The 72,089-nt window shown below is 48.3% G+C and overlaps 2 protein-coding genes across 6 annotated transcripts; one reads left to right on the top strand and one right to left on the bottom strand.

Annotated features, from left to right (window-relative positions):
- Nucleotides 1-7,469: 7,469 nt before the first annotated feature.
- Nucleotides 7,470-28,593, bottom strand: FEN1 (flap structure-specific endonuclease 1). 5 transcript variants are annotated; one of them, XM_063944406.1, is made up of 4 exons: nt 28,485-28,590; nt 9,211-9,290; nt 8,993-9,122; nt 7,470-8,810 (listed from the first exon to the last, which is right to left on the bottom strand). In XM_063944406.1, exon 4 carries the CDS (start codon nt 8,759-8,761, stop codon nt 7,616-7,618), a length of 1,146 nt encoding a protein of 381 aa, XP_063800476.1. In that variant the 5' UTR covers nt 8,762-8,810; nt 8,993-9,122; nt 9,211-9,290; nt 28,485-28,590; the 3' UTR covers nt 7,470-7,615. The 5 variants fall into 5 exon arrangements, with proteins under 5 accessions (XP_063800476.1, XP_063800474.1, XP_063800477.1 ...); XM_063944404.1 differs by lacking the exon at nt 9,211-9,290 and having other exon boundaries at nt 28,485-28,592; XM_063944407.1 differs by lacking the exons at nt 9,211-9,290; nt 28,485-28,590 and adding an exon at nt 28,337-28,433.
- A 191-nt stretch (nt 28,594-28,784) lies between these two features.
- On the top strand, nt 28,785-47,283 carry TMEM258 (transmembrane protein 258). Its single transcript, XM_063944409.1, has 4 exons — nt 28,785-28,918; nt 35,574-35,683; nt 37,133-37,267; nt 47,136-47,283. Exons 1-3 carry the CDS (start codon nt 28,916-28,918, stop codon nt 37,257-37,259), a joined length of 240 nt encoding a protein of 79 aa, XP_063800479.1. The 5' UTR covers nt 28,785-28,915; the 3' UTR covers nt 37,260-37,267; nt 47,136-47,283.
- Nucleotides 47,284-72,089: the final 24,806 nt, after the last annotated feature.

A 72,089-nucleotide genomic window follows, 5' to 3' on the forward strand; every position in this document is an offset into this window, starting at 1 on the left:
ATCAGGTGTCGGCACCGCCGACAGCGACACGTCATCCATCTGCACTTGCTCTGCCTCCACATAGCCCTCTTCGTCAAACATGTCGACACACGCGTACCGACACACCACACACACAGGGGATGCTCTATATGAGGACAGGACCCCCACAAGGCCTTTTGGAGAGACAGAGAGAGTATGCCAGCACACACCCCAGAGCTATATGACCCAGGAATCACACAGTAACTTAGTGTTTACCCAGTAGCTGCTGTATATATGATAAATGCGCTAAATTTATGTGCCCCCCCTCTGTTTTTACCCTTTCTACCGTGAGTCTGCAGGGGAGAGCCTGGGGAGCTTCCTCTCAGCGGAGCTGTGGAGAGAAAATGGCGCTGGTGAGTGCTGAGGAAGAAGGCCCACGCCCCCTCAGCGGCGGGCTTCTGTCCCGCGATTTTGTGTAAAAATAATGGCGGGGGCTCATGCATATAACAGTGTCCAACTGTATATATGCTGCTTTTGCCAGGAGGTACTTTATTGCTGCCCAGGGCGCCCACCCCTGCGCCCTGCACCCTACAGTGACCGGAGTGTGTGGGTTAGTGTGGGCGCAATGGCGCACAGCTGCAGTGCTGTGCGCTACCTCATATGAAGACAGGAGTCTTCTGCCGCCGATTTTGACGTCTTCTTGCTTCAACCCGCCGGCTTCTGACTTCTGGCTCTGCGAGGGGGACGGCGGCGCGGCTCCGGGAACGGACGACAGGGTCAGGTCCTGTGTTCGATCCCTCTGGAGCTAATGGTGTCCAGTAGCCTAAGAAGCGCAACCTAGCCGCAGTTAGTAGGTTTGCTTCTCTCCCCTCAGTCTCACGTAGCAGAGAGTCTGTTGCCAGCAGAAGCTCTCTGAAAATAAAAAACCTAACTAAAATACTTTCTTATTAGCAAGCTCAGGAGAGCTCACTAAAAGCACCCAGCTCTGGCCGGGTACATATTCTAACTGAGGTCTGGAGGAGGGGCATAGAGGGAGGAGCCAGTGCACACCAGTAGTACTAAATCTTTCTTAGAGTGCCCAGTCTCCTGCGGAGCCCGTCTATTCCCCCCATGGTCCTCACGGAGTCCCCAGCATCCACTAGAGAAAAAAAAAAAAATATATATATATATATATATATATATATATATATATATATATATATATATATATATATATATATATATATATACATACACACACACACACACACACATATATATACACACACATACTAATACAGGTACAAGGCAATAACAGCCTGTTAATTCTTTTACCCAGGAATTACCGTTGATGCTGCCAGGGCATCGACCTACCATCGTATCTCCCCTAGCGTGTTTACTTGTTTTTAAGCACACCCGGGAAGAGTTAAAAAATGCTGCCCAGGACGCTCCCCCCCAGCGCTCTGCACCCCAGGGGCCGGTGGCGGTGAAGAGATGGCGCACAGTGCGCTCCAACACTCTGGCGGGGTCCGAGACACGGAGCCCCGGCCCCGCCAGCTTACCCGTGCAAGCTTTAATCCGCTGCCGAGGCCGCTCCCCCCCCAGCGCCCTGCACCCATGGGGCCAGTGGCGGTGGAGAGATGGCGCCCAGTGCGCTATACCACGCTGGCGGGGTCCGAGACACGGAGCCCCGGCCCCACCAGCTTATGCAAGTCTGTCGGGGAAAAATGGCGCCTAGTGCGATATACATACTGGCGGGTGTCCGGGACACGGAAATCCTGCACCTCCAGAGTCACAGAGGCCTTAACACATCTGCCCAGGGCACTCCCCCCCCAGCGCCCCGCACCCATGGAAGCCGGCGGCGGGGGAGTAATGGCGCACAGCGCGCATTATATGCTGGCGGGGGTATGGGACACGGTGCTCAGGCACCCAGATACTTTTCTGCCAGCCACAAAAAAAGACATCAGGAACCTGCTGCCCAGGGCGCTCCCCCCTCAGCGCCCTGCACCCTGTGAGTGCATTGGTGTGTGGGAGCATGGAGTGTAGCACGATCTGTTACCTCCGTTACTGAAGTCTTCTGCCGTCACTGAAGTCTTCTGTTCTTCTCATACTCACCCGGCTTCTTTCTTCTGGCTTCTGTGAGGGGGGTGACGGCGTGGCTCTGGGAACAAGCAGCTAGGCGCACCAAGTGATCGAACCCTCTGGAGCTAATGGTGTCCAGTAGCCGAGAAGCAGAGCCTTGAAACTCACAGAAGTAGGTCCTGCTTCTCTCCCCTCACTCCCACGATGCAGGGAGCCTGTAGCCAGCAGGTCTGCCTGAAAATAACAAACCTAACAAAGTCTTTCAGAGAAACTCAGGAGAGCTCCCCTAGTGTGTGACCCATCACTCCTGGGCACAAAGTCTAACTGAGGTCTGGCATAGAGGGAGGAGCCAGTTCACACCCAGTTTAAGTCTTTATAGTGTGCCCAAGCTCCTGCGGATCCGTCTATACCCCATGGTCCTTTTGGAATCCCCAGCATCATCTAGGACGTATGAGAAATTGTCTATATTGTTTTGTTATCTGACCTGTTTGATCCTCCTGATTATCTTTCCGTGGCCCACACGCTGTGAGTGGAGATTGCCTCCATACATCTTGCCATGTGTTAAAAAATTGCCTCAATTTCTATTGAAGTACCGTATATACTCGAGTATAAAATCGACCCGAATATAAGCCGAGGCACCTAATTCTACCACAAAAACCTGGGAAAACGTATTGACGAGTATAAGCCTAAGGTGGGAAATGCAGCTCTAGCCGTACATAGTCCTCAGTGCCAGATATGCCCTCATGCTGCCAAATATGCCCCACAGTGCGATATGCCCTCATGCTGCCACATATGCCCCACAGTGCCAGATATGCCCTCATGCTGCCAGATATGCCCCTCATGCTGCCAGATATGCCCCTCATGCTGCCACATATGCCCCCTCCCCAAGTGCCAAATATGCTCCCCCAGTGCCAGTTACTTATCCCTCCGTCGATCACGCGCCGTCTTCTGAAGGAGGGACACGGAGCGCACAGCGCGCGCCTCTCCTGTGTCCCTCCTGCATCTCCGGCGGGTCTATTAAAGGAAGTGCCGGTTCGTGATCAGAGGTCACGAACGGGTACTTCCTTTAATAGACCCGCCGCGGCTGCTGGAGATGCAGGAGGGACACAGGAGAGGCGCGCGCTGTGTGCTCCGTGTCCCTCCTTCACACTGCACTGCCACTGACTCGAGTATAAGTCGAGGTGGCTTTTTCAGCACAAAAAAAAGTGCTGAAAGAGTCGGCTTATACTCGAGTATATACAGTACTTCACTGCGGTGTAAGTGAACAAATCTCTCACTGCTTTTTTCCATAAAGGGAGCCTATAAATTCAACAGGAACATACTGTGTATGCAGTGGCAAGATGAGAGATTGCCTGTAAATTCATACAACTGAATGCAAGGATTGTGAAATGACAATTACATAATGGTGACCCTAGAAAAGGCATGTGCAATTGTTACATTTTGATCGCTTTTTTTTTAAAATGTTATTTTAGATACACCAGGCAAGTATTGGAGCAGTTCCCTGACTTTTACCAGATACACCAGGCAAGTATTGGAGCAGTTCCGTGTTTTGCTGCTGACGCAGATTTTTAACATTTAGGATTATGCTGATCCCCTGACAAATTGGCGATCATCAGAGTCTGCCATTCAGCAGAACAGGAATTATCTATTAGCTGTATGGCCTGCATTAGCGTAACAATGATCTGCTACAATGAATCTGCTAACAGCGCTTTCATTAGTGTAGGCATGGTCTCTTTTGGAAACTATGCCTCACATAAGGGTGTGGCAGTGGCGTAACTATCGAGGGTGCATCTGCTCTGGGGCCCTGGCTGCTTCCAGGGCCTGCAGCTTTCCCTTCCACTGGGTACCTGCAAGGCCAGCAGCTCCCCCTTTACCCCTGGCTGCAGGGAAGAACAGCCGTGGGGAATGTAGTGGGGCCCACACAACAGCAAACATCCCAGCCAGTGCAGTCCATTCTACCACACCCCCTTCCTGCCCGTCAGCAGGGAGTGCGGCGCTTCATAGGCATTTTGGGGGTGGAGCCTAATGCCGCAAAGTGCCCGTCCCCATCAGAAGCCTGTGTAGCAATAGGTAATGACTCTCCTGCTCACTCCTCCCTCTCCTGCTTATTCCACTCCATCTACAGTATCTCTCCCTCCTGCCCACTCCCCATCCCTTTCTCCTGTTAAACCCCCCCCCACCCCCGACACTGTCTGACACTCTCTCTTGTTCCCCCTTCTCCTGACACACTTCTGTCGCATACACCAATTCTCTCTCTAACACTGTTTCTCTCCCTCATTCTCCCTGACACTATAATTTCATATCTCTCTCTCCCTGACACCCCCTCTCTTACTGACACAGTTTATCTCTCCGTCTCATTCCCCTTTCCCTCCGACACACTCACTCTCTTCCCTCTCTCCCTGATGCCATCTCTCCAGTCATCCCTTTCTTTGTTTCTCCCTGGCCACCTCTCTTGCTGCTCTCTCATTCCCTATTTTTCCATGAAACCCTTCTCTCTCCTCTCTCTCTTTTGCTCTGACACCGTCTCTTTCACCTCCCTTGCACTCTCTCTTGCTAAGAGGCATAGTAGTGACAAGGGAGGGGGGGGAGGGGGGCTTTCAAGATTTTGCTATGGGCCCCCGCGCAATTCTAGTTACACCCCTGGGGTGCAGAGATCTTACGCTGTGTGTACAGGTTTTACATTTAACGTTCCCTGTATGTCATTTCCTTTTCTTACTTAATTACTCGTAATACAAAAAATAAAAAAAAATAAAGGAATAAATCCCCCCACTAAAAAAAGTCATACTAGTCTTTTTACTCCTAGAACGGTGTGACAGCCAGGAACTGTCCCAGATATTTAATTTTTTCAAATGTAAAAGGTGCATATACACGGTGAGATATTGACTATCCCCGATTTTGACTATGCGATTTCCCTTGAACTCACCCAGAACCACCGATTTTGACTATGGGCCTAATTCAGTAAGGATTGCAAATTCTGCTAATTTAGCAGAATTTAAAATCCTTTGGCTTGCATACTGGGGGCCGCCCATCATGCTGACCAGAGCCTCTCCCCGTTGAACGAGCAGAAATTGCAAACGCATCGCAATTTCTGCTTGTTGGCAAAAACTAAGGAAGCCTCCTACCGGCGCAGCTTGGCTGCTCCCGCAGGAGGCCCATCCGCCATATTCCCGATCACGATGGCTGGGTGTCGCATCACGCAGCCACTGTGATCGCACCTGACACGCCACCGTTTTGCACTGCTCCATCTCCTCCCTGGAAACGGAGCATTGCCCGCCCGCGCCCCCCCAATTGACAGGCAGAGGCGATCACATTTTATGCGCCCCCCCCACTGAAAATGCGTGCGCATGCTCAGGACAGGCACTGCGCATGCATCTTTGTCTCAAAATTTAGTTGGATCGCACAATGCGACCCAACCTGAATTAGGCCCTATGTGCGATTTTGACCAAGTGCCAATTTTGACTACACTTTGTACTAGATAGTACACTATATAGTCAATATTGACTTGTCTGCACAGTCTATCTTTCCTTACGATACCGACCACGCGGGAGTGCGCATCGGTATCACAAACTGCCTAACAGTATGATTTGTACTAACTTTCCTTGCAAATTTGACTATATAGTCAAAATTGCAAGGATAAATTTCACTGTGGTACACACTCTAAGAAGTGGACCTGGGGCCTGAGTAAGGTGCATGTACAGTAGTAGCTGTGACTGCTAAATCATGATACTGCCACAGAAGTCTTCGGTAAACAGGTTCTTCCTGCCGGCTTCTGTGATACACTGCTACATTCAGAAATGCAGCATCGGATCACTTGCGCGATCATCATCCATCTGAGGATTACTCCGATGAGTAATCTGAGAACATCGTCCAACATCGTACCCGGAGGATAAACTCCGTATGGCTGTCTCAGATATGTAACCAAGTCCAATAAATCTGTGTTGGAAGAATCAGACAGTGGCCTCGGCACTCTTAGAAAACGGAGGCTTCATCGCCCATTTTCAGCAAACCTGCCAGTCATCACACCCGCCTCCATGCTTAGAAGGCAGGATTCATTCTGCACATGAGCAGTCCACCCACCAACAGAGTTGTATGCAAACCATCGGGTCTGTGTACAAATCGAACTCAAGCCCATTGCAATCCACCAGAATAGGATTGGTGTCGACTGTGTGAACAAGGGAGGTGAGATGGCATCCAGATCAGCGATCTCTAAGCATGCTCCAGTTTCAGCGTGCTGTTAATGTGTTCCAAGCAGCGATTACACATAGCGTGAACAGGGTCTACCAAAGCCTAACTTTATAATAAGGAGTTTTCAAGAAACTAAAAATTGGGGAGTAACAGGTAGACAACGTACCCTCTCAGAGTAATACCCCTTTGGCCCTGTTCTTAGTGATTCTGATAGGCTAGAGTAAGCACAATGCATTCCAGACTTCATAATCATTGAGGTCTCCAGACTGCCATGAACAGGTTAATGCAGAGGTTCCCAAACTCGGTCCTCAAAGCACCCTAATTGTCCAGGTTTTAAGGATATATGCATAGGCACAGGTGCCTTAATTATGACATCAGTCCATTTAAATTAACCATCTGTGCTCAGCCATTGATATTCATAAAACGTGGACTGTTAGGGCCATTTCACACTAGACGGTTTTCAATTATATATGAAACCACATTGCTCCTTTCACACAGCCTGGTCAGTGACTGTCGGCATAAAAACTGTCCGACTTTTGCTGGATTTTTCCCGGCCGTTGAAAAATCCGGGTAGTGTGAATAGCACTTAGGGTAACCTCAAACTTAGAAAGCGCTAAGCTCTTGTGTGTGTCAGCTGTGCAGCTCCTTAAAAATACACCTCCTCTCAATTGTGCACTGCTGCTTTCAATAGTGGGTTTGTTGAGTCCCAATAATTTAAATATAAATCAAGGAAAAAAGTTGAAAGCGCTGTCCACAATAAAAGTTTTTTATTTGATTAAAAATTATAAAATCACTATTCACATATATCCTTATCAATACTGATCTAAAGGTTTAGACATTGAATGTTTCAATGTCTAAACCTTTAGATCAGTATTGATAAGGATATATGTGAATAGTGATTTTATAATTTTTAATCAAATAAAAAACTTTTATTGTGGACAGCGCTTTCAACTTTTTTCCTTGATTTATATTTAAATTATCAGCACTTAGGGTGCCTTGAGTATCAAGTTTGGGAACCAATGGGTTAATGACATTGCACAGACTGCAACAGTTAATGTTATGGAGGTGACCTATATACGGATACTGCATGACAATATGGGTGACTTCCTGTGGGAATGACCCTGCAAAACACCGTATTGCCCACCATCGTATTATGTACAATACCAGAAGTTTTGTAAACTACCTTGGCAGAGAACAGTTTTGTAGAATAATCTTTTGTAGCCAGTTCAATAAAAAACATAATAAAATGGTGCATTTCACACACGTATTTTTCATACTTGCATGTTTATTTGTCAAACTATATTAACAAAAAAACCTTATATGAACGTTTTATTTTGATGAACACGAGACATTTAAGCACAAAAACTATTAAAAATAAGCCCCCATATTAATCACTAATAAATGCATAAACTCATTTGCCCCTTTTAAACTTTCCTGCTGGGGTTCCAGTTTTTGCCTTCTTCTTGGCTGAGCCTTTAACATCAACCTCTTTTCTTTTGGTGGAGCTGATGGATCCGGTCACCTTGAAGAAGTCATCTAGTCGTCCCTGTGTGCTGCCATGGCGGTTCTTAGACAGCTTCTTTGCCCCATTGCGTATTCGGTCCTCACTGAATTGCTTTTCTCCACACATGAAGGCCACCAAACCCTCCTCATCTGGGTCAACCCACTTTAAATCCACATTGTCCATGTCAACCACCTCAGGCTCTATAAATAGTTGGCGGGCTTCCTTGTGCAGCCAGTTTTCCGGAACTGGGTACTTCTTTAGGTCTATATTAGCCATGATCTCTTCAATAGTCTTATGCTGTCTGATCAGTTCTATAGCCCTCTTTGGACCAATACCCCGAATGGTCTCACAGTAGTCACTGCCCAACAGTATACACAGGTCTATGAACTGCTCTTGTGTGATACCGATGTCCTCCAGAGCACGGCTGAGATGAAACTCCTGGATTGGCAGTTTCTTGGCCTCGCTGGCAGTGAGATGACGCAATAACAGAGGGGTGCCAAAAGTCAATGCGTCCATATCTTCAGTAGCTGCAGCATAGACCTTTCCAGCTTTCACTAAAGCAGCACATGTGGCCTCTGCCTCGCAAGGTGCATCCACATATGGGATGCCCATTAATGAAAGCAGTTTCTTGCAGTCCTCGTTGTGCTGCTTTGTGACCTTAACAAGCCTCTTATTGAATTTCTCAATATTCTCTACTTCTCCTGCCTCCTGTGCGGCCTCTAGCTGCTTCTCAGCCTCTGCTCTCCTCTCACTACGCTTAGCCAGCTCACCTGACTTCAGCTGTGGAGGCTTCCCATCAAACACATACACTGGCTTGATACCATGTTCCACCATGCGAATGGTACGGTAAAACATTCCCATTAAGTGGCTGGTAGTCTCACCCTCCTCATTCTGAAGCATGTTGCCATCCTGCCGTACTGCTATAAGGAACTGGTAGATACACATAGAGGCATCAACTGCTACTTTCCGCCCAAAGTAACTCTTTATGTCATTGTCTTTTATGGCTCCAGGCGCCACATCGGCAATAAGTTTGGCCAGGCCTTGGATTCCCATTGCACGATGGTAAAGGAAGATGAAAGCTAGGGCAATATATTCGAGCAACCTGAAAAAAGGAGTGAGAATTTGAATCTAAACATAGGCATATGTAACATACATTAGGGTGGTTCTCCAGAAAGTGAACATAAAGTCCTGTGCATCACATGCATTTATTTATTTTTTTCTTTTAAACTGGTCTGTTAAGAAATTGTTATATGAAAACTTAATTGCTTAGTAGTAATGCCTTACCCTATAACTTAAGACCCACTAAAATCTTGGTATTTTGGAGAAGTATGTAGTTTGAATTTGTGTAGCTGTCCCGTGCATCACAGAGAATCGCCCTTTACTTAGTGATGGCCATGATTCATAAGACATGTCACTATAAAGAGAGGAAGGATCAAAGATTGCTCTAGATTTGAGAGATGCATTGCATAATGAAACATCTGTAAAAATAAGAATTTACTTACCGATAATTCTATTTCTCGTAGTCCGTAGTGGATGCTGGGAACTCCGTAAGGACCATGGGGAATAGCGGCTCTGCAGGAGACTGGGCACAAAAGTAAAGCGTTAGGACTACCTGGTGTGCACTGGCTCCTCCCCCTATGACCCTCCTCCAAGCCTCAGTTAGGATACTGTGCCCGGACGAGCGTACACAATAAGGAAGGATTTTGAATCCCGGGTAAGACTCATACCAGCCACACCGTATAACCTGTGATCTGAACCCAGTTAACAGCATGATAACAGAGGAGCCTCTGGAAAGATGGCTCACAACAATAATAACCCGATTTTTGTAACAATAACTATGTACAAGTATTGCAGACAATCCGCACTTGGGATGGGCGCCCAGCATCCACTACGGACTACGAGAAATAGAATTATCGGTAAGTAAATTCTTATTTTCTCTGACGTCCTAGTGGATGCTGGGAACTCCGTAAGGACCATGGGGATTATACCAAAGCTCCCAAACGGGCGGGAGAGTGCGGATGACTCTGCAGCACCGAATGAGAGAACTCCAGGTCCTCCTCAGCCAGGGTATCAAATTTGTAGAATTTAGCAAACGTGTTTGCCCCTGACCAAGTAGCTGCTCGGCAAAGTTGTAAAGCCGAGACCCCTCGGGCAGCCGCCCAAGATGAGCCCACCTTCCTTGTGGAATGGGCTTTTACAGATTTTGGCTGTGGCAGGCCTGCCACAGAACGTGCAAGCTGAATTGTACTACAAATCCAACGAGCAATAGTCTGCTTAGAAGCAGGAGCACCCAGCTTGTTGGGTGCATACAGGATAAACAGCGAGTCAGATTTTCTGACTCCAGCCGTCCTGGAAACATATATTTTCAGGGCCCTGATTACGTCCAGCAACTTGGAGTCCTCCAAGTCCCTAGTAGCCGCAGGTACCCCAATAGATTGGTTCAAGTGAAACGCTGAAACCACCTTAGGGAGAAATTGAGGACGAGTCCTCAATTCCGCCCTGTCTGAATGGAAGATCAGATAAGGGCTTTTACAGGATAAAGCCGCCAATTCTGACACGCGCCTGGCCGAGGCCAGGGCCAACAGCATGACCACTTTCCATGTGAGATATTTTAACTCCACAGATTCAAGTGGTTCAAACCATTGTGACTTTAGGAACCCCAAAACTACATTGAGATCCCAAAGTGCCACTGGAGGCACAAAAGGAGGCTGTATATGCAGTACCCCTTTTACAAACGTCTGAACTTCAGGAACTGAAGCTAGTTCTTTCTGGAAGAAAATTGACAGGGCCGAAATTTGAACCTTAATGGACCCCAATTTTAGGTCCATAGACACTCCTGTTTGCAGGAAATGCAGGAATCGACCTAGTTGAAATTCCTCCATCGGGGCCTTAATGGCCTCGCACCACGCAACATATTTTCGCCTAATGCGGTGATAATGCTTTGCGGTTACATCCTTCCTGGCTTTGATCAGGGTAGGGATGACTTCATCCGGAATGCCTTTTTCCTTCAGGATCCGGCGTTCAACCGCCCTGCCGTCAAACGCAGCCTGCGGTACGTCTTGGAATAGATAGGGTCCTTGATGGAGCAGGTCCCTTCTTAGAGGTAGAGGCCACGGGTCCTCCGTGAGCATCTCTTGAAGTTCCGGGTACCAAGTCCTTCTTGGCCAATCCGGAGCCATGAGTATAGTTCTTACTCCCCTCCGTCTTATAATTCTCAGTACTTTTGGTAAGAGAGGAAGAGGAGGGAACACATACACTGACTGGTACACCCACGGTGTTACCAGAGCGTCCACAGCTATTGCCCGAGGGTCCCTTGACCTGGCGCAATACCTGTCCAATTTTTTGTTTAGGCGGGACGCCATCATGTCCACCTTTGGTTTTTCCCAACGGTTTACAATCATGTGGAAGACTTCTGCTGAGGAAGTCTGTTTCCCAGTTGTCCACTCCCGGAATGAACACTGCTGACAATGCTATCACATGATTTTCCGCCCAGCGAAAAATCCTTGCAGCTTCTGCCATTGCCCTCCTGCTTCTTGTGTCGCCCTGTCTGTCTACGTGGGCGACTGCCGTGATGTTGTCCGACTGGATCAGCACCGGCTGACCTTGAAGCAGAGGTCTTGCTTGGCTTAGGGCATTGTAAATGGCCCTTAGCTCCAAGATACTTATGTGAAGTGATGTCTCCAGGCTTGACCACAAGCCCTGGAAATTTCTTCCCTGTGTGACTGCTCCCCAGCCTCGCAGGCTGGCATCCGTGGTCACCAGGACCCAGTCCTGAATGCCGAATCTGCGCCCTCTAGAAGATGAGCACTCTGCAACCACCACAGGAGAGACACCCTTGTCTTTGGTGACAGGGTTATCCGCTGATGCATCTGAAGATGCGATCCGGACCATTTTTCCAGCAGGTCCCACTGGAAAGTTCTTGCGTGGAATCTGCCGAATGAAATTGCTTCGTAGGAAGCCACCATTTTTCCCAGGACCCTTGTGCACTGATACTTGGCCTGGTTTTAGGAGGTTTCTGACTAGTTCGGATAACTCCCTGGCTTTCTCCTCCTGGAGAAACACCTTTTTCTGGACTGTGTCCAGGATCATCCTTAGGAATAGAAGACGTGTCGTCGGGATCAGCTGCGATTTTGGAATATTGAGAATCCAACCGTGCTGCCGCAACACTACTTGAGATAGTGCTACCCCGACTACCAACTGTTCCCTGGATCTTGCCCTTATCCGGAGATCGTCCAAGTAAGGGATAATTAAAACTCCCTTCCTTCGAAGGAGTATCATCATTTCGGCCATTACTTTGGTAAAGACACGGGGTGCCGTGGACAAACCAAACGGCAGCGTCTGAAACTGATAGTGACAGTTCTGTACCACAAACCTGAGGTACCCTTGGTGAGAAGGGTAAATTGGGACATGGAGATAAGCATCCTTGATGTCCAGAGACACCATATAATCCCCTTCTTCCAGGTTTGCCATCACCGCTCTGAGTGACTCCATCTTGAATTTGAACCTTTGTATGTAAGTGTTCAAGGATTTCAGATTTAAATTAGGTCTCACCGAGCCGTCCGGCTTCGGTACCACAACCAGTGTGGAATAATACCCCTTTCCCTGTTGTAGGAGGGGTACCTTGATTATCACCTGCTGGGAATACAGCTTGTGAATGGCTTCCCATACCGCCTCCCTGTCGGAGGGAGACGTCGGTAAAGCAGACTTTAGGAAACGGCGAAGGGGAGACGTCTCGAATTCCAATTTGTACCCCTGAGATACCACCTGAAGGATCCAGGGGTCCACCTGTGAGTGAGCCCACTGCACGCTGAAATTTTAGAGACAGGCCCCCACCGTGCCCGAGTCCGCTTGTAAAGCCCCAGCGTCATGCTGAGGACTTGGCAGAAAACGGGAGAGGGCTTCTGTTCCTGGGAACTGGCTGTTTGCTGCAGCCTTTTTCCTCTCCCTCTGCCACGGGGCAGAAATGAGGAGCCTTTTGCCCGCTTGCTCTTATGGGGCCCAAAGGACTGCGCCTGATAATACGGCGTCTTCTTATGTTGAGAGGCTACCTGGGGTAAAATTGTGGATTTCCCAGCCGTTGCCGTGGCCACCAGGTCTGTTAGACCTACCCCAAATAACTCCTCCCTTTTATAAGGCGATACTTCCATATGCCTTTTGGAATCAGCATCACCTGACCACTGTCTTGTCCATAGCCCTCTTCTGGCAGAAATGGACAGCGCACTTACTCTTGATGCCAGTTGGCAAATATCCCTCTGTGCATCACGCATATATAGAAATGCATCTTTTAAATGCTCTATAGTCAGTAATATACTGTCCCTATGTAGGGTATCAATATTGTCAGTCAGGGAATCCGACCAAGCCACCCCAGCACTGCACATCCAGGCTGAGGCGATTGCTGGTCGCAGTATCACACCCGTGTGAGTGTATATACATTTTAGGATATTTTACTGCTTTCTGTCAGCAGGTTCCTTAAGGGCGGCCGTATCCAGGGACGGTAGTGCCACCTGTTTAGACAAGCGTGTGAGCGCTTTATTCACCGTAGGGGGTGTTTCCCAACGTGCCCTATCCTCTGGCGGGAAGAGGTATGATGCTAATAACTTTTTAGGAATTAACAGTTTTTATCGGGGGAAACCCACGCATCATCACACACTTCATTTAATTTCTCAGATGCAGGAAAAACTACAGGCAGTTTTTTCTCACCCAACATAATACCCTTTTTAGTGGTACTGGTATTATCAGAAATGTGTAAAAACATTTTCCATAGCCTCAATCATGTAACGTGTGGCCCTACTGGAAGTCACATTCGTCTCTTAATCGTCGACACTGGAGTCAGTATCCGTGTCGGCGTCTGTATCTGCCATCTGTGGTAACGGGCGTTTTAGAGCCCCTGATGGCTTTTGAGACACCTGGACAGGCACAGGCTGTGTCGCCGGCTGTCTCATGTCATCAATCTTTTGTAAAGAGCTGACACTGTCACATTCATCCACTCAGGTGTCGACTCCCTAGGGGGTGACATCTCTGTTACAGGCAATTGCTCCGCCTCCACCTCATTTTCCTCCTCATACATGTCGACACAACGTACCGACACACAGCACACACACAGGGAATGCTCTGATAGAGGACAGGACCCCACTAGCCCTTTGGGGAGACAGAGGGAGAGTATGCCAGCACACACCAGAGCGCTATATATATATATAATAAGATTTTACTTACCGATAAATCTATTTCTCGGAGTCCGTAGTGGATGCTGGGGTTCCTGAAAGGACCATGGGAATAGCGGCTCCGCAGGAGACAGGGCACAAAAAGTAAAGCTTTTCCGATCAGGTGGTGTGCACTGGCTCCTCCCCCTATGACCCTCCTCCAGACTCCAGTTAGGTACTGTGCCCGGACGAGCGTACACAATAAGGGAGGATTTTGAATCCCGGGTAAGACTCATACCAGCCACACCAATCACACCGTACAACTTGTGATCTAAACCCAGTTAACAGTATGATAACAGCGGAGCCTCTGAAAGATGGCTTCCTTTAACAATAACCCGAATTAGTTAACAATAACTATGTACAACTTATGCAGATAATCCGCACTTGGGATGGGCGCCCAGCATCCACTACGGACTCCGAGAAATAGATTTATCGGTAAGTAAAATCTTATTTTCTCTATCGTCCTAGTGGATGCTGGGGTTCCTGAAAGGACCATGGGGATTATACCAAAGCTCCCAAACGGGCGGGAGAGTGCGGATGACTCTGCAGCACCGAATGAGAGAACTCCAGGTCCTCCTTAGCCAGAGTATCAAATTTGTAAAATTTTACAAACGTGTTCTCCCCTGACCACGTAGCTGCTCGGCAAAGTTGTAATGCCGAGACCCCTCGGGCAGCCGCCCAAGATGAGCCCACCTTCCTTGTGGAGTGGGCCTTTACAGATTTAGGCTGTGGCAAGCCTGCCACAGAATGTGCAAGTTGGATTGTGCTACAGATCCAACGAGCAATCGTCTGCTTAGACGCAGGAGCACCCATCTTGTTGGGTGCATACAATATAAACAACGAGTCAGATTTTCTGACTCCAGCTGTCCTTGCAATATATATTTTTAATGCTCTGACAACGTCCAGTAACTTGGAGTCCTCCAAGTCACTTGTAGCCGCAGGCACTACAATAGGCTGGTTCAGATGAAATGCTGACACCACCTTAGGGAGAAAATGCGGACGAGTTCGCAGTTCTGCCCTGTCCGAATGGAAAATCAGATATGGGCTTTTGTAAGATAAAGCTGCCAATTCTGACACTCTCCTGGCAGAAGCCAGGGCTAGAAGCATGGTCACTTTCCATGTGAGATATTTCAAATCCACCTTTTTTAGTGGTTCAAACCAATGAGATTTTAGGAAGTCCAAAACCACATTTAGATCCCACGGTGCCACTGGAGGCACCACAGGAGGCTGTATATGCAGCACTCCCTTAACAAAGGTCTGGACTTCAGGGACTGAAGCCAATTCTTTTTGAAAGAAAATCGACAGGGCCGAAATTTGAACCTTAATAGATCCCAATTTGAGACCCATTGACAATCCTGATTGCAGGAAATGTAGGAATCGACCCAGTTGAAATTCCTCCGTCGGAGCACTCCGATCTTCGCACCACGCAACATATTTTCGCCAAATTCGGTGATAATGTTGCACGGTTACTTCCTTCCTTGCTTTAATCAAAGTAGGAATGACTTCTTCCGGCATGCCTCTTTCCTTTAGGATCCGGCGTTCAACCGCCATGCCGTCAAACGCAGCCGCGGTAAGTCTTGAAACAGACAGGGACCCTGCTGAAGCAAGTCCCTCCTTAGAGGTAGAGGCCACGGATCTTCCGTGATCATCTCTTGAAGTTCCGGGTACCAAGTCCTCCTTGGCCAATCCGGAACCACTAGTATCGTTCTTACGCCTCTTTGCCGTATAATTCTCAATACTTTTGGTATGAGAGGCAGAGGAGGAAACACATACACCGACTGGTACACCCAAGGCGTTACCAGCGCGTCCACAGCTATTGCCTGCGGATCTCTTGACCTGGCGCAATACCTGTCCAGTTTTTTGTTGAGGCGAGACGCCATCATGTCCACCATTGGTCTTTCCCAACGGGTTACCAGCATGTGGAAGACTTCTGGATGAAGTCCCCACTCTCCCGGGTGAAGATCGTGTCTGCTGAGGAAGTCTGCTTCCCAGTTGTCCACTCCCGGGATGAACACTGCTGACAGTGCTATCACATGATTCTCTGCCCAGCGAAGAATCCTTGCAGCTTCTGCCATTGCCCTCCTGCTTCTTGTGCCGCCCTGTCTGTTCACATGGGCGACTGCCGTGATGTTGTCCGACTGGATCAATACCGGTTTTCCCTGAAGCAGAGGTTCTGCCTGGTTTAGAGCATTGTATATTGCTCTTAGTTCCAGAATGTTTATGTGAAGAGACGTTTCCAGGCTCGTCCATACTCCCTGGAAGTTTCTTCCTTGTGTGACTGCTCCCCAGCCTCTCAGGCTGGCGTCCGTGGTCACCAGGATCCAATCCTGTATGCCGAATCTGCGGCCCTCCAATAGATGAGCACTCTGCAACCACCACAGAAGAGACACCCTTGTCCTTGGAGACAGGGTTATCCGTAGGTGCATCTGAAGATGCGACCCTGACCATTTGTCCAACAGATCCCTTTGGAAAATTCTTGCCTGGAATCTGCCGAATGGAATCGCTTCGTAAGAAGCCACCATTTTTCCCAGGACTCTTGTGCATTGATGTACAGACACCTTTCCTGGTTTTAGGAGGTTCCTGACAAGCTCGGATAACTCCTTGGCTTTTTCCTCCGGGAGAAAAACCTTTTTCTGAACCGTGTCCAGAATCATCCCTAGGAACAGCAGACGAGTTGTCGGCATTAACTGGGATTTTGGAATATTCAGAATCCACCCGTGCTGTTTTAGCACTTCTTGAGACAGTGCTAATCCCATCTCTAGCTGTTCTCTGGACCTCGCCCTTATTAGGAGATCGTCCAAGTATGGGATAATTAATACGCCTTTTCTTCGAAGAAGAATCATCATCTCGGCCATTACCTTTGTAAAGATCCGAGGTGCCGTGGACAATCCGAACGGCAGCGTCTGAAACTGATAGTGACAGTTTTGTACAACGAACCTGAGGTACCCCTGGTGTGAGGGGTAAATTGGAACGTGGAGATACGCATCCTTGATGTCCAAGGATACCATAAAGTTCCCCTCTTCCAGGTTCGCTATCACTGCTCTGAGTGACTCCATTTTGAACTTGAACTTCTTTATGTACAGGTTCAAGGACTTCAGATTTAGAATAGGCCTTACCGAGCCATCCGGCTTCGGTACCACAAAAAGAGTGGAATAATACCCCTTCCCTTGTTGCAGAAGAGGTACCTTGACTATCACCTGCTGAGAGTACAGCTTGTGAATGGCTTCCAACACCGTCTCCCTTTCGGAGGGGGACGTTGGTAAAGCAGACCTCAGGAAACGGCGAGGTGGATCTGTCTCTAATTCCAACCTGTATCCCTGAGATATTATCTGCAGGATCCAGGGATCTACTTGCGAGTGAGCCCACTGCGCGCTGTAATTTTTGAGACGACCGCCCACCGTCCCCGAGTCCGCTTGAGAAGCCCCAGCGTCATGCTGAGGCTTTTGTAGAAGCCGGGGAGGGCTTCTGATCCTGGGAAGGAGCTGCGTGTTGCTGTCTCTTCCCTCGACCTTTGCCTCGTGGCAAATATGAATAGCCCTTTGCTCTCTTATTTTTAAAGGAACGAAAGGGCTGCGGTTGAAAAGTCGGTGCCTTTTTCTGTTGGGGAGTGACTTGAGGTAGAAAGGTGGATTTCCCGGCTGTAGCCGTGGCCACCAAATCTGATAGACCGACTCCAAATAACTCCTCCCCCTTATACGGCAAAACTTCCATATGCCGTTTTGAATCCGCATCGCCTGTCCACTGTCGCGTCCATAAAGCTCTTCTGGCCGAAATGGACATAGCACTTACCCGTGATGCCAGTGTGCATATATCCCTCTGTGCATCACGCATATAAAGAAATGCATCCTTTATTTGTTCTAACGACAGTAGAATATTGTCCCTGTCCAGGGTATCAATATTTTCAATCAGGGATTCTGACCAAACTACCCCCGCACTGCCCATCCAGGCAGTTGCTACAGCTGGTCGTAGTATAACACCTGCATGTGTGTATATACTTTTTTGGATATTTTCCATCCTCCTATCTGATGGATCTTTAAGTGCGGCCGTCTCAGGAGAGGGTAACGCCACTTGTTTAGATAAGCGTGTTAGCGCCTTGTCCACCCTAGGAGGTGTTTCCCAGCGCTCCCTAACCTCTGGCGGGAAAGGGTATAATGCCAATAATTTCTTTGAAATTATCAGCTTTTTATCAGGGGCAACCCACGCTTCATTACACACGTCATTTAGCTCTTCTGATTCAGGAAAAACTATAGGTAGTTTTTTCATACCCCACATAATACCCTGTTTAGTGGTACCTGTAGTATCAGCTAAATGTAACGCCTCCTTCATTGCCAAAATCATATAACGTGTGGCCCTACTGGAAAATACGGTTGATTCGTCACCGTCACCACTGGAGTCATCGCCTGTGTCTGGGTCTGTGTCGACCGACTGAGGCAAAGGGCGTTTCACAGCCCCTGACGGTGTTTGAGTCGCCTGGACAGGCACTAATTGATTGTCCGGCCGTCTCATGTCGTCAAACGACTGCTTTAGCGTGTTGACACTATCCCGTAGTTCCATAAATAAAGGCATCCATTCTGGTGTCGACCCCCCTAGGAGGTGACATCCCCATATTTGGCAATTGCTCCGCCTCCACACCAATATCGTCCTCATACATGTCGACACACACGTACCGACACACAGCAGACACACAGGGAATGCTCCTAATGAAGACAGGACCCACTAGCCCTTTGGGGAGACAGAGGGAGAGTTTGCCAGCACACACCAAAAGCGCTATATATATATCAGGGATAGCCTTATAATAAGTGCTCCCCTATAGCTGCTTTGTTATATAAAAATATCGCCATAAATTTGCCCCCCCTCTCTGTTTTACCCTGTTTCTGTAGTGCAGTGCAGGGGAGAGACCTGGGAGCCGTCCTGACCAGCGGAGCTGTGAGAGGAAATGGCGCCGTGTGCTGAGGAGATAGGCCCCGCCCCTTTTCCGGCGGGCTCGTCTCCCGCTATTTTGAGAAATCAGGCAGGGGTTAAATATCTCCATATAGCCTCTAGGGCTATATGTGAGGTATTTTTAGCCTTTATAGGTACTCATTTTGCCTCCCAGGGCGCCCCCCTCCCAGCGCCCTGCACCCTCAGTGACTGCCGTGTGAAGTGTGCTGAGAGGAAAATGGCGCACAGCTGCAGTGCTGTGCGCTACCTTTAGAAGACTGCAGGAGTCTTCAGCCGCCGATTCTGGACCTCTTCTGTCTTCAGCATCTGCAAGGGGGCCGGCGGCGCGGCTCCGGTGACCATCCAGGCTGTACCTGTGATCGTCCCTCTGGAGCTTGATGTCCAGTAGCCAAGAAGCCAATCCATCCTGCACGCAGGTGAGTTGACTCCTTCTCCCCTCAGTCCCTCGCTGCAGTGATCCTGTTGCCAGCAGGAATCACTGTAACATAAAAAACCTAGCTAAACTTTCTCTAAGCAGCTCTTTAGGAGAGCCACCTAGATTGCACCCTTCTCGGCCGGGCACAAAAATCTAACTGGAGTCTGGAGGAGGGTCATAGGGGGAGGAGCCAGTGCACACCACCTGATCGGAAAAGCTTTACTTTTTGTGCCCTGTCTCCTGCGGAGCCGCTATTCCCATGGTCCTTTCAGGAACCCCAGCATCCACTAGGACGATAGAGAATATATATATATATATATATATATATATATATATATATATATATATATATATATATATATACATACACACACAGGGATAACCTTATATAAGTGTTTTTCCCCTTATAGCTGCTGTATTGTTATACTGCGCCTAATTAGTGCCCCCCTCTCTTTTAACCCCTTTCTGTAGTGTAGTAACTGCAGGGGAGAGCCAGGGAGCTTCCCTCCAACGGAGCTGTGAGAGAAAATGGCGCCAGTGTGCTGAGGAGATAGGCTCCGCCCCCTCCTCAGCAGCCTTTTCTCCCGTTTTTCTGTGGAATCTGTCAGGGGTTAAAATACATCCATATAGCCCTGGGGGTTATATGTGGTGTATTTATGCCAGCCAAGGTGTTTACATTGCTGCTCGGGGCGCCCCCCCCTAGCGCCCTGCACCCTCAGTGACCGAAGTGTGAAGTGTGCCTGAGTAACAATGGCGCACAGCTGCAGTGCTGTGCGCTACCTTGTTGAAGACTGATGTCTTCTGCCGCCGATTTTTCCGGACCTCTTCTTGCTTCTGACTCTGTAAGGGGGCCGGCGGCGCGGCTCTGGGACCGAGCTCCGAGGCTGGGCCTGTGTTCGGTCCCTCTGGAGCTAATGGTGTCCAGTAGCCTAAGAAGCCCAATCCACTCTGCACGCAGGCGAGTTCGCTTCTTCTCCCCTTAGTCCCTCGATGCAGTGAGCCTGTTGCCAGCAGGTTTCACTGAAAATAAAAAACCTAAAACTAAACTTTCACCAAGAAGCTCAGGAGAGCCCCTAGTGTGCACCCTTCTCGGCCGGGCACAAAAATCTAACTGAGGCTTGGAGGAGGGTCATAGGGGGAGGAGCCAGTGCACACCAGGTAGTCCTAAAGCTTTACTTTTGTGCCCAGTCTCCTGCGGAGCCGCTATTCCCCATGGTCCTTACGGAGTTCCCAGCATCCACTAGGACGTCAGAGAAAAGGTAATACGTTTTTGACGCACTGTAGTGTGAAGTGCACTACATAAGTGTGCAAACAAAAAGTCACTAACTTAGAGACTCTTCCAGCAGAATTACTGTATTAGTATACTGCATCTGTTTTATGTAGAAATGAGCGGGTTCGGTTTTATCCGAATCTCCTTATAGGCTCATGGACGTCACATGTTTTGGTTAGCCAATAAAAAAAATCATGAAAAAAAGAACTTGCGATAACTCTGGCATTAAGAACAGAGTAAATCCGAACCCGGTCATCTCTAGTTTTATGGACAGAGAAATACAATCTTATAAACTTTTGAAGAGCCCAATATATACAGGCGCAGAACGGAGGTTCAGACTATGGCATCCGTTCATTCTTTTCCAGCATTGTAACAGTACTTATGTAACACCCTCACCAGCATCCCAGCAGTTCTCTTCCAATGCAAGGCGGCACTGGAAGGGATGGATATCGGAATACGATGGTTTGAAACCATCAATGTTTTTTTATTTGATGTGTTTTTACCATTCGATGGCAGCATTTCTGATGTTTGCCGCCATCCAATGGTAAACATTTGATAGTTTTCCGATATTTTTTCTGGGTACTGCCCCCAGTTCCATCCCCAGCTGGCCACGCTGCAGATATTTTGTGCATACGCAAACAGGTTTTCTCTGACGTCCTAAGTGGATGCTGGGGACTCCGTCAGGACCATGGGGATTAGCGGCTCCGCAGGAGACAGGGCACAAAAGTAAAAGCTTTTAGGATCAGGTGGTGTGCACTGGCTCCTCCCCCTATGACCCTCCTCCAAGCCTCAGTTAGATTTTTGTGCCCGGCCGAGAAGGGTGCAATCTAGGTGGCTCTCCTAAAGAGCTGCTTAGAGTAAAAGTTTTGTTAGGTTTTTTATTTTCAGTGAGTCCTGCTGGCAACAGGCTCACTGCATCGAGGGACTTAGGGGAGAGAAGTGAACTCACCTGCGTGCAGGATGGATTGGCTTCTTAGGCTACTGGATACCATTAGCTCCAGAGAGAGTCGGAACACAGGTCTCACCCTGGGGTTCGTCCCGGAGCCGCGCCGCCGACCCCCTTGCAGATGCCGAAAAATGAAGAGGTCCAGAAACCGGCGGCAGAAGACTTTTCAGTCTTCATAAGGTAGCGCACAGCACTGCAGCTGTGCGCCATTGTTGTCAGCACACTTCATAGCAGCGGTCACTGAGGGTGCAGGGCGTTGGGGGGGGCGCCCTGGGCAGCAATGATAGTACCTTATTCTGGCTAAAAATACATCACATATAGCCCCTGGGGGCTATATGGATGTATTTAACCCCTGCCAGGTCTCAGAAAAACGGAAGAAGCCCACCGAAAAGGGGGCGGGGCCTATTCTCCTCAGCACACAGCGCCATTTTCCCTCACAGAAATGCTGGTGGGAAGGCTCCCAGGCTCTCCCCTGCACTGCACTACAGAAACAGGGTTAAAACAGAGAGGGGGGGCACTTATTTGGCGATATGACTATATATATTAAAATGCTATAAGGGAAAAACACTTATATAAAAGGTTGTCCCTGTATAATTATAGCGTTTTTGGTGTGTGCTGGCAAACTCTCCCTCTGTCTCCCCAAAGGGCTAGTGGGGTCCTGTCCTCTATCAGAGCATTCCCTGTGTGTGCTGTGTGTCGGTACGTGTGTGTCGACATGTATGAGGACGATGTTGGTGAGGAGGCGGAGCAATTGCCTGTAATGGTGATGTCAAATGGATGGCTTATTCAAGGAATTACGTGATAATGTCAACAGAGACGGCCGGCAAACAAAATAGTACCTGTCCAGGCGTCTCAAACACCGTCAGGGGCTTTAAAACGCCCATTTACCTCAGTCGGTCGACACAGACACTGATTTCAGTGTCGACGGTGAAGAAACAAACGTATTTTCCTTTAGGGCCACACGTTACTTGTTAAGGGCAATGAAGGAGGTGTTACATATTTCTGATACTACAAGTACCACAAAAAAGGGTATTATGTGGGGTGTGAAAAAACTACCTGTAGTTTTTCCTGAATCAGATAAATTAAATGAAGTGTGTGATGATGCGTGGGTTTCCCCCGATAGAAAATTATTGGCGGTATACCCTTTTCCCGCCAGAAGTTAGGGCACGTTGGGAAACACCCCTTAGGGTGGATAAGGCGCTCACACGCTTATCAAAACAAGTGGCGGTACCGTCTCCAGATAGGGCCGTCCTCAAGGAAAATATCCTAAGAAGTATATACACACATACTGGTGTTATACTGCGACCAGCGATCGCCTCAGCCTGGATGTGCAGAGCTGGGGTGGCTTGGTCGGATTCCCTGACTAAAAATATTGATACCCTTGACAGGGACAGTATTTTATTGACTATAGAGCATTTAAAGGATGCATTTCTATATATGCGAGATGCACAGAGGGATATTTGCACTCTGGCATCAAGAGTAAGTGCGATGTCCATATCTGCCAGAAGATGTTTATGGACACGACAGTGGTCAGGTGATGCAGATTCCAAACGGCACAAAGAAGTATTGCCGTATAAAGGGGAGGAGTTATTTGGGGTCGGTCCATCGGACCTGGTGGCCACGGCAACTGCTGGAAAATCCACCGTTTTTACCCTAAGTCACATCTCTGCAGAAAAAGACACCGTCTTTTCAGCCTCAGTCCTTTCGTCCCCATAAGAGTCATATCTGCCCAGGGATAGAGGAAAGGGAAGAAGACTGCAGCAGGCAGCCCATTCCCAGGAACAGAAGCCCTCCACCGCTTCTGCCAAGTTTCTCAGCATGACGCTGGGGCCGTACAGGACCCCTGGATCCTACAAGTAGTATCCCAGGGGTACAGATTGGAAAGTCGAGACGTTTCCCCCTCGCAGGTTCCTGAAGTCTGCTTTACCAACGTCTCCCTCAGACAGGGAGGCAGTATTGGAAACAATTCACAAGCTGTATTCCCAGCAGGTGATAATCAAAGTACCCCTCCTACAACAAGGAAAGGGGTATTATTCCACACTATGTTGTGGTACTGAAGCCAGAAGGCTCGGTGAGACCTATTCTAAATCTGAAATATTTGAACACTTACAAAAGGTTCAAATCAAGATGGAGTCACTCAGAGCAGTGATAGCGAACCAGGAAGAAGGGGACTATAGGGTGTCCCGGGACATCAGCGATACTTACCTCCATGTCCCAATTTGCCCTTCTCACCAAGGGTACCTCAGGTTCGTGGTACAGAACTGTCACTATCAGTTTCAGACGCTGCCGTTTGGATTGTCCACGGCACCCCGGGTCTTTACCAAGGTAATGGCCGAAATGATGATTCTTCTTCAAAGAAAATGGACGACCTCCTGATAAGAGCAAGGTCCAGAGAACAGTTGGAGGTCGGAGTAGCACTATCTCAAGTAGTTCTACGACAGCACGGGTGGATTCTAAATATTCCAAAACCGCAGTTGTTTCCGACGACACATCGGCTGTTCCTAGGGATGATTCTGGACACAGTCCAGAAAAGAGTGTTTCTCCCGGAGAGGAAAGCCAGGGAGTTATCCGAGCTAGTCAGGAACCTCCTAAAACCAGGAAAAGTGTCAGTGCATCATTGCACAAGGGTCCTGGGAAAAATGGTGGCTTCTTACGAAGCGATTCCATTCGGCAGTTTTCACGCAAGAACTTTTCAGTGGGATCTGCTGGAAAAATGGTCCGGATCGCATCTTCAGATGCATCAGCGGATAACCCTGTCTCCAAGGACAAGGGTGTTTCTTCTGCGGTGGCTGCAAAGTACTCATCTACTAATGGGCCGCAGATTCGGCATTCAGGAAGGGTCCTGGTGACCAGGGATGCCAGCCTGAGAGGCTGGGGAGCAGTCACACAGGGAAAAAATTTCCAGGGAGTGTGATCAAGTCTGGAGAATTATCTCCACATAAATATACTGGAGCTAAGGGCAAGTTACAATGCTCTAGGCTTAGCAAGACCTCTGCTTCAAGGTCAGCCGGTATTGATCCAGTGGGACAACATCACGGCAGTCACCCACGTAAACAGACAGGGCGGCACAAGAAGCAGAAGGGCAATAGCAGAAACTGCAAGGATTCTTCGCTGGGCGGAAAATCAGGTGATAGCACTGTCAGCAGTGTTCATTCCGACGCCCGGGAGAGTGGGGACTTCATCGGGAAGTCTTCCACATGATTGTGAACCATTGGGAAAGACCAAAGGTGGACATGATGGCGTCCCGCCTGAACAAAAAACTGGACAGGTATTGCGCCAGGTCAAGAGACCCTCAGGCAATAGCTGTGGACGCTCTGGTAACACCGTGGGTGTACCAGTCAGTGTATGTGTTCCCTCCTCTGCCTCTCATACACAAGGTACTGAGAATTATAAGACGGAGAGGAGTAAGAACTATACTCGTGGCTCTGGATTGGCCAAGAAGGACTTGGTACCCGGAACTTCAAGAGATGCTCACAGAGGACTCATGGCCTCTGCCGCTAAGAAGGGACCTGCTTCAGCAGGGACCCTGTCTGTTCCAAGACTTACCGCGGCTGCGTTTGACGGCATGGCGGTTGAACGCCGGATCCTGAAGGAAAAAGGCATTCCGGAGGAAGTCATTCCTATCCTGATCAAAGCCAGGAAGGAGGGGACCGCACAACATTATCACCGTATTTGGCGAAAAATTGTTGCGTGGTGCGAGGCCAGGAGGGCCCCCACGGAGGAATTTTAACTCGGTCGATTCCTGCATTTCCTGAAGACAGGAGTGTCTATGGGCCTCAAATTGGGGTCCATTAAGGTTCAGATTTCGGCCCTGTCGATTTTCTTCCAGAAAGAATTGGCTTCAGTTCCTGAAGTCCAGACGTTTGTTAAGGGAGTATTGCATATACAGCCCCTTTTGTGCCTCCAGTGGCACCGTGGGATCTCAACGTAGTGTTGGGATTCCTCAAATCACATTGGTTTGAACCGCTCAAATCTGTGGATTTTAAATATCTCACATGGAAAGTGACCATGCGGTTGGCCCTGGCCTCGGCCAGGCGAGTGTCAGAATTGGTGGCTTTGTCTTACAAAAGCCCATATCTGATTTTCCATTCGGACAGGGCAGAACTGCGGACTCGTCCCCAGTTTCTTCCTAAGGTGGTGTCAGCGTTTCACCTGAACCAACCTATTGTGGTACCTGCGGATACTAGGGACTTGGAGGACTCCAAGTTGCTAGACGTTGTCAGGGCCCTGAAAATATATGTTCCAGGACGGCTGGAGTCAGAAAGTCTGACTCGCTGTTTATACTTTATGCACCCAACAAGCTGGGTGCTCCTGCTTCTAAGCAGACGATTGCTCGTTGAATTTGTAGTACAATTCAGCTCGCACATTCTGTGGCAGGCCTGCCACAGCCAAAATCTGTAAATGCCCAATCCACAAGGAAGGTGGGCTCATCTTGGGCGGCTGCCCGAGGGGTCTCGGCTTTACAACTTTGCCGAGCTGCTACTTGGTCAGGGGCAAACACGTTTGCAAAATTCTACAAATTTGATACCCTGGCTGAGGAGGACCTGGAGTTCTCTCGTTCGGTGCTGAAGAGTCATCCGCACTCTCCCGCCCGTTTGGGAGCTTTGGTATAATCCCCATGGTCCTGACGGAGTCCCCAGCATCCACTTAGGACGTCAGAGAAAATAAGTATTTACTTACCGATAATTCTATTTCTCGTAGTCCGTAGTGGATGCTGGGCGCCCATCCCAAGTGCGGATTGTCTGCAATACTTGTACATAGTTATTGTTACAAAAATCGGGTTATTATTGTTGTGAGCCATCTTTTCAGAGGCTCCGCTGTTATCATGCTGTTAACTGGGTTCAGATCACAGGTTGTACAGTGTGATTGGTGTGGCTGGTATGAGTCTTACCCGGGATTCAAAATCCTTCCTTATTGTGTACGCTCGTCCGGGCACAGTATCCTAACTGAGGCTTGGAGGGTCATAGGGGGAGGAGCCAGTGCACAACACCTGATCCTAAAAGCTTTTACTTTTGTGCCCTGTCTCCTGCGGAGCCGCTAATCCCCATGGTCCTGACGGAGTCCCCAGCATCCACTACGGACTACGAGAAATAGAATTATCGGTAAGTAAATTCTTATTTTTTTGCACATGCACAAATCAAATGAATATTTCTCTATCGAATTCTTTAGTTACCATTGCATCGAAAGATTCGATGACGAAAGTCCAGCCATCATTTGATGGTGGGCTTCCGATGTTCATCCCTACTGTAGGTCCTCTGTTTAACACTTCATCTCCCTTCTATATTTTACCAGCTGGGATCCCGACAGCTGGTATTTTAACTGCATCCAGATTTACAGTTCTCCTTGTGACCTAATGCTACAAGTCATAGTACAAACATCTTTACAGGGCTAAAGTTGTGTATGAACTTAAGTGTACTGATTAGATAAAGATTATGCACTACAGAAACACTTAATAAATATGAAATAAACGTAATAATGTGGGATGGTCTGAAGTGCATTTAAGGGCCCTGTTGGGGAATCTGATGTCAAAACAGGAGATCAGATGGGCGTTTTAGGGTAACATGGGGAGGGCTGGTGCTATGTGGGCATATCAGATTGACATTTTAGGGCCACATTAGGAAGTCCAAAGGACATATGGGATGGTCTGAAGGCCATTTAAGAGGCATGCGGTGAAGTCTGAAGGCATAATTATTATATGTATTTATGATGGGTCCCAGAAACAATTAAAAGGACCAACATTTTTTTTTTATTTTTTAAATGATAGGTCCCTGATACCCACATAATTCACACGATCACAAATACAGAGTTCGTGTAGTAACCACCTACGGCATCAATGAGACATGGGGGCATATTTATCTCAATCTGCGCTTGTAATGCGGATGTGATCATTTTTTGCATTAATCCGAAAAGTTAAAAATGAATACCAGGCATCCTAGCAAACAGCTGGAAGCATAGTGATCACGTAAAGCTATTGAACTGCTTTTTGGGTTGGAATCTCGGCAGCAGACTTACATGCACAGCAATCGCATGCGTCACCGGGGGGCCAACGGAATGAGCGCTGGAGCGTTCTAAAACATAACGTGAATTAGTAGGCTACAATAGGGCAGGGCAATCTGGAGATAACATTAGGCTATCTGGGATGCAGATTCTTCAGCAATGGAGGGACCACAGTTGCGATGGATCCCTCCATATTACACCTGAAGGGAGATGTACTAAGCAGTCATAAAAGTGGAGAAGTGAGCCTGTGGAGAGGTTGGCTGCTCTTATACTTTTATAGGATGCAAATTCTAAATGTTATGTCTATGCTGATTGGTTGCCATGGGCAACATCTCCACTGCTTAGTACATCTCCGTGAGCAGAAGCTGCTGTTTTCGGGGAATATCTCACAAATATTTAATAACAAGCCCCATGGTCTCAATTGGTCACAAACACGGATCTAAACACGAGGCTGAAGTTAGACTCTCATCCGGCCTCGTAATCCAAAGGGCCCCATATACAGAGGTCAGGATCATCCAAGATACATTTGTATGCTGTCCTTTTGCATACAATGTACCTTGGGCGATCTCAGCCATGCCCCCAGGTCGGACCTGATTGAATGTGCAGCACATTCAATCTGGAGAATCCGATCTTCACAGAAACGCGCATCAGATCGGAAACACCTCCAAAATGCCCGATTTCATCAGGTATATCAGGCAGACTACCCGAAATCGGGCATTATTGCTATAGTGTATGTGGCCCAACCTTACTTACACCAAACTATGGGCATCATATTGATATAATACTGATACACAAGCTCTGCATGCAGATTCCTGGTTGTGGGTATCGCTACGGAACTCTTTGCCAGGGATTTACCTACTTTAATATGTGCTTGTCAGTCAAGAGAGGGAAAAAATGGTTTATCACCACCAGACAAATATACACTAATACACTGCGGGATTAATTCCCGCCTCCAGCAGCATATGTGACAGGGAAAACTGCACAGACTGCCAGCACCTCACACTCACCTCTATCCCAGGAATTTCGCGGGCTAGCGCGACCCTGACGTCACATACTTTCCCGCCGCTCTATCATGTCGCTGATTTGGACGCGACTGCTCCTCTGAATGGTTGATCTGTGGAGCTGCGCGTTGTGATTGGTTGATGTATGCAACCGAGCGCTGTGATTGGCTAACGGGCGACAACGTTAGGCGCGCCGCGCGATTGGTTGATGCTCATCGCTGCGCCCGATGGATCCGTCTTCAGGAAGTGGCGCCATGATGCGGTTGGCAGCGGGGTTGACAGGTGCTGCGCTGTGATTGGGTGCTCGCTGTCTCGGCCTCTGGGATTGGCTTCTTGAGAACGACGTTCCATTCCTTCCGTTCCCAGCCTTCCTTCTCATCCTTATTACCTGCCGTGGGAGACGTGGCGGAGCCGGGAGCAGCGTCATCACCGGAGACATGGTGAGGACAGTGACTGGTGGCAGTGGCCACCAGCCGTGTGTGTGTGTGTACCTGACCATTGCTGCTCCTACATATCATACACTCTTGTGTATGGGGATCCACTTCTGGCAAAGTCTTCCCTGCCTCAAATTGGCAGGGTGCTGGGACTTGTAGTCCCCCTATACCTGTAGGGGCCATGTTGTCTAATCCTGCCCCGGAGTCTGCTGCCTGTATTTGCAGTGACGGCTGCCCATCATTTCTGACTTGCAGTCATCCTTACACATGTCCCTATCATCTTTCCATAAGCACCTGTCTACATTACTACAGAGGAGACATTAATAAAGGGAAATAAAGAGACCCTTTCCCAGTGTCCGGGGTCAGTGATTCCTATTCCTCAGCAGCAGAATGTCTCTGGTGATGACTTGATGCTGAGACCTGTAATTGCACATAGATTATGCAGTAGTGGGATGTAAAAAAGTAACAAAATAATCCTATATAGTTGATAAAGTGAGATTTCCTTTTCAAGCGCTGCTTAGTGTGACCCCATTAATTGAAGCAGCGCCAACACATCGTCTGAGTAAGCGGAACTTTGTGCATTCTCTGGTATTGTCTCCATATATACATTTTCAGATACAATTACATTGTTTGCAATAAGCCACATTTTCCAAAGCCTGGCACACACTATTGCAGTAGCATATGTAGGGATTATGGTTATTATCTTGTAATACAAATCTATGTAATTGCTTTTAGTAGAGAAGACAAGAAATCCGTGTTGTCAGTGTGTAACTGTACACAGGTGGACGCAGGGCTGAAGCACACTGTGCGCATTTAGGCTATTTCAAGGCATTCCTGTACAGGTGTTGATGTGATTACTGCTCACACTCCACAGCAGTAAATGTGTATATCTGGCTATGTGTTGTTAGGTGAGGTGTTATAACTGCGTTTGAGCTTCCTGGCCAAGAGAAGGGTGCACTGTGTAAAGTGTTCATTCATTTCACTGGCATAGTGATGTCGGAGACACTATGGGGTATATGCAATTAGCGGCGAATCGCGGCAATTTTTCGCCCGTTTTTTAATTCGACACAATTCGACCGCCGAATTCCGGCAAGTGGGTGCCGGAATTCAACATATTCAATAAAAAAACGGATTCGACAGTCCTGCTGTCGAAAAACGGCCGATTTGACGGATTTTGATCCGGTTTTTAAAAAAACGGAAAAAACCCTGGAAAAAAATTGCGTGGGGTCCCCCCTTCAAAGCATAACCAGCCTCGGGCTCTTCGAGCCGGTCCTGGTTCTAAAAATCCGGGGGGGGAAATGACAGGGGATCCCCCGTATTTTTAAAACCAGCACCGGGCTCTGCGCCTGGTGCTGGTGCAAAAAATACGGGGGACAAAAAGAGTAGGGGTCCCCCGTATTTTTTACACCAGCATCGGGCTCCACTAGCTGGACAGATAATGCCACAGCCGGGGGTCACTCTTATACAGCGCCCTGCGGCCGTAGCATTAAATATCCAACTGGTCACCCCTGGCCGGGGTACCCTGGGGGAGTGGGGACCCCTTCAATCAAGAGGTCCCCCCCCAGCCACCCAAGGGCCAGGGGTGAAGCCCGAGGCTGACCCCCCCCCATCCAAAGGCTGCGGATGGGGGGCTGATAGCCTTGAGAAAATTGCAAGAATATTGTTTTTTCCAGTAGTACTACAAGTCCCAGCAAGCCTCCCCGCAAGCTGGTACTTGGAGAACCACAAGTACCAGCATGCGGGAGAAAAACGGGCCCGCTGGTACCTGTAGTTCTACTGGAAAAAAAATACCCAAATAAAAACAGGACACGTACAACTTTATTTCACACATGTCGACACACACACACATACTTACCTATGTTGACACGACGTTCGGTCCACTTGTCCAAGTAGAATCCACGTGTACCTGTGAATAAAATTATACTCGCCTCAATCCAGTGTCCGGATCTTTTAAAATAATCCTCGTACTTGGCAAAAAAAAAAAAACGAACACCCGGACCAAACGGACTGAAAGGGGTCCCATGTTTACACATGGGACCCCTTTCCACGAATGCCGGGACCCCACGTGACTCCTGTCACAGAGGTCCCTTCAGCCAATCAGCGAGCGCAACGTCCTGGCACTCTGCTGATTGGCTATGCGCGTCTGAGCTGTCAGACAGCGCATCGCAAAGCCTCTCCATTATATTCAATGGTGGGAACTTTGCGGTCAGCGGTGAGGTCACCCGCGGTCAGCGGCTGACCGCGGGTAACCCCACCGCTGACGGCAAAGTTCCCATCATTGAAACTAATGGAGGGAGCTGTGCGATGCGCTGTCTGCCAGCAGACGCGCATACAGCCAATCAGGTGAGTGCCACGAAGTGGCGCTTCCTGATTGGCTGAAGGGACCTCTGTGACAGGAGTCACGTGGGGTCCCGGCATTCGTGGAAAGGGGTCCCATGTGTAAACAGGGGACCCCTTTCAGTCCGTTTGGTCCGGGTGTTCGTTTTTTTTGTGTGCCAAGTACGAGGATTATTTTAAAAGATCCGGACACTGGATTGAGGTGAGTATAATTTTATTCACAGGTACACGTGGATTCTACTTGGACAAGTGGACCGAACGTCGTGTCAACATAGGTAAGTATGTGTGTGTGTCGACATGTGTGAAATAAAGTTGTACTTTCAAGGTGTGCGTGTCCTGTTTTTATTTGGGTATTTTTTCCCCAGTAGAACTACAGGTACCAGCGAGCCAGTGTTTCTCCCGCATGCTGGTACTTGTGGTTCTCCAAGTACCAGCTTGCGGGGGAGGCTTGCTGGGACTTGTAGTACTACTGGAAAAAACAATATTCTTGCAATTTTCTCAAGGCTATCAGCCCCCCATCCGCAGCCCTTTGATTGGGGGGACAGCCTCGGGCTTCACCCCTGGCCCTTGGGTGGCTGGGGGGGGGGGACCCCTTGATTGAAGGGGTCCCCACTCCCCCAGGGTACCCCGGCCAGGGGTGACTAGTTGGATATTTAATGCCACGGCCGCAGGGCGCTGTATAAAAGTGACCCCCGGCTGTGGCATTATCTGTCCAGCTAGTGGAGCCCGATGCTGGTGTAAAAAATACGGGGGACCCCTACTCTTTTTGTCCCCCGTATTTTTTTGCACCAGGCGCAGAGCCCGGTGCTGGTTTTAAAAATACGGGGGATCCCCTGTCATTCCCCCCCCCCCGGATTTTTAGAACCAGGACCGGCTCGAAGAGCCCGAGGCTGGTTATGCTTAGGAGGGGGGACCCCACGCAATTTTTTTTTCAGATTTTTACCATTCCATTTAAAAAAATAAAAATAAAAATATTTTAAAAAATATATAAATAATACTTGTGCCTCCAAAAAAGACAATCCAAGTACCTAATCCCTTCTAATATAAATAGATATGCTATTACCAATAAAAAAAACACCAAAAAAAACATGTTTTAATTTTTTTTTATTAGATTCCGCCACCAAAGTGTGGCGGATTGAAAATGACGAATTTACTGTCTAAAAGCACTGTTGTCGAATTTCCAAACTTCAATTGAACATACTTTTGTCGAATTGCCGCATTTGTACCATTGCAGAAATGTCGAATTTGACAAATGTCGAATTTGGAAAGTCCGTTTTTTTGACGGAAAGTACTGAATTGCATTGTCGAATTTTTTTTTTTTTGCGAAAATGTCCCGTTTTTCGACATTTTCGGGAATTCGACCGCAATTGCATATACCCCTATAATTCTTACACAATACTAGTGGTTTCTGGTGACAGTAGGGCACAGCTAAATGATCTTGTACATGTTGGTAGTATTGGCGTTTTGCTGTATGTATACAGCACGTGCCTTTACTCCTAATGATCTCTAGGACACCCCTTACTTTCACATACTTCAATAATCCATCTCTAAAGCTGTATTGGTGAATCAGCCGTATGAACTCTGTTGGAAGCTACGCAAAACACAGAATCGGGGCTGGATTTAATGATGCTCAGATGTTTTTTCAAAGTGGTAATCACTTACAAGGCATAGTTTTGCCTTGCAAATCATTGCCCCTTTTACAATAGTCAGAGATCAGCTGGCATCTCTGGTGTCACTACGTACGACCCTAAGGGCTATTTCACACTAGCCGCTTTTGTCTGGCACGGCAAACTCCTGGACAGCTTCTTGCCGTGCCGGGATTCTTTCACACGGCACGGTCGGCGTGTAGCAGCCGGATCTATCTCCTGAAGAGGACGGCTGCCGTGCTGTGCCATCCTTGAAACCAGTGTAGTGTGTGTGTGTGTGTGTGTGTGTGTGTGTGTATGTGCACACACACCGTGTTTATGTGTCACTGGTACTGCTGCGCATGTGCTCAGCATTAAACACAGCTCAAAGCTGTTGTGTGTGTAAAAGGCACTGCCGGCCGGCAAAAAAAAAGTCAGACTTCTGTGCTGATTTTTGCTGGCCGGTCAAAACTGGAGTGTGTGAAATTAGCCATAGGCCCCTTTCACACTAGCCGGCACTGCAAACTCCCAGGCGGCTTTTAGCTGTGCCGGAATTGTAATGAATACTCAGCCCCGATGGGTCCTTTTGTGATCTATCCACTGAATAGGACGGCTGCCGGGCCATGGCATCCCTGAATGCAGTGGATTAAGTGTGTGAATCGCCTCTTTTACACAAAAACGGCATTTCTTGCTTTTGCTGCTGCGCGTGTGCACAGCATTAAACACGTTCAAAGCCGTTGTGTGTGATAGGGCAGGGATGGCACGTGTGAAATGGCTCTGAGTGACACAGGTGGCCAAGTCATTAAGGAAATGTCCAATTAAAGCAACAGGAAAGCTAGTAATAATCATTTCTAGTTACTATGGTAGAAACACAGTGATTGACATAACCATTATGGTGAATATAGCCTATCCAAGTCAGTGTATTTATGGGTCGCTATAGTCAAGGGCATCTTGAGGCCCAGATTTATCAAACCTTGGAGAGTGATAAACTCCAGGGTGATAAAGTACCAACCAATTATCTCCTGTCACTTTTCAAAGACAGCCTGTAACATGGCAGCTGATTGGTTGGTACTTTATCACTGTGAAATTTATCACTCTCCATGCGAGATAAATCTGGGCCTCAGAGAGGAGGAGGCTGGAGTGCAGTCTCTTTCTGGGCGCCCTCCTCTCTAGCCAGCAACTCTCTTTACTCTAGTCACTAGGGGACCGTAGCGCTGTCCCAGAGTCTAGTGTACAGATCTTTGTCAAAATGGCGCTGCAACCATTTCCCACTTATTTTCCTACTGCACATGCGTTTAACACAGGGGTGGGCAATTATTTCAGCTGGGGGGCCGCTTAACACTTCCAGCGAATATTCGAGGGCCACACACAAAATACTCAAAAAGAGTCCCCTTTTTACACATTACGGCAGACAGCGTGCCCTTTTTTTTACACATTACGGCAGACAGCGTCCCCCTTTTTACACATTACGGCAGACAGCGTCCCCCTTTTTACACATTACGGCAGACAGCGTCCCCCTTTTTACACATTACGGCAGACAGCGTCCCCCTTTTTACACATTACGGCAGACAGCGTCCCCCTTTTTACACATTACGGCAGACAGCGTCCCCCTTTTTACACATTACGGCAGACAGCGTCCCCCTTTTTACACATTACGGCAGACAGCGTCCCCCGTTTTTACACATTACGGCAGACATCGTCCCCCGTTTTTACACAATACGGCAGACAGTGCCCCCGTTTTTACACATTACGACACAGTGCCCCCCTTTTTACACATTACGGCAGACATCGTCCCCCTTTTTTACACATTATGGCAGACAGTCCCTTCCCCCTCCCCTCCCCTAAACCCACATTGCAGATTTTAACTCCGCGGCCTCCCCACCCCTAAACCTATATGGCAGCTGAAGCGCTGATCCAGGGGCTGGCTGGACAGGGGGTTTACCTGTTTGTCACAGTGGCAGACGATCCCCACTGTCCGATGATCCGCGCTGCTGCTGCTGTGGCCTCTCCTGCTCCCGCTTGCTGGCCACCGCTTCTTCTCCTCACTCAGCCGCCGCTCCTGCTCACTGCAGTGCCCGTCCCCCCCGTGCCGCCCAGCGTGCGCATGGTAACAGGAAATCCCGGTCAGCTGACCCTGTGACGTGAACGGGATTTCCTCAGCGGCGCCACGTCTGAGAGCAGTGCAATGACAAGCGGCCTGTCGGGCCGCTTGTCATTGCACTCTGGTGGGGCACGATCGGGCCGCATGTTGCCCACCCCTAGTTTAACATCAGGAAAATGGTCAACGTGCCATTTTCCCAGTGGTTTCTGCAGTGCTACTGTGACGTGGGACTTTGGAGGGTAAGTATTGAAAAAAGTTGGTGCACAGTGTGCGGTGGGTCCCCCGTATGCACCGCACACATTATAAATACACCTATGGCTGTAGTTATGTTCACCATGGCTGTGTTCCTGAAGTTATGCCGTATGTGTATGCAGGTTGTTACAATGCTCTAGCTGAGGACAAACTCATGATAAACACTAGTTATGTGGGGCGGGAAGGGAATTTAATATTTTTGTCCACTTGCATTGCATGTGTAAACCTTCTAAGACATGTCTGCAAAACATTACAAGGATCTATTCCATTTGATGAATTGTAACGTATTCTAGGAGTGCTGCTTGTTCTAGTTCTCCTCACCGGCTTCTTCCTTCTTTATCCACAGGAGCTGGAAGCAATGAGCCGATATACAAGCCCGGTGAATCCGGCAGTGTTCCCGCACCTCACAGTTGTGCTTCTGGCTATCGGCATGTTTTTCACAGCATGGTTCTTTGTGTATCCTTTTATTGCAATACAAATATGTTCTAAAAATACTGATCATCTCAGGGTGTGTACACACGGGGAGATTCGGGCTATGCCTGATTCTCACTATGCGACAGGGGCTGGGTCGGCACATAGTCAGTATCGCAAGCACATAATGAGTGTGTGACTGCGATTTTGTCTGTCAATTTTGACTATCTTCTATAGATATAGTCAAGATTGACTTGCCTGCACAGTCTATTCTTGCGATGCCGACCGCGCATCGGGATCGCAAGGTGACTTTCACCTTGCGATCTGCACTAACTTTTCTTACGATTTTGACTATATAGTCAGAATCGTAAGAGCGAAATCTCACTGTGTGTACACACCTTTACTCTGTGGTGCGCAACAGGGATGTCCAGTCGCTGGTCCCTGGAAAATGAGGAGTTCACTCTATGCTACGGTAGCTACATATTGAGATTGTTGATGCACAAGCAGACATCAGGAAGAGTCCCTACATTCCTTCATGTATTCCCACAATCTCTTATTTGCTACACCTCACAAACACCGGGTGTGGTTCATAGGGTTGACGCCCAAAATAGGTCAACATGAGCAAAGTCGACATGACAAAAGGTCGACGTGATTTAAAAAAAAAAATTTTTAAAGCAAAATTAAGTGTCGTTTTCTTCATAGTGCACTAATTGGGGTTCCCCATCACTCTGTGTCCCCTCGTACGGCTTGCAATGCATCGGGCAAGGCACGTCGCTGTGCTCAGCACAGATTATAGTTCCCACTTGTAGTCCACGTGGATCGTAAAGTATGAAAAAGTATAAAAAAAAAAAAAAGGAAAACATTGTGAAAAACTCGTGTCAACCTTTTGTCATGTCGACCTAGAAACCTTGTCGACCTATAGACTGGATATCCAAACACCAAAGGCGAGATGTAATAGCATCCGAGATTGATGGAGGGGCGGGATGCCGGCCGATCTAAGGCGGTTTTTGTAAAGCAGCAGTCTTTTAAAAGACAGAACCACGCCATGTAAATGCCTGCCGCTGTAAATAAAAACGTCTGACATCCTGCTCCTCCGGCAATCTCTGATGCTATTACATCTCACCTCAAGTCTTCTAACGTAGGCCGGAACATATGCAGTTTACCGCCAGAATTTCTGCAAATGTTAAAAACTAGGACATTACTGTCTGACAAACTAAAGCACATTACTGTTTAATAGATGTTTAGGCTGTTTGTTGCCGTTGTACTCACTTACGTAGTTTAATGCCACATACAGTGTAAATTTGCTTAAGCATCTGGTTTATTAGCTGTGATCACTTGTGTGTGTTCTTTTACTGTCAGCGTAACTGCTGGGAATAGCGTACAGCAGGGTTGGAGAATCCTTGCTATACCAGCCATGGTCTAACTACCCAGCATTAATCAGCCAATCGCCATCTTCCCATCTCTTCCTTGTTTTCCTAAATGTTTGACTTATAGCTATGAGGTGACATCCACAAAATACACAAGAGATGTGTATAAGGAGCTGCTTATTTCTCTGGTAGCATCGCTCTTCATGGGATTTGGGGTCTTGTTTCTTCTGTTGTGGGTCGGGATCTATGTGTGACCTCCGGGGTAAGTAAATTATGCTTCTATTATGATTGTTACCAGAAGTATATTATGTATATATCAAGGCATTGTATTAATTAGATATGCCAGGATTTAATAGAAGCTCCTGGCATAGAGTGTGCTCATCACCTATACACCATGGACGTAGCTGCTTGGTGAGCCAAACTATTATTTAGCCAAGCAATACACAAAGTAGGGGCATTGCAGAGGCAGGGGATAAAATATTGTAATTTCACACAGAGATGTGTTTGACAGCACGGTCTTCCTACATCAGTGTGACTATTATTATATCTAACTCTCCGTCTGAGGCATATGGCTTTCCTCCGTCTATTTACTCACATTTTGACACTATCCTGCCCCCAGTTCCTCCAACAAGACAGTCACACTCCTGTTCTATGGCACTATATATATATATATATATATATATATATATATATATATATATATATATATATATATATATATACATACACACACATACACACGTGCTGCGGCCTTTCTCTGGAATTCTCTGCCTTTTTTCACTCAGACTCACAAAACTTAAAACAGGCTCTCAAGACCCGCTTCACCAAACCCAACCATCTCTCATCCTAAGTCCTCAGACCAGTGCTCTCTCTCGACCCCCATCTGTGTCACCCCTGTCTGTTTGCCCTTCCCCCTTTTAGAATGTAAGCTTTCACGAGCAGGATCCTCTACTCTCATGTGCTTATCTGTCTCTTACTTAACCTATCTTCTTTTCAATACTCCCTTCAACTGCATCAAATCCCTTGGTTTTCTGCTGCCCTGAAACTTATTTCATTGTCTTCTAAAGCTTCTGTTTATATTCCCTGTACTTGTCCTATATTGTCTTAAATTTTAAGTCCGTTTTCTTGTGTTGCTCTGAAATTTGGTGCTACGGATACCTTGTGGAAGCCAAATAAAGGATGATGATGATGATAATAATAATAATAAACCATTATGGTCGTGTTGAGACGACTAACAATCTGATTGGCTACAGATTTTCTCATCCTTGCCTACTCCACACGAAGGCTGGATTGATAACAAGATGTTCTGTCTTTAGTCAGAAAAAAAGGCACATAACAAGCAATGTCCTTGTCAATTTAAAACCGTAAAGCTGGATCTAAAATCCAAACTGAAAGTGACATTCAGTAAAATACAGTAAAGCAACAAAAACAAGTAGAGACCGGAAAGGAAAAGTGGAAATGAGGTGATGTGGCAGACAACGAAAGGGAGAGAGGAAGGCGGAGCTGGAGGATTGAGCCTCAGATTTGTGTGACCACAAGGAGAAAGGGGTTGGGTATGGGATACCGGCAGTCAGGGTGCCGGTGGTTAGAATACTGACACAGGCATCCTGACTGCTTGGAAGGAACACCGCCATGGGTGCAAGAGGTAGGTACCACCAAGTCTAACCCTTCCTTCCTGCAGCCTAAACCTAACCTTCCCACTGCAGCCTAACCCTAACCTCGCCTCCCCGCAGCCTAACCCTCCCTGGGATACTTACATTCAGGATTCCGGCAGTCTGACTGGCAGGATACTGAATGCCGGGATCCCAACGACATACCAGAGAAAAGGATATGAGTGTTATAGTAGGTTCCCAGACTCATACCTCCCAACATGACCCTCTCCAGGAGGGACACAATGCTCTGCTTCTGGACTTTTCTCTTAATGTATGATTGCTGGCACCTGTGTTGAACAGGTTCATGGATAAGAAAGGTGTTTCAGCACAGGTGCTGGCAATCATAACTTAAGAAAAAAGTCCAGGAGCAGAGCATTGTGTCCTTCCTGGAGAGGGTCATGTTGGGAGGTATGCAGACTATAGAAAATAAAAAAATATGAATGAATGAATGGTGGAGGATGCCTGTGTTATATTCCATGTGATATGTTTGCCAAGTTCAATTGTTAACTGCTTGTAGAGTGAGGGGAGTAGGCCGCAACGTGCCTGCAGCGATTTGTCGCTGAAACAAAATGGCAAATTGATTTGTTTTGTTTTTTTATTTTTTTGAGGAAAAGCTGGAACCCGCAAGAGAAGAGGATCTCTAGTTTTAGGAGAAAGAACAAACACTTAGTGATATCTGACCAAACGGATATAGTAGAAAATGTATACATAGAGGTGCGGACTACGTACCACATATATAGGAGTTTTTAGGCATTAAGCCTGATTCTGAGTGTGACACAAACCATCTGAAAGTGCAGAAGCCAGTTTTAATACTTACTGCGAATAAAAATATCCGTCACATCAGCCACTGTTTTTCTGGTCTCATCATGCTGGGCGCAAAGTATCTGTCTGAAACAGGGGTCCTATGTCCATCTGCACACCTCAAACAAGCTCATAAATCAGGCCACACACCCACGCAGTGCATCTGTTTCATGTGTCTGTGCAGTAACTGCCCATTTCTCTATCGTCCTAAGTGGATGCTGGGGTTCCTGAAAGGACCATGGGGAATAGCGGCTCCGCAGGAGACAGGGCACAAAAAAGTAAAGCTTTTACCAGATCAGGTGGTGTGCACTGGCTCCTCCCCCTATGACCCTCCTCCAGACTCCAGTTAGATTTTTGTGCCCGGCTGAGAAGGGTGCAATCTAGGTGGCTCTCCTAAAGAGCTGCTTAGAGAAAGTTTAGCTAGGTTTTTTATGTTACAGTGATTCCTGCTGGCAACAGGATCACTGCAGCGAGGGACTGAGGGGAGAAGGAGTCAACTCACCTGCGTGCAGGATGGATTGGCTTCTTGGCTACTGGACATCAAGCTCCAGAGGGACGATCACAGGTACAGCCTGGATGGTCACCGGAGCCGCGCCGCCGGCCCCCTTGCAGATGCTGAAGACAGAAGAGGTCCAGAATCGGCGGCTGAAGACTCCTGCAGTCTTCTAAAGGTAGCGCACAGCACTGCAGCTGTGCGCCATTTTCCTCTCAGCACACTTCACACAACAGTCACTGAGGGTGCAGAGCGCTGGGGGGGGCGCTCTGAGAGGCAAATAAAAACCTTATTAGAGGCAAAAAATACCTCACATATAGCCCACAGAGGCTATATGGAGATATTTAACCCCTGCCTAACTTCAAAAATAGCGGGAGACGAGCCCGCCGAAAAAGGGGCGGGGCCTATCTCCTCAGCACACAGCGCCATTTTCTCTCACAGAAAAGCTGGAGAGAAGGCTCCCAGGCTCTCCCCTGCACTGCACTACAGAAACAGGGTTAAAACAGAGAGGGGGGGCACTGATTTTGGCGATATTGTATATATATAAAAGATGCTATAAGGGAGAAACACTTATATAAGGTTGTCCCTATATAATTATAGCGTTTTTGGTGTGTGCTGGCAGACTCTCCCTCTGTCTCCCCAAAGGGCTAGTGGGTCCTGTCCTCTGTCAGAGCATTCCCGGTGTGTGTGCTGTGTGTCGGTACGTGTGTGTCGACATGTATGAGGACGATGTTGGTGAGGAGGCGGAGAAATTGCCTGTAATGGTGATGTCACTCTCTAGGGAGTCGACACCGGAATGGATGGCTTATTTAGAGAATTACGTGAGAATGTCAACACGCTGCAAGGTCGGTTGACGACATGAGACGGCCGACAATCTATTAGGACCGGTCCAGGCGTCTCAGAAACACCGTCAGGGGTTTTAAAAACGCCCATTTACCTCAGTCGGTCGACACAGACACAGACACGGACACTGAATACAGTGTCGACGGTGAATAAACAAACGTATTTCTCATTAGGGCCACACGTTAAGGGCAATGAAGGAGGTGTTACGTGTTTCTGATACTACAAGTACCACAAGAAAGGGTATTATGTGGGAGTGAAAAAACTACCTGTAGTTTTTCCTGAATCAGATAAAATAACATGAAGTGTGTGATGATGCGTAGGGTTACCCCGATAGCAAATATTGGCGTTATACCCTTTCCCGCCAGAAATTAGGGTACGTTGGGAAACACCCCTTAGGGTGATAAGGCGCTCACACGCTTATCAAGTGGCGTTACCGTCTCCAGATACGGCCGCCCTCAAGGAGCCAGCTGATAGGAAGCTGGAAAAATATCCTAAAAAGTATATACACACATACGGTGGTTATACTGCGACCAGCGATCGCCATCAGCCTGGAGATGCAGTGCTGGGTTGGCTTGGTCGGATTCCCTGACTGAAAATATTTTATTCATGTAGAGCATTTAATAGGATGCATTCTATATATATGTATGTGAGATGCACAGAGGGATATTTGCTCTCTGGCATCAAGATAAGTGCGTTGTCCATATCTCCCAGAAGATGTCAGGGACACGACAGTGGTCAGGTGATACAGATCCCATACGGCAGATGGAAGTATTGCTGTATAAAGGGAAGGAGTTATTTGGGGGTCGGTCCATCGGACCTGGGGACCACAGCAACAGCTGGGAAATCCAACCTTTTTTTTTACCCCAAGTTACATCTCAGCTAAAAAAGACACCGTCTTTTCAGCCTCAATCTTTCCTTTCCCATGAGGGCATGCAGGCAAAAGGCCAGTCATATCTGCCCAGACATAGAGGTAAGGGAAGTAGACTGCAGCAGGCAGCCCTTTCCCAGGAAAAGAAGCCCTCCACCGCGTCTGCCAAGTCCTCAGCATGACGCTGGGGCCGTGCAAGCGGACTCAAGGTGGGGGGGTAGTCTCAAGAGTCTCAGGGCGCAGTGGGATCACTCGCAAGTTGACCCCTAGATCGTACGAGTATTATCCCAGGGGTAAAGATTGGAGAGTCGAGACATCTTCTCCTCGCAGGTTCCTGAAGTCTGCTTTACCAACGGCTCCCTCCGACAGGGAGGCAGCATTGGAAACAATTCACAAGCTGTATATCCAGCGGGTGATAATCAAAGTACCCCTCCTACGACAAGGAAAAGGGTATTATTTTTCCACACTATATTGTGGTACTGAAGCCAGACGGCTTGGTGACACATAGTCTAAATCTAAAATGTTTTGAACACTTACATAAAAGGTTCAAATCGAGATAAAGTCACTCAGAGCAGTGATAGCGAACCGGAAAAAAGGGGACTATATGGTGTCCCTGGACATCAAGGATTACCTCCATGTCCAAATTTTGTCCTTCTCATCAAGGGTACCTCTGGTTCGTGGTACAGAACTGTCAATATCAGTTTCAGACGATGCCGTTTGAATTATCCACGGCACCCCGGGCCTTTTTACCAAGGTAATGGCCGAAAAGATGTTTCTTCAAAGAAAAAAGGCATCTAAATTATCCCTTACTTGCACGACCTAAAAAGGGCAAGTTCCAGAGAACAGTTGGAGGTCGGAAGAGCACTATCTAAAGTAGTTCTTCGACGGCACGACTGGATTCTAAATATTCCAAGAATCGCAGCTGTTTTCCGACGATACGTCTGCTGTTCCTAGGGATGATTCTGGACACGGTTCAGGAAAAGGTTTTTCTTCCCGAGGAAAAAGCCAAGGAGTTATCCGACCTGTCAGGAACCTCCTAAAACCAGGAAAGGTGTCTGTACATCAATGCACAAGAGTCCTGGGAAAAATGGTGGCTTTTTACGAAGCAATTCCATTCGGCAGATTCCATGCAAGAATTTTCCAAAGGGATCTGTTGGACAAATGGTCAGGGTCGCATCCTCAGATGCACCTGCGAATAACCCTGTCGCCAAGGACAAGGGTATATCTTCTGTGGTGGTTGCAAAAGGCTCATCTATTGGAGGGCCGCAGATTCGGCATACAGGATTTGATCCTGGTGACCACGGACGCCAGCCTGAGAGGTTGGGGAGCAGTCACACAAGGCAGAAACTTCCAGGGGGTATGGACGAACCTGGAAAAGTCTCTTCACATAAACATTCTGGTACTAAGAGCAATCTAAAATGCTCTAAGCCAGGCGGAACCACTCCTGCAAGGAAAACCGGTGTTGATTCAGTCGGACAACATCACGGCGGTCGCCCATGTAAACAGACAGGGCGGCACAAGAAGCAGGAGTGCAATGGCAGAAGCTGCCAAGATTCTTCGCTGGGCGGAGAATCACGTAATAGCACTGTCAGCAGTGTTCTTCCCGGGCGTGGACAACTGGGAAGCAGACTTCCTCAGCAGACACGATATTCACCCGGGAGAGGGGGGTCTTCATCCAGAAGTCTTCCACATGCTAATAAACTGTTGGGAAAGACCAATGGTAGACATGATGGCGTCTCGCCTCAACAAGAAACTGGACAAGTATTGCGCCAGGTCAAGAGATCCACAGGCAATAGCTGTGGACGCACTGGTAACACCTTGGGTGTACAAATCAGTATATGTGTTTCCTCCTCTGCCTCTCATACCAACGGTATTGAAGATTATACGGTGAAGAGGAGTAAGAACAATACTAGTGGCTCCGGATTGGCCAAGAAGGACTTGGTACCCGGAACTTCAAGAGTTGGTCACGGACGACCCGTGCCCTCTACTTCTGAGAAGGGACCTGCTACAACAGGGTCCCTGTCTCTTTCAAGACTTACCGCGGCTGCGTTTGACGGCATGGCGGTTGAACGCCAGATCCTAAAAGGGAAAGGCATTCCAGAAGAAGTCATTCCTACCTTGATTAAGGCAAGGAAGGAAGTCACCGCGAAACATTATCACCGCATTTGGCGAAAATATGTCGCGTGGTGCGAGGATCGGAGTGTTCCGACGGAGGAATTTCAACTGGGTCGTTTCCTACATTTCCTACAATCAGGATTGTCTATGGGTCTCAAATTGAGATCTATTAAGGTTCAAATTTCGGCCCTGTCAATATTCTTCCAAAAAGAATTGGCCTCAGTTCCTGAGGTACAGACTTTTGTTAAAGGAGTACTGCATATACAGCCTCCTGTGGGCCTCCGGTGGCACCGTGGGATCTAAATGTAGTTTTAGATTTCCTCAAATCCCATTGGTTTGAACCATTGAATAAGGTGGATTTTAAATATCTCACATGGAAAGTGACTATGTTACTGGCCCTGGCTTCCGCCAGGAAAGTATCTGAATTGGCGGCTTTATCTTATAAAAGCCCTTATCTAATCTTCCATTCGGATAGGGCAGAACTGAGGACTCGTCCGCATTTTCTCCCTAAGGTGGTATCAGCGTTTCACCTGAACCAACCTATTGTGGTGCCTGCGGCCACTGGCGACTTGGAGGACTCCAAGTTGTTGGACGTTGTCAGAGCCTTAAAAATATACATTTCAAGGACGGCTGAAGTCAGAAAATCTGACTCGCTGTTGATACTATATGCACCCAACAAGTTGGGTGCCCCTGCTTCTAAGCAGACGATTGCTCGTTGGATTTGTAACACAATTCAACTTGCTCATTCTGTGGCAGGCCTGCCACAGCCTAAATCTGTTAAGGCCCATTCCACAAGGAAGGTGGGCTCATCTTGGGCGGCTGCCCGAGGGGTCTCGGCATTACAATTCTGCCGAGCAGCTACGTGGTCGGGGGAAAACACGTTTGTAAAATTCTACAAATTTGATACCCTGGCAAAAGAGGACTTGGAATTCTCTCATTCGGTGCTGCAGAGTCATCCGCACTCTCCCGCCCGTTTGGGAGCTTTGGTATAATCCCCATGGTCCTTTCAGGAACCCCAGCATCCACTTAGGACGATAGAGAAAATAAGAATTTACTTACCGATAATTCTATTTCTCGGAGTCCGTAGTGGATGCTGGGCGCCCATCCCAAGTGCGGATTATCTGCAATACTGTACATAGTTATTGTTAACAAATTCGGGTTATATTGTTAAGGAGCCATCTTTAAGAGGCTCTTTCTGTTATCATACTGTTAACTGGGTTTAGATCACAGGTTGTACGGTGTGATTGGTGTGGCTGGTATGAGTCTTACCCGGGATTCAAATTGCCTCCCTTATTGTGTACGCTCGTCCGGGCACAGTACCTAACTGGAGTCTGGAGGAGGGTCATAGGGGGAGGAGCCAGTGCACACCACCTGATCTGGTAAAAGCTTTACTTTTTTGTGCCCTGTCTCCTGCGGAGCCGCTATTCCCCATGGTCCTTTCAGGAACCCCAGCATCCACTACGGACTCCGAGAAATAGAATTATCGGTAAGTAAATTCTTATTTTTACTAGAGCCTGTTTGCTCAAGATCCGGCATGCACAGTACTCCATTACCATTACAGACCCTTCATACAACTCATGCACTGAACGCATTGGCTGTTTTAACTCTGCTACTATTCATAAGTTCTTTTGCACTTCAGAACGACTAAGAACCAGGCCTACGTTCTTTCATTTTGACACAATTGAACTAGAAACTGTGTTTTGTCCCATTTATTTCCATTTCTCATTGTCCGAAGTCTCTCCCAGATCCCTCACCAAAGCTCGTTCATGGTGATTTAATGGGGCAGGTCCTGATGATTTAAGTTCAGCATACAGTACAGAGACAAGTCCTATGGGATTGTCCAAGGCAGAAGGGTTCACAGGTGGTGGGGGCCAGCATTGCAGATGATGCAGAAGCATGAAAGGTCTGGAGTTGTAGATATTGATAGAAGTGTGTATTTGAAATATTGAATCTATATTTAATGTAAAAGAAAGGAAGAGGAAGTCAGATATCTGCCAAAGTCATTAAGATTTATTTTTCTGCGGGTACAAGGCTACATTGCCAATGTCATCTCCAAGCTCTAGCAGAAGAGTTCCAGTGCAAATGTGTGCAGTGTGAACACCACCGACCCGGGAATAACTGTGGTTGGAGCTGCGGTATGAAAGGGGTCTGTGCAGTATTGACCCGTGTTCCAAATCCCAGGTCAAAACCCGGGATTTTGGTGTAAAAGGGGTATTCGAGTTATTAAACATTGGCACCAGACTAAGCCCCCTAGAACTAACGTGTGAGAAATCATGGTGTGGTTAAGGCCTGTTTATGTGTAACTCTTGGGATTCAGACAAGAGAGAGGAGACAGATGCCACTCCTAGGGAGTGAAGTAATTTAGCTGTGAGGGAGGGGGACCCAATGGCTGTTGCAATGGAGTAGAAACGCCAGCAATGGCACTTCATCTTGTCCTCCTCACAGGCTGATTTCACCCCCAACCCATGGCTTTGCCGAGGTACAATTCAGGGTCATGGAACTTCAGTCATAACTTTTACAATTAAACTACGTTATGTAATTTTAAGTATTTTTTAGGTGCAGAGCTGAAAAAAAAAAAAAAAAAAAAAGTATTGTTTCCTCGAACATATTTGGTGTCATTGTTGCCATGGAAAGTGTAAAAAAAACAAAAACTGGTGAGGGTCAGTTCTATTGCGAACAATGGGCCGGGTATAATGAGGTCCGACTTCGGTGGCCGTGTGGGATGCTGGACGACATCAGACGTTTTTTAAAGGGGCAATCATGTACAAGGCTAAACCATGCCACGGCCGCCAAACCGGACTTCATTACATCCTGTCCAATGTTTTTACCTTGGGAATCCAGTTGTTTATGATTATCGGGTGGGGGGGTGTTTTAGCATGAAGTAGTTCTTTAAGAACGTTGATTATTGATCTGTATGTAAAGTCTGGTGTCCTAGTATCTCTGATATGCCCTGCTGCTATTCTGCCTTCTCCCCTGCTGCTGCCCTGATTCCAACTGTCCTCAGCAGGCACGATTGAGTTTATTAAGGCTATCGTTGGCATAATGTTTATTTACTAGGCTACTGTTGTATGGTTGATTAAAATATTAAAAGCCACTGAATGTCAGTGTTTTATATCCGCAGTAATAGTTTTATTTCTGTGTGACTGCTGCTCAGTCTCTGTATTGCTGTCTCAAAAAAATTTTTTTTTTAGATTATTATTATTATTATTTTTTATGGGGGGGGGGGGGGGGAGTTCTGTCCTGTATAAGATGTGTAATATGATTGTTTATTTAATACATTGATGTCAGAGGTTTGGTGGGTGGAGGTTTTCCCCAGTACATTAGGGCATAACCAATGTATTTTATTACTATTTTTCAGGTCCCTGTTGGAGGGTTAGATGTTTTTACTGCCGTGTGTTTCGGGGACCAGTATCGGCCATGGATTATGATGTCCACTCAGTTGTTGCACTGTCAGTTCTGCGATGGAGATTCTCTCACCAGTCACAATAAAACACTTTATTACTACACTTGTTATGTGGTGTGTCTGCCTCCAAGTTCAGTGATTCTACAGCCTGAAACACCAGCCGAGTATAAATGTATGTAATAAAAGGAAGTGCAGATAAAGACTACATCAGCATAATTCATGTGCACGCCGCTATTATTGCTGAAACTGCCAAGCATTGCAGCCTCCAGGTGGACTTGGCTGCGCGTCAGATATAATTACATTGGGGAGGGAGACATGGAGACCCAGAAAGAGAATTCATGTGTGGGGAAGGGGGTGGGGGGTTAGGATACACACACAAAAACAAAAATAAGTTATATTGTGGGTGTTTATTGCAGTCAGTAGGCTTTTTTATTTTTTTTGTACATAAAAAAAAATCTTTAGACCAGTGGTTCCCAAATATTGGGGCAGATGTATTAACCTGGAGAAGGCATAAGGAAGTGATAAACCAGTGATATGTACAAGGTGATAAAGGCACCAGCCAATGTGTAAATGAACAGTTAGGATCTGATTGGCTGGTGCCTTTATCACCTTGCACATATCACTGGTTTATTACTTCCTTATGCCTTCTCTAGGTTAATACATCTGCCCCACTGTCCTCAAGGCACCCCGACAGTCCAGGTTTTAGGGATATCCTGCCTGGTGCCGGATGGTCTAATCAAACTGAGGTACTGATTTAAGTTACCTGTGCCTAAGCATGGATATCTTTAAGACCTGGACTGTTGGGGTGCCTTGAGGGCCGCATTTGGCAACCACTTCTTTAGACATAAGGAAAATATAAATACCATTTGAAAAATTTTACCTATATAAAAAAAATGCTTTGAGCTCCTAAGGCCAGTTGATAAGGTTGTTATCTAATATTAGGGCCATTACACTATCACCTTCGGGACATTTGTACAAGTTTTAACATGAAATTTTGTTAACTTCTAGATGGATGTAATATCTAAGTGCCTAACATGGCTTATTTTTTTTAGGTAGAATATTTTGTTTTCTCTATGATACCAACACAATATCACAATGTAGATGTCATGTACAGGACAAGCCAAAGCCATCACCTTCCATGTAAAGGAAACTCATACTTGATAATTAGCAATTCTAAAAGAAGAGGTTGCCTTTTATTTTTTTGGGGGGTTGAAAACCGGAGAAAGCTGTAATATAACTTAAAAGTATTTTTGGACATTTTTAATCCTTTTGTGGATGGTCCATTATAGGTCTGGACCCAAAATAAAGTGTTAAATGCCATAGTGGTTGCCCCCGATCACGCAGTCTAAACACCCAGCCAGCTTGAGGAAGAGTCCTGGTGGTTCCGAACTTTTTCCATTTACGGATGTGCTCATTGGGACCTTCAAAGTAGCAGATATTTTTCTCATACGTCCTAGAGGATGCTGGGGTCACATCAAGAACCATGGGGTATAGACTGGATCCGCAGGTGACATGGGCACTTTAAGACTGAATTGGTGAGAACTGTCTCCTCCCTCTATGCCCCTCCTCCAGTTTAGATCTGTACCCAGGCAGACTGGATGCACTCTGAGGAGCTCTACTGAGTTTCTCTGAAAAGACTTTGTTAGGTTTTTTTATTTTCAGGGAGAACTGCTGACAAGTCTCCCTGCTTCGTGGGACTTAGGGGAGAGAAGTCAGACCTACTTCTGTGAGTTTCAAGGCTCTGCTTCTTTGGCTACAGGACACCATTAGCTCCTGAGGGTTTGATCACTAGGTACGCCTCGGGGCTCATTCCCAGAGCTGGCCGTCACCCCCCTTGCAGAGCCAGAAGTCAGAAGACGGGTGAGTAGAAGAAAAGAATACTTCATTGACGGCTTATGAGGTACCGCACAGCGATCGCACGCTGCGCGCCATGCTCCCACACAAAACAGCACTGCAGGGTGCGGGGCGGGAGGGGCGCGCCCTGGGCAGCATCTAAACCTCAAAAATAAGACAGGCAAGAGGGGACATAGGTGCCTAGGCACTGTCCTAACCCCGCCAGTATAAAGATTTAGTTAAAAAAAAGTGGGACTGAAGCGCGCCATTGAGGGGTCGGGGCTTAGTCCTCTCAGTTCACACAGCGCCATTTTCTATGTATGACACGCTGGTCCTTCACAAAAACGGGGGGCGGGCACAGAAATGTTTGTAATATATGTGTGTATGTATGTATATATATATATATATATATATATATATATTTCTCTGACGTCCTAAGTGGATGCTGGGGACTCCGTCAGGACCATGGGGAATAGCGGCTCCGCAGGAGACAGGGCACAAAAATAAAAGCTTTAGGATCAGGTGGTGTGCACTGGCTCCTCCCCCTATGACCCTCCTCCAAGCCTCAGTTAGGTTTTTGTGCCCGGCCGAGAAGGGTGCAATCTAGGTGGCTCTCCTAAAGAGCTGCTTAGAGTAAAAGTTTTATTAGGTTTTTTATTTTCAGTGAGTCCTGCTGGCAACAGGCTCACTGCAACGAGGGACTTAGGGGAGAAGAAGTGAACTCACCTGCGTGCAGGATGGATTGGCTTCTTAGGCTACTGGACACTAGCTCCAGAGGGACGATCACAGGTACAGCCTGGATGGGTCACCGGAGCCGCGCCGCCGACCCCCTTGCAGATGCTGAAGAGAGAAGAGGTCCAGAAATCGGCGGCTGAAGACTTCTCAGTCTTCATGAGGTAGCGCACAGCACTGCAGCTGTGCGCCATTGCTCTCAGCACACTTCACACCAACGGTCACTGAGGGTGCAGGGCGCTGGGGGGGGGCGCCCTGGGCAGCAATGAAAGTACCTATACTGGCTAAAAATACATCACATATAGCCTCTGGGGCTATATGGATGTATTTAACCCCTGCCAGGTTGTCAGAAAAACGGGAGAAGAAGCCCGCCGAAAAGGGGGCGGGGCCTATTCTCCTCAGCACACAGCGCCATTTTCCCTCACAGAACTGCTGGTGGGAAGGCTCCCAGGCTCTCCCCTGCACTGCACTACAGAAACAGGGTTAAAACAGAGAGGGGGGGCACTTATTTGGCGATATGCTTATATATTAAGATGCTATAAGGGAAAACACTTATATAAAGGTTGTCCCTGTATAATTATAGCGTTTTGGTGTGTGCTGGCAAACTCTCCCTCTGTCTCCCCAAAGGGCTAGTGGGGTCCTGTCCTCTATCAGAGCATTCCCTGTGTGTGTGCTGTGTGTCGGTACGTGTGTGTCGACATGTATGAGGACGATGTTGGTGAGGAGGCGGAGCAATTGCCTGTAATGGTGATGTCACTCTCTAGGGAGTCGACACCGGAATGGATGGCGTATTTAGGGAATTACGTGATAATGTCAACACGCTGCAAGGTCGGTTGACGACATGAGACGGCCGGCAAACAAATTAGTACCTGTCCAGGCGTCTCAAACACCGTCAGGGGCTTTAAAACGCCCATTTACCTCAGTCGGTTGACACAGACACGGACACTGACTCCAGTGTCGACGGTGAAGAAACAAACGTATTTTCCTTTAGGGCCACACTTTACATGTTAAGGGCAATGAAGGAGGTGTTACATATTTCTGATACTACAAGTACCACAAAAAAGGGTATTATGTGGGGTGTGAAAAAACTACCTGTAGTTTTTCCTGAATCAGATAAATTAAATGAAGTGTGTGATGATGCGTGGGTTTCCCCCGATAGAAAATTATTGGCGGTATACCCTTTCCCGCCAGAAGTTAGGGCGCGTTGGGAAACACCCCTTAGGGTGGATAAGACGCTCACACGCTTATCAAGTGGCGTTATGGTCTCCAGATACGGCCGCCCTCAAGGAGCCAACTGATAGGAGGCTGGAAAATATCCTAAAAAGTATATACACACATACTGGTGTTATACTGCGACCAGCGATCGCCTCAGCCTGGATGTGCAGCGCTGGGGTGGCTTGGTCGGATTCCCTGACTGAAAATATTGATACCCTTGACAGGGACAGTATTTTATTGACTATAGAGCATTTAAAGGATGCATTTCTATATATGCGAGATGCACAGAGGGATATTTGCACTCTGGCATCAAGAGTAAGTGCGATGTCCATATCTGCCAGAAGATGTTTATGGACACGACAGTGGTCAGGTGATGCAGATTCCAAACGGCACATGGAAGTATTGCCGTATAAAGGGGAGGAGTTATTTGGGGTCGGTCCATCGGACCTGGTGGCCACGGCAACAGCTGGAAAATCCACCTTTTTTACCCCAAGTCACATCTCAGCAGAAAAAGACACCGTCTTTTCAGCCTCAGTCCTTTCGTCCCCATAAGGGCAAGCGGGCAAAAGGCCAGTCATATCTGCCCAGGGTTAGAGGAAAGGGAAGAAGACTGCAGCAAGCAGCCCATTCCCAGGAACAGAAGCCCTCCACCGCTTCTGCCAAGTCCTCAGCATGACGCTGGGGCCGTACAAGCGGACTCAGGTGCGGTGGGGGGTCGTCTCAAGAGTTTCAGCACGCAGTGGCCTCACTCGCAAGTGGACCCCTGGATCCTACAAGTAGTATCCCAGGGGTACAGATTGGAAATTCGAGACGTCTCCCCCTCGCAGGTTCCTGAAGTCTGCTTTACCAACGTCTCCCTCCGACAGGGAGGCAGTAGTGGAAACAATTCACAAGCTGTATTCCCAGCAGGTGATAATCAAAGTACCCCTCCTACAACAAGGAAAGGGGTATTATTCCACACTATATTGTGGTACTGAAGCCAGACGGCTCGGTGAGAACACTTACATACAAAGGTTCAAATCAAGATGGAGTCACTCAGAGCAGTGATAGCGAACCAGGAAGAAGGGGACTATATGGTGTCCCTGGACATCAGGGATGCTTACCTCCATGTCCCAATTTGCCCTTCTCACCAAGGGTACCTCAGGTTCGTGGTACAGAACTGTCACTATCAGTTTCAGACGCTGCCGTTTGGATTGTCCACGGCACCCCGGGTCTTTACCAAGGTAATGGCCGAAATGATGATTCTTCTTCAAAGAAAATGGACGATCTCCTGATAAGGGCAAGGTCCAGAGAACAGTTGGAGGTCGGAGTAGCACTATCTCAAGTAGTTCTACGACAGCACGGGTGGATTCTAAATATTCCAAAATCGCAGCTGTTTCCGACGACACGTCTGCTGTTCCTAGGGATGATTCTGGACACAGTCCAGAAAAGGGTGTTTCTCCCGGAGAAGAAAGCCAGGGAGTTATCCGAGCTAGTCAGGAACCTCCTAAAACCAGGAAAAGTGTCAGTGCATCATTGCACAAGGGTCCTGGGAAAAATGGTGGCTTCTTACGAAGCGATTCCATTCGGCAGATTTCACGCAAGAACTTTTCAGTGGGATCTGCTGGAAAAATGGTCCGGATCGCATCTTCAGATGCATCAGCGGATAACCCTGTCTCCAAGGACAAGGGTGTTTCTTCTGCGGTGGCTGCAGAGTGCTCATCTACTAAAGGGCCGCAGATTCGGCATTCAGGACTGGGTCCTGGTAACCACGGATGCCAGCCTGAGAGGCTGGGGAGCAGTCACACAGGGAAAAAATTTCCAGGGAGTGTGATCAAGTCTGGAGACTTCTCTCCACATAAATATACTGGAGCTAAGGACAATTTACAATGCTCTAAGCTTAGCAAGACCTCTGCTTCAAGGTCAGCCGGTATTGATCCAGTGGGACAACATCACGGCAGTCGCCCACGTAAACAGACAGGGCGGCACAAGAAGCAGGAGGGCAATGGCAGAAACTGCAAGGATTCTTCGCTGGGCGGAAAATCATGTGATAGCACTGTCAGCAGTGTTCATTCCGGGAGTGGACAACTGGGAAGCAGACTTCCTCAGCAGGCACGACCTCCACCCGGGAGAGTGGGGACTTCATCGGGAAGTCTTCCACATGATTGTGAACCGTTGGGAAAGACCAAAGGTGGACATGATCGCGTCTCGCCTGAACAAAAAACTGGACAGGTATTGCGCCAGGTCAAGAGACCCTCAGGCAATAGCTGTGGACGTTCTGGTAACACCGTGGGTGTACCAGTCGGTGTATGTGTTCCCTCCTCTGCTTCTCATACCCAAGGTACTGAGAATTATAAGACGTAGAGGAGTAAGAACTATACTCGTGGCTCCGGATTGGCCAAGAAGGACTTGGTACCCGGAACTTCAAGAAATGCTCACAGAGGACTCATGGCCTCTGCCGCTAAGAAGGGACTTGCTTCAGCAAGTACCATGTCTGTTCCAAGACTTACCGTGGCTGCGTTTGACGGCATGGCGGTGGAACGCCGGATCCTAAGGGAAAAAGGCATTCCGGAAGAGGTCATTCCTACCCTGGTCAAAGCCAGGAAGGAGGTGACCGCACAACATTATCACCACATGTGGCGAAAATATGTTGCGTGGTGTGAGGCCAGGAAGGCCCCACGAAGAAATTTCAACTCGGTCGATTCCTGCATTTCCTGCAAACAGGAGTGTCTATGGGCCTCAAATTGGGGTCCATTAAGGTTCAAATTTCGGCCCTGTCAATTTTCTTCCAGAAAGAATTGGCTTCAGTTCCTGAAGTCCAGAAGTTTGTCAAGGGAGTACTGCATATACAACCCCCTTTTGTGCCTCCAGTGGCACTGTGGGATCTCAACGTAGTTCTGGGATTCCTCAAATCACATTGGTTTAAACCGCTCAAATCTGTGGATTTGAAATATCTCACATGAAAAGTGACCATGCTGTTGGCCCTGACCTCGGCCAGGCGAGTGTCAGAATTGGCGGCTTTGTCTCACAAAGCCCATATCTGATTGTCCATTCGGACAGGGCAGAGCTGCGGACTCGTCCCCAGTTTCTCCCTAAGGTGGTGTCAGCGTTTCACCTGCACCAGCTTATTGTGGTACCTGCGGCTACTAGGGACTTGGAGGACTCCAAGTTGCTAGATGTTGTCAGGGCCCTGAAAATATAGGTTTCCAGGACGGCTGGAGTCAGGAAAACTGACTTGCTGTTATCCTGTAGGCACCCAAAAAACTGGGTGCTCTTGCTTCTAAGCAGACGATTGCTAGTTGGATGTGTAGTACAATTAAGCTTGCACATTCTGTGGCAGGCCTGCCACAGCCAAAAAATGTAAATGCCCATTCCACAAGGAAGGTGGGCTCATCTTGGGCGGCTGCCCGAGGGGTCTCGGCTTTACAACTTTGCCGAGCTGCTACTTGGTCAGGGGCACACCCTGGCTGAGGAGGACCTGGAGTTCTCTCATTCGGTGCTGCAGAGTCATCCGCACTCTCCCGCCCGTTTGGGAGCTTTGGTATAATCCCCATGGTCCTGACGGAGTCCCCAGCATCCACTTAGGACGTCAGAGAAAATAAGAATTTACTTACCGATAATTCTATTTCTCGTAGTCCGTAGTGGATGCTGGGCGCCCATCCCAAGTGCGGATTGTCTGCAATACTTGTACATAGTTATTGTTACAAAAATCGGGTTATTATTGTTGTGAGCCATCTTTTCAGAGGCTCCGCTGTTATCATGCTGTTAACTGGGTTCAGATCACAGGTTGTACAGTGTGATTGGTGTGGCTGGTATGAGTCTTACCCGGGATTCAAAATCCTTCCTTATTGTGTACGCTCGTCCGGGCACAGTATCCTAACTGAGGCTTGGAGGAGGGTCATAGGGGGAGGAGCCAGTGCACACCACCTGATCCTAAAGCTTTTATTTTTGTGCCCTGTCTCCTGCGGAGCCGCTATTCCCCATGGTCCTGACGGAGTCCCCAGCATCCACTACGGACTACGAGAAATAGAATTATCGGTAAGTAAATTCTTATATATATATATATATATATATTTATTAATATAAAAGCGCTGCAGGTCTGGGGCATTCCTTAGTGTTTCAGAACCGGTGATTAGGTGCTGGGTAATGGGCTGGCAATCTTCCACTGTGTCTCTCTGACGGACTTTACTGTGGGTCTGTCCCCTTTATGCCCGGTGTGTCGGTGGGTGTTTGGTACACGTGTGTCGGCATGTCTGAGGCTGAGTGCTCCTCCCACAAACGGCTGTGGGAGTGACCCTGTCGGCACAGCCGGATACTGATGGTACTTGGTACATGTGTGTCGACACGCCGGTGGCTGAATGTATTGCCCAAGAGGATACGATATTAGGGACACAGATGTGTGTGGGTGGCCATGTAGGCACCACCAATATCTGACTGGGTAAAAAATGTGCATATCAGAAAGGGTATATATATGTGTTTATTTACAAAGACTTAGAAATATCTATGGAGGATGTCATGTTCATAGCTATATTTCCCTCAGACCCCTCGGGGTCGCAAAAATGTCATTTGCCCAGTTACTACTCCCTGATATTGACACGGATACTGTTTCCTATGTCGACCATAATGTTTCCTGATTAGTTCAGCTAAAAAATAAATAAATAAAAAGACCATTCAGTACATGAGTAGTGCACATTAAAGATGTCACTGAGGACTCTGGCTGTTCCTGACAGAAGGCTCTATGGGGGTAATTCCAAGTTGATTGCAGCAGGAATTTTGTTAGCAGTTGGGCAAAACCATGGCCCTCATTCCGAGTTGATCGGTCGCAATGCGAATGTAGCAGAGTTACACACGCTAAGCCGCCGCCTACTGGGAGTGTATCTTAGCTTCTTAAAAGTGCGACCGAAGTAATCGCAATATTGCGATCACAAACCTCGTAGCAGTTTTGGAGTAGCTTCAGACTTACTCTGCCTGTGCGATCAGTTCAGTGCTTGTCGTTCCTGGTTGACGTCACAAACACACCCAGCGTTCGGCCAGGCACTCCCACCGTTTCTCCGGCCACTCCTGCGTTTTTTCCGGAAACGGTAGCGTTTTCAGCCACACGCCCCTAAAACGCCGTGCTTCCGCCCAGTAACACCCATTTCCTGTCAATCACATTACGATCGCCGGAGCGATGAAAAAGCCGTGAGTAAAATTACTTTCTTCATAGCAAAGTTACTTGGCGCAGTCGCAGTGCGAACATTGCGCATGCGTACTAAGCGGATTTTCATTGCGATGCGATGAAAAATACCGAGCGAACAACTCGGAATGAGGGCCCATGTGCACTGCAGGGGAGGCAGATATAACATGTGCAGAGAGAGTTAGATTTGGGTGGGTTATTTTGTTTCTGTGCAGGGTAAATACTGGCTGCTTTATTTTTACGCTGCAAATTAGATTGCAGATCGAACACACCACACCCAAATCTAACTCTCTCTGCACACGTTATATCTGCTTCCCCTGCAGTGCACATGGTTTTGCCCAACTGCTAGCAAAATTCCTGCTGCGATCAACTTGGAATTACCCCCTATGTGTGGATATAAAATGAAAGCTGAGGTATCGTTCCTCCTTCTCATGTGCTGAGAGCTCTATGTGAGAAAGTCTGGGTCAGCCCTGACAAGATGGTTTCAAATCCTCATGGGGATTCTGATTGTTTATTTTCCCGCTGTGGACAGAATAAAGTGGGAGTCGCCCCCTGTTCTGCACGGAGCCCTGTCACAAATCCAGCGGATCATATGCAGGAAGCTACGTTATATTCTAGTTATGTGTCCACGACTACGTTAGTTAGTCCTGCCATTACATGGGCATGGGGGAGTAGTAGTATTCAAATATGGTTGGGTACCTTGTCATCTGATGTAGATACCCTGGGAAGTGATGGGATACTCCTTATGTTGGGATATATCAAGGACACTGCAGCATACTTTCGTGCGACTGCAAGGGATATAGGACTATTGGATCCACGGGCCAATTCCATGGCGGTCTCGGCTAGGAGGGCGTTGTGGATTCACCAATGCAATGCTGATGTTGACTCCGAGAAGAAGGGGAGTCTTCCCTATGAAGGTGAAGCCTGGTTTGGTGACGGCCTAGTTAATTTGATATCGACAGCTGCTGCTAGTAAGTCCGCTTTCTTGCCCTATGTTCCCTCACTACGGATGATGACACATCATTGTCGGATGCAGTCATTTCGGCCCAGTAGATACAGATTCCTCTTTGCAGGTAGAGGAAGCAGAAAAGGGAAGAGGTCCGCATCCTATTCAAGATCACAGGAGAAGAGATCATCCTCTGTTTTCTGCCACATCCACCGAATGACGCTGGGACTCTCTTGCGGGAGCCCACACTGGGGGGGCCACGTCTAAAACTCTTCAGTCAGTCCTGGAACGGACCTGTACCCGGGAGTTTTTACGAATAGTGTCCCAAGGGTACATACTGGAGTTTCCTGACGTTTCCCCTCACCAATTTTTCAAATTCGATTCTCCGGAGGATGGAGAGGTAGTATGCAACGCAATACAAAGGTTGTATCAGGATCAGGTCATTGGCCTGGTTTCCCCTGTCACAACAGGGAGAAGGCTTTTTTCTGCTGCGTGGTACACTGGGCTCCACAAGGATAGACATTGGGGTGTAGAGTAGGATCTTGATCCGAGGCACCAACAGGCTCAAAAGCTTATACTGTTCCCAAGATGCATAGCGCCTCCGCCTCTATAACCCCGCCTCCCGGCACAGGAGCTCAGTTTTGTAGTTGGTGCCGCAGATAGCAGGTACATAACAGAGGGGCTGCTCCAGGCAGCCCTAAGAAGAGCTTTTTTATGAAGAAAAGTGAAGACTTCAAGGGCTGCAGCAGTGTGTAGATGTCAGGAGACATTCACTGCTGCAGCTCCATCTCTCCCCAGTGGCGCTGTACACTCCCGCGCCCTGGTTGCCGGGTAACTACAGTGGTAGGCTCCGGTTTTATTCTGGTCAGGCACACACGACTGGGGCTCTTCGGGATCGCGTGGCCGCGCTTGGGAAGGTGGTGAGTGGGTCCCGTTCGCGGGACCCGAGCTTTATCGTGATCCGGCGCGGCCGGTGGACACTGGCAGTACAGGCGATCCCACTAGATCACCAGGGCATGGGAGCAGGTCAGGTTTTCTCTTTAAACCTTTTTATTTGTAGCCCGCAGTACCAGGTGGTTTTGCCAGCAGAGGGGATAAGGCTTAGACCTGGAACCCCTCCCCCAGCCCCAGGGCGCCATTTCCAGTAAATGTTCCTGCCCTGGAGCTGCATATCTGTCTCTCCCTCACTTCCTGTCAGTGTCTGGGCACCATTTCTCTCAGCTACACTGTTCCTGGGACTGCTTGGGCAAATCCTCCTTTGTAAAGCCGCCTGGTAGTCAGCGCTGTGACTTTACATGACACTTAAGTATTCTACATGTCATTTAGACAGTGATAGTTAAGAAAGAGTGCATTTAGTCAGGGTTCTCTGATACAAGTACCCTGTGATATACATCCAGTTCTTACTGTGCAGTGTTATATCTATTAACTACATAGGTATATATATATGCTAGTCCAGTGCAGTATTATTGTTGGTAATAACCTCTGCATTGTATAACTGTGAGTATATGTGTATGCATTAGCTTGCTGGGAGATTTTCTTTCGTGTGTCACTCAACTTGCTATCCCTATATTCTATAACCTGAGGGGGCTTGGTGCGTCAGGTTTCTAATAATATAATATAGAATATTCACAAGATATACTCTAATTGTATTTTTCTCTGTGATTTTAGTCACCATATCTCCTGTATCCCTGCTTGTGCTGACTACACTGCTCAAGGGTTTGGGCAAGGGGTGTTGTGCTGCTGACAATTGTACCGTGTTACCTGATATTGCAAGTTATATAATGTCTGCTTCTGAGGGTAACGGTTCTGGGGCTGAACACACTACAGGTGTTGCTGACGCCACAGATCCCTATGAGGAGAATATAGTAGCTACGGGCTCTTGTTCTGAGGGCTCCTTGCCCCGCAGTGGGACTGTGGCAACGGTGGTCCATAATAACCCGCCGTGGGCCACTTTCTCCACACTTCTGAATACGCTAGTTACTAAACTAATGCCCCCTATGGGACCTCCTATGCCGGTTCAACCGTATGTGGTCCCCGCAGCTAACCCGCCGTGGGCAGATAGTTTGTCTGCTCAATTGAAGAAATTGAACCAGTCCTTGACTACTAAAAAGTCTGACATTCGCTCTCCTAAGAGCAAGGGGTCCTCTAAGCGAGCTCTAACCTCCTCACAATCCACTGCTGTCACAGACACCTCGTCTGATGAAGATGGGGCTTACACTGACCCCACAGATTCTGACACAGATACGGCTGATGGGGAGGAGTAGTTCACATGTGGATGTTCCTGATCTTTTGGAGGCTATTAAGTTGATTCTACAGATTACGGATGAACCCGAGCCATCCGTTCCTCCTAAGAAACCAGATAGGTTCAAGCGTCAGAAGGTGGTTAAACAAGTTTTACCTCATTCTGACCACCTAGTGGAAATACGTCAGGAATCCTGGGGATACCCAGGAAAGAAGTTTGTGCCTCAAAAGAAGATACTGGCTCGCTATCCCCTCGCGCCAGAGCTAAGAATTGGGAAACGCCTCCTCCAGTGGACTCACATGTGGCCAGGATGGTGGTTTCCTCAGCTCTGCCTGTCACTACCGTCACATCTCTAAAAGAGCCTACGGATAAACGTGTGGAGGGTTGTCTGAAAGCAATTTACACCCTCACTGGTGCTGCACAAAGGCCCACTATTGCAGCTACATGGGCTGCCGAGGCTATTGAAGCGTGGGCCTTGGAGTTAGTGTCACTGACCTGGGTTGGGAGTGTTGAGAACTCGGGGGTTCTTCCGATGATCCGGAAGAGGAACCACAGCTGGTCCGGAGCAGGGATGGCTGGATGTAGGTTTTCCTCATGCAGAACTTAGCCGTTGTAACCGACGTGTAATGCTAAAGAATTAGTTGTGGCCAAGGCTTGGGGGCGATGCTGAAGTACACAGAAGAATGAAGAACTTGAGAGCGATGTTGAAGAAATGAATGAAGATTTGAGAACGATGTTGAAGCACACAGAAGAATGAAGAACTTGTGAGCGATGCTGAAGAGATGAATGAAGATTTAAGAACGATGTTGAAGCACACAGAAGAATGAGAACTTGTGAGCGGTGTTGAAGAAATGAATGAGGATTTGAGATTCAGTGTAACTCTGAAAGTTTGGGAGGCGTTCCACTTAGGGATATCCTGTAATACTGGAAGCACAGGAGGTGTCCCTCTGAGAGATACACTGTAACGCTGGTAACGCAGAGAATGTCCCACTGAGTGATACACTGTAACGCTGGTAGCACGGGGAAGGTTCCACTGAGTGATACACTGTAATGCTGGTAGCACAGGGAAGGTTCCGCTGAGTGATACACTGTAACGCTGGTAGCACAGGGAATGTCCCACTGAAGATACTCTGTAACGCTGGTAGCACAGGGAATGTCCCACTGAAAGATACTCTGTAACGCTGGTAGCACAGGGAATGTCCCACTGAAAGATACTCTGCAACGCTGGAACACAGGAGACATTCAGCTTGAGAACACGCTGAACGCTGCTAGCACTGGTGATCATTGGGAAAGACGATACTCAGGCGCCGGGGCTCTGTACGGCGTCTGCCTTTGAACTTCCCGCCCTCTCCCGATTGGCGGAAGGGACCGATGACGTCACCCGCTCACCACGCTCTCGTGGATGCCGGGCGCAATGGCGGCGCCCACACCCCAGGAACCCGCCGGAGGCAGCGCCAGCACCCGGAGCGGTAAGCGCGGCAGCCGCAGTGCAGCGAGTGTGACAGTACCCCCTCCTCTAGGAGTGGCCCCTGGACACTTTCCTGGTTTCGTTGGATGTTTAGAATGAAAGATCTGGACTAATCTGGACTAATCGGGGAGCAGTGACTTCAGAAGCTTTGACCCAGCTCCTCTCCTCAGGACCATAACCTTTCAATTCTACCAGATACTGTAAATTCTTGTGAAGATAACGAGAGTCAAGAATAGTTTTGATTTCAAATTCTGTTCCAGCTTCAGTCTCCACCAAGGTTGGGCTAGGAGACTCCGAATGAAACCGATTTAAAATGAGGGGACGAAGGAGAGAAACATGGAAAGAATTTGGTACCCGAAAGTGGGAAGGCAATCCCAATTTGCAGACAACAGGGTTCAGGACTTTCAAAACGAGGTAAGGACCGATGAACTTCGGAGCAAACTTCATAGCGGGTACTCTTAAATGAAGATTGCGGGTAGAGAGCCATACCCTGTCACCAACTTTGTATTGAGGAGCTGCTCGACGTTTTCTATCCGCAAAGAATTTGTAGCGGCCAGAGATTTTTTTGAGATTAGCATGAACCCTACTCCAGATTTGACTGAAGTGCCGGAGAGTGGAAGCTGCAGCAGGAACATCGGGCCTAATTCTGAGTTGATCGCAGCAGCAAGTTAGTTAGCAGTTGGGCAAAACCATGTGCACTGCAGGTGGGGCAGATGTAACATTTGCAGAGAGAGTTAGATTTGGGTGGGGTGTGTTCAAACTGAAATCTAAATTGCAGTGTAAAAATAAAGCAGCCAGTATTTACCCTGCACAGAAACAATATAACCCACCCAAATCTAACTCTCTCTGCAAATGTTATATCTGCCCCCCCTGCAGTGCACATGGTTTTGCCCAATTGCTAAAAAACTTGCTGCTGCGATCAACTCAGAATTACCCCCATCCTCCGAAGGAAAAATTGGTAATTCTGGGACTCGTGGATAGAATCCATAATTAATGAAGAATGGGGACTCACCAGTGGAAGAGTGGTACAGATGATTATGGGCAAACTCGGCCCAGGGTAACAGTTCCACCCAATCGTCCTGTGAAGGAGAGAGATAAACGCGGAGAAAAGTCTCTAAATCTTGATTGACACGTTCAGTTTGCCCATTGGTTTGTGAATGGTAAGCAGATGAGAACTTGAGTTTTATTTGTAAGGCTGAGCAGAGGGCCCTCCAAAATCTTGCAGTGAACTGTACCCCTTGATCAGAGACTATCTCCCGAGGTAACCCGTGCAGGCGGAAGTGTTCACGAATAAATAGTAAAGCCAACTTGGGAGCCGTTGGTAAACCGGTCAACGGAACAAAATGTGCTATTTTTGAAAAGCGGTCAATAATCACCCAGATTTTATTGTAACCCTTGGAGAGGGGTAATTCGGTAATAAAGTCCATAGAAATATGGGTCCAGGGTTTCTTAGGAATGGACAGTGGATGAAGCAACCCTGCAGGAGGCAGACGAAGAGTTTTGTGCTGAGCACATTGAGGACATGAATTGACATAATCTTGTATATCCTTCTTCATGGTGTCCCACCAATATGACCTTCGTAGAAATTCACACATTTTTTGAACTCCAGGATGACCGGAAAACTTAGAGATATGAGCCCACTGCAGTAACTTTGGTCGAAATTCAACTGGTACAGACTTTCTCCCAGGAGGAGGACCCAGAGAGGTGGGAGCTGCTGAAATAGAGACTGGACTGAGAATTAAACTCTTTTCAAAGAAATTCTCCTCATCCGAGGCCGTTAAAGAACGAGACAGAGCATCAGCCTTAGCGTTAAGAGTCCCGGCCCGGTACTTAATAATGAACGAGAACCGAGTGAAGAAGAGCGCCCATCTAGCTTGACGGGGATTCAAGCACTGGGCCGTCTTGATATATAACAAGTTCTTGTGATCGGTGTAAATAGTAATTAGGTGTTTAGCACCTTCCAATAAGTACCTCCATTCTTCTAGGGCAGATTTTATTGCTAAAAGTTCCTGATCTCCATTGGTGTAGTTTCGTTCAGCAGGAGAGAACTTACGAGAATGGAAACCACATGGATGTAACTTCCCATCAGAAGAGTACTGTGAAAGGACGGCACCGATGCCTACTGAGGAAGCATCGACTTCCAAGAAGAATGGTTTTTGAGAAATTAGGTTGTTGGAGTACTGGAGCAGACATAAAGGCTGATTTCAACCGGGCAAACGCTACTACAGCTTCGGAAGACCAGAGACTTGGGTCAGACCCCTTTTTGGTTAGGGCAGTAATGGGTGCAACGATGGTAGAAAATCCCTTAATGAATTTCCGGTAGTAATTTGCAAAGCCCAGGAATCTTTGTACTGCTTGTACTTTGTAATCCAGTCCCGAATGGCAGTGAGTTTTTCCGGATCCATGCGTAGCTCCGTACCCGAGATGACATAACCGAGGAACGGAATTGAAGGGACCTCAAAGATACATTTGGAAATCTTGCCGTAGAGACGATTCCCGCGTAAGCGAAGAAGTACTTCTTTGACCTGTACTCTGTGCTCTGCAAGATTCTTAGAAAATATCAGAATGTCATCCAAGTACACCACTACGCTTTGGTATAACATATCTCGGAAGATTTCATTTACAAATCCCTGAAAAACGGCAGGGGCATTGCTGAGGCCAAACGTCATTACCATATATTCGTAATGCCCGTCCCTGGTATTGAAGGCCGTCTTCCATTCCTCCCCCTGTCGGATACGTATCAGACTAAAGGCTCCTCTTAAGTCGAGCTTAGTGAAGACGTGGGCTCCACGAACCCTATCAAATAGCTCTGTGATTAGCGTCAAAGGGTATTTGTTCTTAACGGTGATATCGTTTAAGCCACGATAATCAATACATGGTCTTAACCCCCCCGTCCTTCTTCTTCTTCACGAAAAAGAAACCTGTTACAGGCGCGGAGGTAGAGGGGCGAATGAATCCTTTCAGTAGATTAGATTTGATATAGTCCGACATAGCTTGGGTCTCGGGTAATGACAAGGGATATGTGCGTCCACGGGGTGGCATTTTCCCTGGGATGAGCTCAATGGGACAGTCCCAGGGTCTATGGGGTGGTAACTAATAGGCCGCCTGTTCCGAGAACACATCTGTGAACTCCCGATAGGCCTCCGGAATGAGCTCCTCATCCGACTTGGAAGATGCACGGAGCGGGTAAACAGGAGTGAGACAACTAGAGTGACAAAACAAACTCCAGGACAATATTTGTGACGTCTTGCAGTCGACGTGAGGGTTGTGAATTTTAAGCCAAGGTAGACCAAGAACAAGATCGTGAGGCATCTCCGGAATTACTAGAAACTCCAAATGTTCTTGATGCAGAGCTCCGACCTGCAGCTTGATTGGCTCTGTGCGACTTGTAATAAGACCATTAGATATTTTGGTACCATTGATGGCAGTCAACGTAATAGGTTGTTTGACAGACTGTAACTGTAAACCCAGACTCTGAACACAAGAAAGAGAAACAATTCCCTGCAGCCCCAGAGTCCAGCAGGGCCTTAACAGGTTTGGCTATAGACTCAGAAAACAGAGACACGGAGAGTAAACAATCCACTGTCGGAGAAGATTTAGATGTAACCCCTAACTTGACTCCTACGGAACAAGCTAGGCCTGCCCGTTTCCCGGACGGGATTTGCAGAACTTGATAAAGTGATCCGCGGCTCCACAGTAGAGGCAGAGTTTACCCTCACGACGGCGCTGTCGTTCCTCCGGGGACAGCCGGGATCGGTTGATTTGCATGGGTTCGTCCGGACTCTGGGTAATTGTTTGCTTATGCGGGAGGAGCTGGAATCTGGATTGATCCGACCGACTACGTTCACCACCTCATTCCTGCATGCGAAGATCCACCTTGACACAGAGCGAGATCAATTCTTCTAAAGGATCCGGCAGATCCCTAGTGACCAGCTCGTCCTTCAGACGGTCAGAGAGCGTCCAGAAAGTGGCCCTGAGAGCATCATTATTCCAGCGTAGTTCTGAGGCAATGGTCTGGAAGTGAACCACGTACTGTCCCACAGAACGGGAGCCTTGACGGACTCGGAGCAGGTCCGAGGAAGCAGCGGTCGTTCTGCCGGGCTCATCAAAAATCCTTTGGAATGACGCGATGAAATTAGTGTAACTGGAAACCAATGGGTCAGATTGTTCCCACAACGGAGACCCCCAATCCAACGCTGAACCTTCAAGCAAGGAAATAATGTATGCCACTTTGGACCGATCCATGGGGAAATTGTGTGAGAGAAGTTCAAAATGCACCTTGCATTGGTTGAGAAAACCACGGCAATTCTTTGGATTCCCATTATAGCGAGAAGGAGTGGGAAGCTGAAGGCGTGACATGGTTCCAAACGAGGATTGAACATTACTGGAGATGACTACTGGAGCGGGTACTGTAGCAGGAGCCGGAGCTACTGAAGCCAGGGAGGCCTGAATTTGATCCAGCCGGCCGGATAATTCCTGGAGATACTGCATCACCTGGGTCTGTGCCGCCTCCTGACTCTGAACTCGGGAAGCCAAGTTTTGGATGGCGCTTGACTCTGGGTTCCGATCCCCCGGGTCCATGTGGCCTGAGTATACTGTCACTGACCTGGGTTGGGAGTGTTAAGAACTCGGGGGTTCTTCCGATGATCCGGAAGAGGAACCACAGCTGGGCCGGAGCAGGGACGGCTGAATGTAGGTTTTCCTCATGCAGAACTTAGCCGTTGTAACCGACGTGTAATGCTAAAGAATTAGTTGTGGCCAAGGCTTGGGGGCGATGCTGAAGTACACAGAAGAATGAAGAACTTGAGAGCGATGTTGAAGAAATGAATGAAGATTTGAGAACGATGTTGAAGCACACAGAAGAATGAGAACTTGTGAGCGGTGTTGAAGAAATGAATGAGGATTTGAGATTCAGTGTAACTCTGAAAGTTTGGGAGGCGTTCCACTTAGGGATACCCTGTAATACTGGAAGCACAGGAGGTGTCCCTCTGAGAGATACACTGTAACGCTGGTAACGCAGAGAATGTCCCACTGAGTGATACACTGTAACGCTGGTAGCACAGGGAAGGTCCCACTGAGTGATACACTGTAACGCTGGTAGCACGTGGAAGGTTCCACTGAGTGATACACTGTAACGCTGGTAGCACAGGGAATGTCCCACTGAAAGATACTCTGTAACGCTGGTAGCACAGGGAATGTCCCACTGAAAGATACTTTGCAACGCTGGAACACAGGAGACATTCAGCTTGAGAACACGCTGAACGCTGCTAGCACTGGTGATCATTGGGAAAGACGATACTCAGGCGCCAGGGCTCTGTACGGCGTCTGCCTTTGAACTTCCCGCCCTCTCCCGATTGGCGGAAGGGACCAATGACATCACCCGCTCACCGCGCTCTCGTGGATGCCGGGCGCAATGGCGGCGCCCACACCCCGGGAACCCGCCGGTGGCAGCGCCAGCAAGACGCGATGACCCGGAGCCCACTGGGGGCGACGACCGCCGGGAGACCCAGCGCACCTGGAGCGGTAAGCGCGGCAGCCGCAGCGCCGCAAGTGTGACAGATACTGAAATCTCCTCTGACCACGCTAGACAATGCTTGTCATATATTGTCACAGCTTCTCGCTATATTATAAGAGGCGGCTTCGGATGCCGGTATCCTAGCAGCCAAGGCCTCTACTACATCAGTCCTGGCTCGCCGGATATTGTGGCTGAGATCCTGGTCTGTGGATCTGGACTCTAGAAAAACCCTGGAGGTACTCCCTTTCAAGGGAGATATTCTGTTTGGGGAGGGCTTAAATAAGATAGTGGCTGACTTGGCTACTGCCAAAACTGCCTGTCTGCCAAGTACCGCTTCTTCTGTGTCGAAGGCTAAAGGTACTTCCTTTCGTCCCTTTCGTCCTTCAGGTAAAGCAAAAGGTCAGGTGTACCATAAGCAGGCCCGCACTTCCAAACCTGGTAAGCCGAAGCCCAAAAGAGCCTGGGCTGCCCGTCAGCCAGCTGCCGAGACCGATAAGCCTGCCGCATGACGTGGCGGGCCTCCCCCTGGGGGATCCCAGGGTGGGGGGGGCCGGCTTCTAGGGTATACCCAGGAATGGTTGAAGACCACTTCAGAAGCTTGGGTACGGGAAGTCGTCCTTCGAGGTTACGCCATTGCATTAAAAAACCGACACCCTCATCGATTTTGCCAGACAGACGTCCCTTGGACCGGACAAAGGCAAAAACTCTACACTCGGTGGTACAGACCCTCCTGGATACAGGAGTCGTAGTACAGGTACCTCTTGCTCAGAGGGGCCGGGGGTACTATTCTCCGCTGTTTCTAGTCCCGAAACCGAATGGGTCCTCCCGGCCCATTCTCAATCTCAAGGCATTGAACAAGTTTGTGAAAGTCTCCAAGTTCCGTATGGAAACCCTTTGATCTATAGTTCTGGCCTTGGAACCTGGGGATTATATGGTCTCCCTGGATATACAAGATGCTTACCTGCATATTCCTATAGCAGTGTCGCATCAGCAATACCTGAGGTTTGTGATTGGCAACCTCCATTACCAGTTTTGGGCGTTACCTTTTGGTTTAACTACGGCTCCGCGAGTCTTCACCAAAGTTATGACGGTGGTACTCTGCCGTCAAGGGGTCAGGATCCTACCGTATCTGGATTATTTGTTGATCCTGGCAAATTCCCCAGAACTTCTCCTAAGTCATCTGGATATGATTGTCCGGTTTCTGCAAGCCCACGGGTGGCTCATCAACTGGAAGAAATCCTCCCTGGTCCCTGCTCAGATCATGGTGCACCTGGGAGCGCTATTGGACACTCACAACCAGCGGTTGTTCTTGTCTCAGGAGAAAGTCCTGAAGCTTCAGGACAGGATTCGTTGCTTCCTTTTTCGTCCGCAAGTGTCGATACATTCGGCAATGCAGGTGCTGGGCCTCATGGTGTCAGCATTCGACATGGTGGAGTATGCTCAATTCCATTCTCGCCCCCTCCAGAGGCTGATTCTGGCCAAGTGGGACGGCCTGCCTCACCGAATCAGGTCTCGCATGATCTCATTGACTCCAGAGGTCCGTCTGTCGCTGCACTGGTGGCTCCAGGGCCAACGATTGTGCAGGCGCCGTCCCTTCTGGTTATCCGACTGGGTCCTGTTGACAACAGATGCCAGTCTAAGGGGTTGGGGCGCGGTGCTGGAGCAACACTCCATTCAGGGTCGGTGGACCAAGGAGGAGTCTCTCCTCCTGATCAACATTCTGGAATTGCGGGCGGTCTTCAACTCATTGAGCCTGGCCCAGCATTTAATTCAGAACCGTCCTGTTCAAGTACAGTTGGACAACGCCACCACAGTGGCTTACATAAATCATCAAGGCGGCACTCGAAGCCGCTTGGCAATGAAGGAAGTCTCACGGATTCTTCAATGGGCGGAACGCCATCTACCGGCCATATCGGTGATATTCATTCCGGGAGTCCTGAATTGGGAAGCAGACTTTCTCAGTCGTCAGGACGTACACGCCAGAGAGTGGGGCCTCCATCCAGAAGTGTTTCAACTCCTAGTGGAAACGTGGGGCCTTCCAGACGTTGATCTGATGGCATCTCGACACAATCACAAGGTTCCGGTCTTCGGAGCAAGGACAAGGGATCCTCAAGCAGCATTCGTGGATGTGCTGGCGGTGCCGTGGAGGTTTCGGCTGCCGTACGTGTTCCCTCCGGTGTTACTCCTGCCCAGGGTAATTCGGAAGTTTAAGCAAGAAAGGGGAATCCTGCTTCTCATAGCTCCAGCATGGCCCAGGCGGCACTGGTTCTCAGACCTGCAGGGCCTATCGTCAGAGCGTCTAATCCTACTTCCACAACGCCCAGACCTCCTTGTTCAGGGCCCCTTTGTCTACCAGGACCTAGCCTGGCTGTCATTGACGGCGTGGCTCTTGAAACTTCCGTCTTGAGGGCTAAAGGGTTTTCTGAGGCGGTCATTCAAACTATGTTGCGGGCCCGGAAACCGGCTTCTGCTCTGATTTACTATAGGGTTTGGCATTCTTACTTTGGTGCGCATCTAACAATTATGACGCTTCCAAGTTTAGTACAGCCAAGTTGTTGGCTTTTCTTCAGCAGGGCCTGGACTTAGGCCTGCGTCTGGCCTCCCTCAAGTTTCAAATTTCTGCCTTGTCGGTGTGGTTTCAGAGAAAAATTGCGACCTTACCTGATGTGCATACCTTTACTCAGGGTGTGTTGCGTATCCAACCTCCTTATATCCCGCCTGTGGCTCCTTGGGATTTGTTGGTGGTTTTGGAGGCGTTACAAGAGTCTCCGTTTGAACCTCTTGGTTCAGCTGATCTTAAGTGGCTTTCCCTTAAGGTGGTGTTTTTGCTGGCTATTGCCTCAGCTAGAAGAGTGTTGGATTTGGGTGCCTTGTCTTGTAGTTCCCCAGTTCTGATATTTCACCGTGACCGGACGGTTCTTCAGACTCGTCCTGGATATTTACCTAAGGTGGTTTCTTCGTTCCACCTTAATCAGGAGATTGTGGTTCCGGCACTTGTTTCTCCTTATCTGTCTCCCAAAGAGCGCTCTTTAGATGTGGTACGGGCTCTCCGTATCTATGTGAAGAGAACTGCTTCTGTTAGGAAATCTGATTCTCTCTTTGTTCTATTTGGATTTCACAAACGGGGCTGGCCTGCTCACAAGCAGACTTTGGCCAGATGGATTAGAATGGTTATTGCACATGCTTATGTGAAGGCTGGTCTGTCAGCTCCTGCTCACATTACGGCCCATTCTACTCGGTCTGTTGGACCTTCCTGTGCGGCCCACCATGGTGCGACCCTTGAACAATTGTGCAAGGCGGCTACGTGGTCCTCAGTGAACACTTTCATAAGGTTCTATGCCTTCGATACTGCCGCTTCCCAGGATGCTTCCTTTGGACGCCGGGCTCTTGTGCCCACTACAGTGTGTCCCCTCCCATAAGGAACTGCTTTAGGACATCCCCAATGTCTATCCTTGTGGAGCCCAGTGTACCCCGCAGCAGAAAACGAGTTTTATGGTAAGAACTTACCTTTGTTAAAACTCTTTCTGCGAGGTACGCTGGGCTCCACAAGGCGCCCACCCTGACGCACTTAGCTTCTTTGGGTTGGTATGGCATTAGCCGCTGACACTTCTCCTGTCGTGAGAATGTGGTGTTTGTGGCTACTAACTGTTGTCTCTTTTCCTGCTACTGCATTGGGCTGGTTAACTAAAAACTGAGCTCCTGTGCAGGGAGGCGGGGTCATAGAGGAGGCGGCGCTATGCATCTTGGGAACAGTCAAAGCATTTGAGCCTGTTGGACACCCCAATGTCTATCCTTGTGGAGCACAGTGTACCTCGCAGAAAGAGTTTTAACAAAGGTAAGTACTTACCATAAAACTCGTTATTCAAGCCTCTCCGTGGTCCCGAAGCCAGACGGCTCGGTCAGATCCTAAATCTGAAATCCCTCAATTTCTACTTAAAGAAATTAAAATCCAAGATGGAATCTCTCCGTGCAGTGATTTCCAATCTGGAAAAAAGGAGTTTTTTTTTTCATGGTCTCAGTAGACATAACGGAGGTATTTTCCTACTCATTAGGCTTACCTGAGGTTTAAAATTCACTGTTGTCATTACCAATTTCAGACGTTGCCGTTTGGTCTGTCCACGGCTCCAAGGATTTTCACCAGGGTGATGGCGGTAATGATGGTTCTCCGTCGCTAGTAAGGAGTCACAATTTTCCCGTACTGGCAGTAGCAGATCTTGCCACGGGCAAGCAGGACTTTTGCCCAGGGCGCCGGCGCCTTCCGGAGGGCGCCGCACCCTGGCAAGATCCGCTGCTGCTGTGGTGCCCCCCGCTGCCGCGGCCCGCTATCCCGCTGTCCGCTGTGAAGGGAAACTAGACGCTATGCGTCTAGTTTCCCTTCGTGGGCTGCCCGCTGTGAAGGGAAACTAGACGCTATGCGTCTAGTTTCCCTTCCTGGAGAGGACCATCACTGTAATGATATGCGGTGCGCGTTGACGTCATCGCACAGCAAAGGTCCTCTCCACGAAGGGAACTAGACGTTTAGCGTCTAGTTTACTTTCGTGGAGAGGACCTTTGCTGTGCGGTGCGCGATGACGTCATCGCGCACCGCTCATCCTACAACAGTACAGGGGGCGTAACTGACCACGTCCCCTGTATGAAGCCACGCCCCCTAATGCCGCCCGGGGCGCCAGAAGCCCCGGAACTGGCCCTGCGTACTGGGACAGTCTTTTGATAACGGCGAGGTCAAGGAACCAGTTTGTGCAAAACATTGCACTCTCTCTGACAGTTCTTCAACAACATGGTTGGCTCCTGAACTTGCCGGAATCATTGTTGGTCCCAATAACGCGGTTGTCGGTTTTGGGAATAATACTAGACACAGAACTACAGAGAGTTTTTTCTTCCAGGGGAAATAGACTCTGGAGATCCAGAGTCTGGTCAAACAAATTCCGAGACCAGCTAGAGTGTCTATTCATCAATATATTCGGTTGCTGGAAAAGATGGTTGCGGCCTACGAGGCCACTCAGTTTGGCAGGTTCCACGCCAGGGTGTTACAGTGGGGCCTGTTGGACAAGTGGTCCGGTTCCCACCTACACATACACCGGAGGATAATCCTGTCTTCCAAGACCAGAATCTCACTACTGTGGTGGCTGCGCAGTTCTCACCTCCTAGAGGGGCGCAGGTTCGAGATCCAGGACTGGATCCTAGCGACCACGGATGCAAGCCTCCGAGGCAGGGGGGGGGGGGGGCAGTCACACAGGGGGAACACTTCCAAGGAAGATGGTCAAGTTAGGAAACTTGTCACCACATAAACGGTCTAGAGTTAAGGGCCGTTTACAACGGTTTTCTACAGACGAAAGCAGAACAGCAATGGCAGAAACCGCAAGGATTTTCCACTGGGCGGAAAGACATACAAGCGCTCTGTCGGCGAGGTTCGTTCCAGGAGTGGACATCTGAGAGGCAGACTTCCTCAGCAGACACAATCTCCATCCAGGAGAGGGGAGACCTCCTCCAAGTAGTCTTCGAAGAGGTGGTCGTTGGGATTTCCTCAAGTAGGAATGATGGCATCTCGTCTCAACAAGAAGCTTCAGAGTTCCAGGTCAAGGGACCCTCAAACAGGAACAGTGAATGCACTGGTGACACCGTGAGTGTTTTCAGTCGGTATATGTATTCCCTACGTTTTCTCTCGTTCCAAAAGTTCTGGGATCAAATTCGAGCGAGCCTCATGGTCCCAGACTGGCCAAGGCGAGCTTGGTATCCAGATCTCAGGGGTTATTCTTAGGAGATCCCTGGCTTTTTCCTGTTGCGGCAGGGTTCATGCGTGTAT

Source organism: Pseudophryne corroboree, chromosome 11 (assembly GCF_028390025.1).
Source record: "Pseudophryne corroboree isolate aPseCor3 chromosome 11, aPseCor3.hap2, whole genome shotgun sequence".
Lineage (NCBI taxonomy): Eukaryota > Metazoa > Chordata > Amphibia > Anura > Myobatrachidae > Pseudophryne > Pseudophryne corroboree.

Coding starts and splice junctions, on each gene's coding strand:
- FEN1 (XM_063944405.1), bottom strand. CDS start 8,761: ATGGGAATCCAAGGCCTGGCCAAACTTATTGCCGATGTGGCGCCTGGA.
- TMEM258 (XM_063944409.1), top strand. Junction 35,684..37,132: donor TTCACAGCATGGTTCTTTGT/GTATCCTTTTAT, acceptor TTTGACTTATAG/CTATGAGGTGACATCCACAA.